This window comes from Neolamprologus brichardi, chromosome 11 (assembly GCF_056152115.1).
Source record: "Neolamprologus brichardi isolate AB-2024 chromosome 11, ASM5615211v1, whole genome shotgun sequence".
Lineage (NCBI taxonomy): Eukaryota > Metazoa > Chordata > Actinopteri > Cichliformes > Cichlidae > Neolamprologus > Neolamprologus brichardi.
Window position 1 is genome coordinate 28,070,723 of NC_142114.1, and position 70,186 is coordinate 28,140,908.

Sequence of the window (70,186 nt, forward strand, 5' to 3'; positions counted from 1 at the left end):
AAAGCCACTTAGTACTGATCATGGAATCATTAGCATAAAAGATGTACCTAAGGCATGAGCCAGTGTTTTAGCTACACATAACAAACAACTTAGTTTGGCGGTGCAACAAGCTGGCAACCTGTCCAGCATGTACCCAACCTGTCGTCCTATGGAAGCCGAGGACATCTGACTTCTTAAATTCAAATGAAGACACCATAAGTATTCATCTTAATGTGGCATGACTGATCAGCAGACAGACGTAAGTTGAATAAATAAAAGTTTGCCTCCAAGTAACTAAAAAAGTGCAAAAAGTGTAAAATCATCCCCAAGTCTATTCCACTTGATGAAATTGGCTCTCATGTAGGTCAAACCAAAAAAAGAAAAACTAGAAATTCCCAGTTACAGAGAAGTTCCGTCTGCTTTACCATCCTCGTCCATTAACAGCGCCTCAGATTAGAGCCCACATCAAAGCCTCCAGAAGTTCAAATAGCAGACACATTTCATCAGCTGTTGGAGGGAGACTGAGTGAATCAGGCCTCGAAGGTGGAGCCAGTACTGAAGGAGACCAGTATGAAGAAGAGAACTGCTTCAGCCTGGAAAAATATGACTTGACAACTGACCAATGTGAATCCAGACTTCAGCCTCATGAGTTTAACTGTGCTATTTTTGGTACCAGGCACATTATCTTTGTAAAATAAAGGAAAAGAGATTGGATTTTCATGTGTGGCCCTCACTGTGAGGCACAGGGGACATTAAGACCACAGTCACGACTTAAATCCAGTTGAGTTAATTTGGGAATAGTTGAAAAGCAGCCAACAAGTTGTGCTCGGCTTATGAGGGAACTTCTACAAGAGTGTTAAGAATGCTGTATACAGAAAGAGTATGTAAAGCTGTTAACAAAGCAAGAGGTGGCAACTTTGAGGAATTTAAAATGCAAAACCTACTTTTGCTTTATTAACACTTACAACTGATTATTTAACAGTAATACTTTATTGTGATGTATTACCATACAACAAAAGCGGAAAGCATAAGCACTCAGAACCTTCTGCAACAACTTAACGCTATTACAAAGAAAACACCTTTATGAGAAAATGTTTGTTTTTTTTACATTAATAAATCACACGCACCACAGAACAGCTCTGTTTAAAAGATTTACTAATGAAAAGTTGAATATTAAAAACAATGGCGCAAGTCATGATTTGTGTAAATATTTTTCTGCGGAAGCAAACAAGTTTGAACATTGAGTCGTAAAGAATCATCCATAAAGGGAAAAGTACAGAAAAATAAAACAAACATACATAAACCCATCCAGAACATTTAGAAATACAGTTTTAAATAGTGCAATATAAAGTAAAGTGAATCTAGCTGCTTGATCTCTACATCTACAGTGTATGAAGCAAAGTGTATGAAGCAAAAGAGTGGGTGACCATGAGCTCTCTCAATCACACCCAAAGGCATATAAAAGCTCACCAGAGGGATGTGGGTTTGGGTGATGTGACAATAATAAAGAAACATTCATCTACCCACTACCACTGATTTTGCTAAACTGCTTATGGTACTGTGCCTTTTCTTTTAAAACTGTATGTCTGGATGTATCACAGCATTGGAGGGAAAGCTGCAAATCAATCATGGCTTGAAGGTTTATAATACAGATTTTCTTTTTTGGGAAAATTTGATGTTTTTTTTTTAACCAAAACTAGACATTATTGTTTATAGTTGCTTTACTCATTTATATTTCCTAATTGAAAATGCATTATTTTATTATGACGGAGGATTTTTATCTGGACCGGTCTGCTGGTTGCATCTTTGGGACAGGATGCAACTCTCAGGGACTGCTGGGTAGGTAGATAACAGCTTCAATGACTTTAAGGTGCAACAGTCTTACTGGGTAAACTCCAGCAAACCTTTGTAATATGAGGGGTGGTCTCACAGCAAAAAAAATATTTACAATATAAATGTAGCCTGAGTTTTGCCTCTTTTAGGCCTGGTTTAGGCTTCTGCGGGGAATCTTTGTAGAGCCCACACGTAACCTGCGTAAGTGGCCGACGTCATTGCCGGCATTTATGCCTTTGCTGGTGCATTATGTGTTAATTACTGTGTGGTCAAGTCCTGATGTTTCATATGGTGCCAGCTGATAGAAAAAAATGTAATTTGGGGACTTTTTCGGTCAGTTTTTTTTTCGCAGGCAGACATATTTGTCCTTCTAGTTTTTCACTTCTTTGGACTCATTCTCTCATGTCCATTCTGACAGTTTCAGCACTCCAGGAGTTTGCTGACATTTGTGAATCCTTACATTGATGCTATGATTATTATTCCTTATACTGAACTGACCACTGTTATTCTTTCACTCGTAACTTTAAAAACTGCTGCGAAAAACTAGCACTCAAAATATACAGGAGGAATCGATGATGCTGAACAAGCCGATCACATTAACTTCGGGTTGCATCCACCCAATGTGTAGTTACATTTGGGAGGTGCATGTCGGGTTAGGTTGCAGGGTTAGCAGGGGTTTGTGGCTACATCGCAGGTTAAGGTGTAGATTTCCCGCTGAAGCATAAATCAGATCTTAGTCTTAAAACCAGCAAGTCTGTTCCCGGAGTGCTGCTCACACTTCTCGCTGCATCTCAATTCAATTCTTCCTCATTTCGGAAACGGCTATTATTTTGCTTTTCCACCAGGCTAGCATAAAGGCCTTTGTTATTCATCAGCTCCTCGTGGTTGCCCTCTTCCTTCACCACCCCTCTATCGATGACAATTATGTGACTGGCCTTCTTAACAACACTCATCTTGTTGGATATCAACAGCACGGAGCAGTCTTTTTCTTGATCCATCAACGCCTGGTGGACCTGTAGAGCACAATCATTATGGTTTTAAGGGAAAAACAGCTTTAAGAAATATGCAAAATCACTAAAGATGAAGAATTTCCTACTTGATATTCGTTCTCTGTGTCCAAATCACTTGTGGCATTGTCCAGAATCAGGACTTTAGGACGTCTGATTAAAGCTCGAGCAATAGCAATACGCTGCTTTTGGCCTCCAGACACCTGGCCACCCTTCTCCCCGGCATCTATGAAACAGAGGGACGTACCAACAAAATTTTGCTTAGGTAGAGCCTTAGAAAATATGAAATGTTGAGGTGCCGTTAAACGCTGAGATTCTGGGTCGAACCTGTGTCATATTTATTCGGCAGTTCCATGATGAATTTGTGGGCGCTGGCCAGATTTGCAGCCGTATACATTTCGTCATCAGAGGCATGCTCGTAGCCATATTTGATGTTCTCTCGAACAGAGCGAGCAAACAGCACACATTCCTGGCTCACCACAGCAATCTATGAGCAAACAGAACGAAGACAGGATATTAGTGACTGTGTAATATTCACAGCAGACTCTAAGCAGGGCCTTCAAAGAAATCAGCTGCAGATTAAAGCTAAGAAAAAGCACAAATAAGTATCCTTATGACAAGATAAGACAGATGACAAAGGAGTGAATTTAAACAGGAATTTGGAGGAAAAACGTTTAGTAAACTGTGAAAATGCTTCCCTGTCATCATTAGCTGAAGCTCAGAGGCTAATTTCATTCCATTTCCATGTTATACAGAATTCACAGGATTTATTTAGCATCTTTAACTTCAGTTTAGCAGTTAAATTTGTGGCATGAAGACTTGATAAACCCCGAGGCGTGAATAGCCACAGAGGTTGATGTTGATGATGTCTTTGTTCCCAGCTGAAGTTTACTGTTAGCTAAAACTAAACTAAAACTAGGTGTAGAAAATACTTAGCTGAAATTAAAAAAATAAATAAAATACACTTATGTAAAGATGAAAGAACTGAAATAAAACAAAAGAACACACTTATGAAAAAAGTAAATAACTGAAATAACATTAGACACTTGAAAAAAAAGGAAAATATACAGGAAATGTATTTTTTTTTAGCCTTTGGTCAAACTTGTCCTAACAGTGAGTCTGATGAGGGTTTGATGCATACAGTTACTGGGACGGTTGGTGTCCCTGTGACTGCGAGTCACTTTCAAAATAACAAAAACCTAAACCTAGCAATGAAACTGGTCAACTTTAATTGTAATTATATTTATATTGTCTGTGAAGGTTCTCAGTCATCCAGGTCATTGTAGTCAAAGGAGCTTGCAAAGAAAAGCATCTGGACTTCTTTCAGACCCAGCAACACGCTCAGACAGAAACGGGTTCACCCGAAAGACAAAACTCCAAAACACAAACTTAACAACGTGGTGTTTGCTGTACAGTGCAGCGAGGAATGCCCAGACCTCTACATTGGAGAGACCAAACAGCCACTTCACAAGCGCATGGCACAACATAGAAGAGCCACCTCCACGGGACAAGACTCAGCAGTTCATCTGCATCTAAAGGTCAAAGGTCACTCTTTTGAGGATGCCAATGTTCACATTTTGGACAGAGAGGACAGATGGTTTGAAAGAAGAAGCCATTTACGTCCACTGTGAGCGACCATCTTTGAACAGAAGCGGTGGTTTACGACACCAACTCTCTGCCATCTATAATCCAGTTTTGAGATCCCTTCCCAGACACCTTAACGCCCACTCACATCCTGGGCCATCTGACCTCAGGAAATCACATGATAAGGTGGGGCCAGGTTTCACAATGAGCTCACCCGAAACTCTGGCTGATTGGGACCCACACCCAGTTTCACACTTTGGGTCAGGCGATTAGAGGATCATCACTCTCCACCATTTGACCTTAGAACTGAAGAAGCTTCTCGGATGAGAGGTGAAACGTCTTCAAGCAACTTAAAGAAGTCCAGACGCTTTTCTTTGCAAGCTCCTTTGACTTATATTTATATTAAAAATCCACTCTGGAAACTAAGGGCCAGATTTACTAAACTGGGCAAAATAGCGTGTGAACGCGGTCCCCAAATAGTAAAACAGTATTTGTAGGAGTAGTTACTTTTTCTGAGCGATGTACAAAAGTTGCGTTGTTTTCTAAATTTGGATGCAGTCAGTTCATTTAAATATCAAGCACAAAAAAAAGATTTTACGTGCTTGATTAAAAATTTCTTCTCCCTATGTTTTGCACCTTCAGTAGGGGACTCCCAGAAAGACGTACAGAACAGCGTCAGTCACAAACATCTCTCAGTTCTTACCTCTTACTTGCAATCGCTTTGTAAATACCAACAGCACTTTATTTTAAACCAATTGGCACAACGTATGAGTAAATCTGTCTTTAAATGAGATTAAACTAAATTGAAAAAATAACATGAAGAAAAATACTAGTTAGAAAATGCAAAACAATAACACCTCTGCATTTATTTCTTCTAAAAAAGATATAGTAAAATTTGATCCCAGTAAAAAACATAAAAAATAATAATATACAGAAAAATATGGCCCTGAAAACTATCCTCAGTGGGTCCCGACAGGCTAAAAGTGTTTACTGTTGTTTTTCCACTGTGATCAGGTCCTTTAAAGCTAAAATACGATGTTATTGACCTTTCATCTTTTTAAAGAAGAAATGTTTAGGCATTCAATCGATCTTCTGAAAATACTGCATGCAGAACTTGCATCACAGCTTAACAGCTTATAATTTAGCTTTATAAGCTGTTTTCCCCCCAGTGGCCAAAAAAAGACCCCACTTAATGCAGCTTTAAAGGTGCACTCTGGAATTTTCTTGTAAACAAACCAAAGAAATGTTTGCGTTGAGTGTTTCCCATGGCACAGTTAAGCACAAAGATTATAAATAAAAACACAAATGGAATTAAATATCTGATATTCACAAACCTTGTCATGTAGGTACTGGTCTTTGTAGCTTTTCAGTGGTTTGCCATCCAGGAGAATCTCCCCTTCTATAGGCTGGTAAAACCTCTCCAGCAGCTTCACGCAGGTGGACTTCCCTGATCTATTAAGACCCACGAGGGCAGTGATTCGGCCTGGCTTTACCTCCAGAGATATATTCTGGTGAAAGAGGTATATTTTAAGAAATGCTTTAACTTGAAGTAAAACATGCACAGGACTAGGGCTGGGCTATATCATATCGTTCACAGTAATACCGGTGTAATTTTGGGCAACGATAGGAAAATGAAATATCGCGATAGAATATGGGTAAAACGCGCATGCGCAGTGCCTATGTTTACATACGCACATGGCGGCGACGCAGAATGAGAAGCGCGAAAGCGGATCGTTAAATGAAACGGATGAACCAGAACTGGTTTGTAAAAATGCTGCAACTTCAGTGGTGGAACTGGTTTAGCTTTCGTCCGTCAGATACACAACAAAGCACTATTTTTGGTAGCGCATGCTAGCGGGCCGTCGTTATTACCGTGTTGTTTGGAAAATACGGCACACTTAAAATCAATCCTTTGATTTTACTGAAAATCGACAGAGCCCCTTATAATCCCGTGTGCCTTATATATGAATTCTGGTTGTGTTTACTGACCTCGAAACGATTTTATGTCATACACGGCGCTCGAAAATCTGTCAAATGTTTTAGTGCGACTTTGCTAAGCTACGAAGCCGCACCGCTTGATGGATTGTCGGAGCATTACGGCTGTCGTAGTTAGGCGCCCCGCGGAGGGATACGTACTGTGCTTCAACATAATATTACCGTTTTTTGTGTGTATAACCTCTTTTTAAGTTTTGTGGATATTATACATGGTTATGCTGAGGATATGTCGGCCAATTTCCACTGGAAATACCTTTTGGTTAAACTGTCAGCAAAGAATTTGCACTGTTACGTTTTTATATAACTTTAATGCACATAAAAAACAGCTGCTTGTTTAAGTGAAAATACATTGATGGGGTTTTTTGCACTAATAAAGTTGTGGAGTTGTAAAGTATTTTGTCTAGTGTCAATTATATCGTTATCGCAAAATTTCAAATGTATATCGTGATAAATATTTTTGGTCATATCGCCCTGCTCTACACAGGACAAATTAGTACATACCTTAAGGACGAGAGTTTCTTCATTTAATTTTCCATTATATGAAAATGTAACGTTTTTGAATTGAATGTGTCCCTGAAGATTTTCAGGGGCCAAAGTACCATCTGGGGGTACTTGAGGTTTTCTATCCAAATATTCAAAGATCTTCTCAGAGGCTCCAATTGCTTTCTTCACTTGTGGGTAATATCGCATGACAGCCTGAAAGAGAAGTAGTCACGAATAAGAGGAAAAAGTGAGCATCCATTTATGCTTCTTCTTGGCCGATGGCTCACCTCAACAGCAGAGGCAAACTGCAGCTCATAAAGGACAAACGACACAAGATCTCCACTGCTGACGGCCCCCCTGGTCACAAGTGTGCCCCCGTAGTACAGAATGCATACCTTCAAAGCTAGAGTAGTCATCTGGAGAAACAAGAACAACAGCTTACAGAGTGATCAACTGTAAAATGAGTTACATTAAGTATTAATGAGTAATTGACCGTGATGAAGTCTACATTTACAGTGTACCACCTCGGTGTAGCCTCTTTTAGATTTATTGAAAATTGCTTTGTGTGACTCAAAGTTAAAACGAGCCCTTTATGCACTTCACTTTGAAACAAGAGAATATAATAAGCACCAAAGATTGCAGCTGGACAAATGTTTGGTATCTGCTACACTCCTTAACTGCTTATTGTGTGATATAATGATGGGTTTGGCCTCTTAATAACAAGGCCTATATATATTCATAGGTGCGAGAAATGCACTGCTTAACATCCTCTGTCAACAAAGACACCACCAGAGGTCTGACCTTAAAGCACAGGAGCAGGAGTAGGCAGGTTAAAGGTCAGATCTGATTGCATTTATGTTTTCGCATGCACCGAAAAGCACAACAGATCCTCTTTGAAATTTATAATCAGATTTCACCTTGTGTATTTATCTCAGTTACAATTTCTAGCTATAAAAACAACAAATAAAAGGTGTTTAAATGTCTCGTTAGCTGCCTTTAGACACTCCCACTGCCACATATTCACACAAGTCAGGCTAAACAAAAACTGCAAATACTCTGTAGCAGAGATCAGTGTTCAACTCACACTGTTAGCCCAGGTAGAAGCCGCATAGGCAGCCGCCTCCTTTTTATTAAGGGCGTAAGTGTCCTCCAGGCGCAGTCTGTACTTCTCTGTCTCACCGTCCTCATTGGCAAAACTCCTCACTGTCTTCATGTTTGAGAAGGTCTCTGTGGCCACCTGGTTCGCCTTTGCCAGTGACTCTTGAACTTGCACAGCAATAGTCTGAAATATAATGAAAAATTAAACTACACAGTTTGATTCAGTAAAACAAGACATATTTGATTGATTCGTCACTAATGTAACTGATCAACAAGTAATTAAAGCTAAATGTTTCACATCACCTGGTGGAAGCGTCCGGTGAGCTTGGGTATGACCCAGATGATGGGCAGCCCCATGCATGTGAGCAGCGTCATTTTCCATGACTGGCTCACCATGTAGAACAAGAGGAAGCCGAAACGAGCCGTGTACCACATCAGAAGACTGAGCTCCTCGCTCAGAGCTTCACTCACGCTGTTGGTATCAGTGGTAATCCGTGACACCAGTTCACCTAACAGTACAGCAGGAGTCTTCTTAAAGGGATCGCATTTTAAGTGTATATATACTTCTTTTTTCTGGATTATTTGTAACAAGTTCACAAAACTTTTTAAGAGGAAACTGAGATTGGCCTTTAGGGTTTTAGTTATTAATTAACGAAACATTAATCTTGTATACGGTTTGTACATAATTTACCTGTTGAAGTGGCATCAAAGAAAGCGATCTCCTGTTTCAGCACGGCCTGGAAGACGACTCCCTGCACCGAGGTGTGTATGCGGCTCATGGTGATATTGTACGTGAGGTCACATATAAACTCGAGCACAGCACTGAGACATAAAGCAGAGGAAGAGTTACACTAAAAGTACATAAAATATTATTACAGCAATATCTTTAAGCTTTTGTTAAGCTTCTGTTGTACACATATCCTCAGAAGTGACTGAAACAACACTGGAGCAGGAGCTCGGGTGTAAAAAGCATCCTAGGTTAACGCTGACCATCCTCACAACACTCTTTCAGTTCATTTCTGAGTATTAAAAAAAATCCCTGAAATTTTTAGCAAACAGATCACGTTTTTTATTTATTCTAATTAAATCATTCTGCGTTAGTAAACGGAGAGAACCTTTAAAAACCAACTTTAATAAGCAAAGAAGACAAAGGTTGTATTACCTGGCAATGGTCATTAGTGTCATGATTGTAATGGCCTCTGTGAAGGCGTCAGGTGCTTCTTCATTCATGATCCAGTCAGCCATGCGTCCAGTGTACTGAGGAATAGCCATCTCACCTGAAAGCAGGTGTTAAAATTATCACCATACTGATCTTTGGCAAAGCCCATCTGCCAGGTTAACTTTTACATTCAGCAGCGTCCGTGGACTGTGATTACATTTCCTTATTTGCCTACAATTACAGTTTACAGATATGCAGCTAGTGCTGCAGAAAACAAGATCTTTCTTCCTATACTTAAATTAACAGCATGAGGACAATGACACGAACACAATGATAACTACAGGATATAATTTCAAAACACTGTAGTGGCAAGAAGGACATGCACGCTTTAATTTAAACGAAAAGGAGCTTAAACTAAAGGAGCTCCACACATGATTCAAAGTTCAAAATAATCCTTATTTATCTTATACTGGGCCTTAATGCAACCCTCTCGGTAATTCACCCCAAAAGGGGTGGGGGAAAAAGTCGATACTGTGTAGTATCGTGATATTTTGTTTGCTAATAATGTATCAATACAGGGACAGCAGAAATCGATATTTTGTTACAAAAAAGGTTTTTGTGCTCTGACTTCAGAGCATGTTGATCCTTTTTCTGAGCAAGAATCCTGACATTCCTTCACTGTCCAAATGTGTTTAACTTTTTTTTATGGCAGCAATAAACATGACAGTTTACTTATTTTAATTTAAGACATGTTTTATTTTAATTAAGTTTAAAACTTTTTTATTTAACGTAAAATTATATTTTGTTTTAATTTACTTTCAAATTCTTCAGTTGCTGAAGGGGCTGCAAAGTTTTCATAAACTGCATAGTTCAGAATAGCTATAATTGTACCAGATGGTTGATTCAGTTAAGTTGGACTAGACTGTAATACAAACCGTTCAGTTTGTCAACAATAAAACTGAAATGAGAGAAAGACTGAGTGTGAGACTTTGATATTAGATAAAATGAATATTGATAAAGTTTACCTTTATGTACAGAATCTGAATATCGCAAAATATTTTAAAAAATTGCAATAATATCGTATCGTGCGTTAAGTATTGTGATAATATCGTATCGTGGGATGTATGGTGATTCCCACCTCTAGTCTGGAACGGGCACATTTATCACCCTTCCCCCTCTCTTTAAAAAACTATCTGAAACCGAGTCTGAAGCATGCCATTCTGCACACAGGGTTTACTTTCAGTATGCTAACCTCATTATTTGCCACTCTGATGATGTTTAATATGAGAATACACAATTGTAATACTATAAATACAATGGAATGAAAGAAAAAGCGCAACAGACCCCACTTCAAAGGTGTTATTTCACATACCATAAGACGAGAGAAAGACAAGTATCAGCACAGCAACAAAGCGCCAGAAAAAGGGCTGCATGTATCCCATCAGTCTCTTCAGAGAGGCCCCGGTCTCCTCTTTTGGCTTCTGAGATGGTGTCCTCTTAATAAAAGATGAAATGTACTGGCCCCAGGAGATCAAAAGAGATGACACATACCGACTCCAGTAGAGCCAGGCCACTAGTGTCACGATATAACCCTGTAACACCTGCAGGACAAAGGATAGGTTTAATATAACCATTGCACGTGTGTTTAGTTAGCTTAGATGAAATAAATTGGTTTTGGTTTCAGATCTTGTTCCAGGCTGAGTATCTTTTATGCATTATTTTTATTTTCTGCTCAAAAAAAGTTCAATTACACTGGAAACTGTTCAATTATCTGAGAGATCTACTACTAGAAATCTAATAAACACATATAGAGCAAAAATTGATTCACTTTTTCATTATATTAATGTGTAAATGTGTGCTTTGTCTGCTGATCAGACTTAAGACATGAAAGCAACAATTTATGTATCCCATCCAGGCTGCCAGCAATCACAAAGTTGTTAAGTGGTTTCTGTCATGAAACAAAAGAAGAAGAACTGAAGACCTCCGGAGTGGCAGTAACACAATTTAAAAAGATTCCAAGTAAAAAAAGCATAAAAAATGTAGATTATAGATACATTAACAAATACTTGTATTCATACTTCTTATTTCAGCTAAATGCTCCGGATATTTTCATTATCTAATATATTTGATTGTTCTTACTGATACTGCAGTTTTAACTGGCACTTTTACAACTTTCTGCTGCAGGAGAAGTTACTGATATAGAACAATAAACTTCAACTCTTATCATAAGATTTGTGTGATGCATTTTACACTTCAAAGTAGCTGGTAAGAATCCTGCAGTTCACAGATAGCTATTGCACGTAAAGAAAAGCACATTTCTTATTGTGATATGTCCCCTCAAAGTGCATTAGGTAATGAATTCATATTTTCCTTCTTGCTGCTCACCAAGGTTGCACATATTGTAGCATGGTAGGCAACAAAACACATACACTCACCCTCTCCCAGGAGTGCCACCCCCACAGTTCCTCCATGGTGGACTGCCCCAGCGCCCAGAGAAGAGTAGCGTACACTGGGAAGTGGAAGCAAAGGACCCCTAAGCTCTGGATCCCCTCGAAGCTTTTAGTCCATGGTAGGCTTCCAGGGTAGGTGAAGGCCAGGAAGGCAAGGAGGGAGGCTCTGGTCAGGGCTCCTACCCACAGGGTGACGAACGGATGAGAGAGTAGGAGAGGCGAGAGTTGGGCCAGGCGGATGGTGTGCACCACACACACATCCAGGCACACGCAAAGCACCGGGAAAAAGTAGCTCATCTTCTGCATTACGCACACACTCTGCAAAAACAAATGACAGAGACAGCTGAGTATTAATATCAGCACAATATGCAAACATGCAAAAACATAAAATAAGGATGATCTATGTGTCACCAGTGGGCAAACTTTTTTAAAGCAACTTATACTCATATATTAACGTTATAACGCACCATGCACTAGTCTTTGTACACTAGAGTATTTCCTTTTCCCCCTGAAAGAGTGACATTACGTCTATAAGTGCTGACTGGATGTGACTGACGGATCAAACATGATCAAACACCAGGCCTACATTTTGAATGCACTTTAAGGACAATGGTCCCTATTTACTTTCACTTTGCTGCCGATTGCATTTACTTTCATTTTCTGCTGCCCTGATGATTTCTTTGAAATGGCTCCGTGAATAAACCAAACATCACACACAAACACAAACAATTATGGCAAATGTTGACACCTACTATCATTTACAGCATTGATAGCGTATACTACATGAGTTTACAGGGGATAGCAACTGTTATAATTACCCTTAAATCCAACCTACTTACTCGGTTTCCTTGACGCGACCTATTTGCTTCGACGAACGTCCCAAACCTTTGAAAAACTCGAATATAACCTCAGACCAAGTAAATAACGTTAATTTAATATCTACAAACCGGCAGCCTGTTCAGTCACGAACCGACAACCACTGACTGGCAAAACTGAAACCGAAACTAACTATTTATAGAGCTTTTGGAATGGAAAGTCCCACATACGTCCTTCTACCGAAGACCAGCGACAAACAAAACTTACCTTTATTTAAACCGTGACGTTTTTATTCCAACATTATTACTCAGAAAACTTGTTTTTGGAGAATAACTTCAGTGTGTGGAGTGCCTGCTGCCACCAACACTGCAAAGTTGATAGGATGTGCCTGATATGAAAACCAGTCCAACAGCGACCCCGTGTGGCGAGGAGGTACAATTGCATTTTTTTTTACTCTAGCGTTTTAAATGAACAACAGCTAGAATCACAGTAATTACATAAATCGCTTGGATATATATTTTTATACTTTCATATATTTCTTCATTCATTCATTCATTCATGCATTCTGGTCCCAGAAGCAACAGTAGACTAAATAGCTATGTATATTGTTTTGTGATGTAGTTTTGATATATATTGTTTAATTATCTTTATTGGTTTACATTGAGTATAAACCCATCCATTAATAGCCACATGAACCTCCTCTGAGGTATTCCTCTTTTCATCCTGCCTCGCGGCTCCATATTTGTTGCCTGATTTGCCTGGCTGACAGTCACATGTTGTCTCTTGCCTGGTCTTGGACACTGAAACCCCCAACAGAATCTTTGAACTCCCTGACAGTTTCCTTCCTTTCCCTTCTTTCCGGTTTGATAGCTGGAAAAAGCAAAGCTAAAAGTGTTCCTACTATTTTAGGAACCTTCTTTGTAAACCCCTGTAAATCACAAAACATGTGTTTGCTTTGCTGTTTATTTTGAAAAAAAAAAAAAAAAGCAATAAAATACATCTTTAGTCAATTTCTTACACTTCAGCACTTAAAAAACAACAGATTTATAGTCCTTTATTGCATTAAAAATGTTTAAAATGTAGAATTTTAAACTAATTCAAACTGGATTCAGCCAATACAATATCCCTTTTTGTGTTTTTACTGTATTCTAGTTTCTATGTTGGGAAATATTTTCGAAATTTCTACTGCAGCAGTACAAAACATACATTTGGGATAATGATTTCTTTAAAATGTATGCAGCATGTTTATACTGTAGTTCACTGAGGTTAACGTTGGAGAAAATTAAGCGTTTTTAGTACCTAGTAATCATAACTGTTAATTAAATCCACAGTAATCTGCTCAAAAGTAGAATGCTTTACTAAATGAAAAAAATCAGGCAAAGTCCATCCATTCATTTTCTTCTCTTTATCCAATTTAGGGTTGTGTACATGCAAAGTCCATGCAGGAAAGCTCCAGCCTTGTGATGGATTTGAACAAAGGGTTTTCTTGCTGTGAGGCAATAAAATAGGCTACTATTGTAAATATTGAACTGAGAGCAGCCATTGAATAATTCTAATTTGAACCCTTATGTTGACCCATTAGCCCTATTATTATGGAGAATGATGCTCTTACACTGTCTTTTTTCATAGCAGTTTTCAGTATATAAAAGCATATTTACATGTTGTTAGATTTCACTCATTTTAAATTCAGTGCACAAACAAATACATTGTGAGCACTGAAAACAGGAACGTTATACATATCTGACAGTGGGTTGATTAAAGAGTTTTAATTTAAAAATCAATACGGGACACCACATTTAAAAATTGAAAAAGTAATAATCATTTAAGTAGTAAGGCACATTGTTGTTATTGTTCTTCTAGTGCAAACTAAAGCAATTCTTCTCTTTGTAACCACAGAATTGAATGATATAAATAATTCTTGCAGTCAGACTTGCATAGATGGCCTGCATCAGAATACTGTCAGAAGACCTTATGGGATTTGCAACAATAATATTCATTTTTGTTTCCCTTTGGCTGAAATTAAGGCGTAACTTTACACATATGTGATTCATACATTTGTGAAACTGAGTTCCCATCTCTGTCACACCAAAGTCACTTGTATATGTACCCTGGAAAGCCTGGGTGCGCATGCTCAGACATGGCAGCTGCCTGTGAGAAGCCCCTCAGAGCATACAGTTATGAACATTTAGCCAAATAAAAGTCGAGTTAACTGATTTGACTGCTGCGGAGTTTCGCTGCCAGAGCCACGATGGAGTAAACAGTTGGCAGCGGGGACATTTGCGAGCTGGTCTGGATGGAAGCGACGGGTTTACGAGACGTTTTCAAATGTATAACGCTGTGTAAGCAAACACGAACGCCAGAAATGTGTCGTTTTAAAGGTTTCAGCCTGCATGAAGGGTTAAGAGCTTAGCCTTAGCCTTACGAACAGCTTCTCGATCTGCAGTTTTTCCGTGACTCTCAGGCCCAGCAACGCCTGCTTCTACGTAAGCTAAAACATCTGGATTTGGCCACATGGGTTTGTTGTGCACAGTAAACAGCTGCACTGACGGGGTTTCAGGCTGCTTTTAGTGATGACTTAAGAGGGGAAAGAAAGATGGCTGGAGAAAATGCGATTTAAAATACAATAATAATTCTTTTCTTTTTCATGTTTTAGCTATTGCAGCAATGGAGGATATTGGTCTTCTTCCCAAACCCACCCCCGAAACCCCAGTCCACAGACCCACAGTCCCTGAGACTTTTGGGCAGCATCACATCCCACCAGGTGGGTATATGAGCTCATGCAATGTTTAATCCCAGGCCACTCTGGTCACTGCTAAAGACTTTAATGATATTACTGGAACGTTTAAAGCAACTTCAAATAAGAAGTATAGTGTTAGTAGTATATTTTTGTTTAGCGAGGATGTTACATTTCAAATGTGAGTGCTGGGAAGTGAAAAGGGTTTGTATGCCAAGTATGCTAAAGCCATACAAAGAGAAGAATTATCTTTAGTACACAGTTTGTGTTACCAACATGATATCAATATTTCATATTCAAATATTCCTGTGGGGCACGAGTGACTATTTACCAGTCACAGTGCACACAAATATACAAGGTAAGGCACAAAAAAAATGTGTTTGCATGTTTTACACTTTTAAATGATTATTTTTATTCATTTAAGGGTCGATGTCAGTGTCTATTTGATTTTTTTTTTAGGGTTATTTCTGTATAGTCTTGTGTTTTTAACCTTTATTGATCCCTCCAGTTACCTGTTCCTTGTCTTTGTAGCCCTTGTATTGACTGTATAGATGTCCTATTTTCTGTAACTTGTCTTGTGGATTCTGGACTGTTTATCACCTGTGTTACGTCTCCTCGAGGGGATAACACAACAACTCCGGAAACTCGGTACAGGTGTTATTAAAAATGTTTAATGGCAGCGCTCTCACAAAATAAATAACCCAAATTCAAACAACAAATGTGGGGGAGAAAGGGACAGTTAGGTTGTGCCAAAAAAAACACCAAAAAGACAAATCCAAAACTTAGCTGAGCTATTATCCTAGAAAAGCAAAAACAAGAGGGAAAAACCCTAAACCTCAACTCAAAACAAGCTCAAAATTACATGGGTGGCACCAACCTACTTACCTAGTGTTTCTAACAAAAAGACTCTACGTGAGTAAGTGTATGGGGTCCCCAAACTTACCTAGTCCACTTTACTCCCACCAAAATTATCAAACAAAAGAAGGACAGCAGAGAAACTTCACACATGTGCCAAACAATTCAAAGGAGGGAAGAGAGCCACACCCAGCCACAGGTGAGTCTCCTTATCAAGGTGTGCACTCCTGGATTGTCCAATCAGGGTCTCCCTCCACTAATTAGTTGGATGGCCCCAGATTGACATCAGCCTGCAGTCTGCGACCTAAGGGAACGGCAAACAAAAGGAGGGGGAAAGAAAACAAGCCTGCAGACACGTAACAACCTGGGAAATCAACATTAAAGCTCATTTTGAGTTCAATTCCTGCCTCCTGAGTTTGAGTCTATAAATGACTTAATAATCCACAGAGCCATTGATACAAGCAAACAGAACAAAACAAAGCTTCATACAAACAGACATATTTACTGAACATGAATGTGGGCTACAACAATGTAAAACAGGCTGTTGATGTGTGCACAATTACATGTGGAGACTATGGGGAGAGTTACTGCTGACAGAATTCTGGACAGTCAACTCATTGCTGCTTGTTACAATGTATGCTTCCCTACACAGACCACCTGCATGTGGGTGATGCAAGCAGGAAATCTGACATGGACAAAGATGGAGTGGGTAAAAAACGGTCCCACTCAATGACAATATCTGAGCAGCAGATGATCTCCCAATTTCCTGTACATCACCAAGCACCTGTGGGTGCTGACACTAGTAAGTACAGATAAGAGCTAATGTACATTCACCTTTACTTGGATGTACAAGTGTGCATGCAAGTATTTGCCTGTGCTGCTGTTTGTGTGTCTACTGGTGCATCTCTAGTTTTAATGATTACCATCCATGTAAATGACATGGATGTTTAGGCTGGTAGTAATAAATAAAAATGTCCTTGTGTGATAGTGATACATGATGCCTGGTATTTGTGAATTGACCTGTAACAAAAAATAAACTAAAATCAAACTTGTGCATCCAGTTCTTGTTTTTTAAAGTCATAAAGATGTATTCAGTATCATCATCTGGAAAAACAACGGTTCAAAGAAATTATTAAACTTTATGGATTAAATAGAAGTATATTATGGATTGGTAATGTATGGTGTATATAAACGGACATAAAAAATAAAAAATAATTTTTGTTACAAATATTTCTGTCACACAAGGGCATCTTTATTTATTAATAAAGTTATTATTTATAAAAAGTTAATTTTGTGAACATTCAATGAATAATTTTATTATTTTTCTTAATTTTCAGTAACACCGGTGCAGCGTAAACAAACAAACAAACAAACAGACACACACAAGAGAAAAAAAAGGCCACATATATGGGAAGAGTTTTCCGGAAAGGAGGGGGGGGGGGGGAATAAAAGAATAGGGTAAATATGGCATATATGAGTATGTCATGGGTCCAAAAAAGACCCAGGTGTACCCCAGATTTAGACAGCTGCACTTGAGTACAGTTTTTCAGCAACGCTGAGCTGCCAGACTCTTCCGAGGATCCTTATTTGCCACTTTACAGGACTAATTATTTATTATAATAATATTTTTATAATTATTCATGTTATTATTATTATTATCCATTTATCAATTATTATTTAATATATATACTTTTACGTATATAGTTAAATTAATTTGGGTCAACAGAAAAGTCAGCTGCTTTTCGGTCCCCCTGAAATCCATGTATCACTCGTACTTCCAGAACCTTACAAAAAGTTGGATCTTATGGGTTTAACATATTCGGTCCATTTTGACCGTTGCTCATAGAACTTGTCACTGTGAATCCTCAAAGTGAATGATATTTTTTCCATAATGTAGATTTCGTTGACTATATTGATGCAGTCCTACTGTGACGGTAGTTCAACCTTTAACCATTTCCTTGTAATGGCTTTTTTGCTAGCAATCAATAGAATTGCCAACAGTCTCATATCAGACTTCTTCCAATTTTGCGTGTTTACATCTCCCAAATATATACACTGAAATAAACAGGGGATTTTAGATCCATAAACATAATTTATATGATTACACATACAAGACCAAAATTACATTACATCCCCAGAAGATATGATGAAGATATAATGATTAGCTCCAGAGGTCCCACAAAGCCTCCAACATGAGTCGCGACCTCCTCGGTGCCTTTTTTGAATTGGTGTAATAAAATATTTCACTAAGTTTCTGCATCCAAACTCTCGCCATGTATTGGAGACTGTTGTGGTCCGCTGCAGTTGACACATTTTTACCCAATTTTCACTAGGGATGAGTACATTGCCCTCCGTCTCCCTCTCTGAATGTATTCAGAATTGGTCTCTTTGCCGTGAACATTCAACTGAAATGCTTGAGTGCTTTCAGAACAATAACAAGACCAATAAATATCCCCAATATTTCTGAGAAAAGATTTTGAGGGTTTAAACTTGAATGATTGTAATTTGGAGATAAGATATTTTATAGATTTATACTGTTACTAAATGTCCTTAAATATGTTCAAGTGCATTTTTGTTATTTTTCTGTAGACATTTTTTAAAAAAGCTGTAAAATGCTGATATTTAAACACTGCTGAAATATTTTTTTTGAAGTCTGAAAAATCCCAGACCTCCAGTGCTAGCAATGAAAAATAACAACAAAAATGTTTTTCTGTTTTTTGATCTGTTTGTACAGCACATCTTAATACGGTTGCCCAAAATGGAAACACCAATTTGGATAAAGCAGGCGCTGTCAGAAAAATAACCAAAGCCAAAGTTGCAGATCCATTAAAGTGGAAGCAAAACAGGCAGAAACAGCTGAGGATGGAGGGAAAATCATATGTAAGCAAACGCAAGAAAGATGGTGAGATTGTAACCAAACACCCGAGAGCCATAGGACCAAGATGCACCTCGGATGCATGCAAAAAAGCGACAAATCGGCTATGTAGTGAAATTACTGAAGAAACAAGGAAGAAGGTGTTCAATGAATTTTGGCAGCACATGAACTGGGCTCAGAGAAAGCTCTATGTAGCAGGACAAGTCGACCGTGACCCTGTGGAAAGATCTCGGGCTGCGGGGTTGCCTTCAAGGAGATCAGTGTCACTTCGTTATCATTTGATGGTGGATGGCAAACGGACACAAGTATGTAAGAACATGTTCCTGTCCACGCTTGGGATTGGAGAGTGGTCTGTGCTCAACTGGGCAACAGAAAAGACTGAATCAAACAAGAGCAAGTCAGACAAAAAGCCAGTTGTGACTGCCCCTCCTGTAGACAGCAACACTGCAGTAGCTACTCAAGGTGAGTGTTTTTTCTTTGACTGTTTATCAGTTACTTTATAAACTCGTAGACCTGATTTACACAAGTTTTGGCAGAAGCAATGAGGTATATCTCAATAATGATACGTGCATGTTAATAAGGTTCCCGTGTTTTTACAGAACACATGAATGCAACTGACAAAGACAAAAACAGGCCACCAGAAAAAGAGGGGGCAATCCGAAAGAAATCCAGAGTTGCAAAACCACTAACATGGAAACAAAATCGTCAGAAGCAACTCAGGATGGAGGGAAAACCGTACACCAGCAAGAGAAAGAAAGATGGCGCCGCTATTACTAAAGCTCAAAGGTCAATGGGGCCAAGATGCACATCCGGTGCCTGCAAAAGGGCATCGAACCGCTTTTGTGCTGACTTTAGTGACGAAACGCGGAGTGGGCTGTTCACTGCTTTCTGGCAGTGTATGAACTGGACTCAGAGGAAGGTCTATGTGGCCGAGCTTGTGGACTGTGATCCGGTAGAAAGAACCCGTGCACCGTGGACTCAGTCTAGAAGATCAGTCTCAATGAGATATCATTTGATAGCAGACGGCGATAAAAAACAAGTTTGCAAAAAAATGTTCCTGTCCACTTTGGGGATTGGAGAGTGGTCAGTGCTTAACTGGGCCCAGAATGGCTCCCAGCTAGACGATTCGGAGGAGAACAGTAAGAAGCGAATGCAGAGGAAATCCCGTAAAGCTTCCGAGCATATAGTCCTGAAGGAGTTTCTAGAGCGTTTACCAAAAGTGTCATCTTCCTGTGGTGGAACGTCCATCTCTAAGCTCTGTCTGGAGCCAGTCTTCTCAAACATGTCCGAGGTCTACAGGTGCTACTACAGCCACTGCGTAGATCAGAAGACGGCGCCGCTTTCACGCCAGGTTTTCTGTGCTGTGTTTAAAAAAATGAATTTAAGATTGTGTGACTCCAAAAAGGACCAGTGTTGTTCTTTTGGTGGAACTGGAAACTTGTTTAATGAACTTTGGGAGGAATACTGCTTGGAAAGAGGAGCTCCAGGGCAACAACTTGAGAGAGTCGGTGACCCGTAGACCAGGGGTGTCCAAACTCCGGCCCGCGGGCCAACTGCGACCCGCGATCCATTTTTAATTGGCCCGCAAGTAATTTTACAAATAGAATCGAATATGGCCCGCACTTCAACTTTTGCTTGAGTGTATTGCACTTCTTAGTTTTAACACCAGGGGGAGCTACTGTCGATCAAGGCAGTTGCTCCACCACAAAGGACAATCACAGAAGAAATTTAGCCCAAGTTACTAAACATGGCAGAACCAAAGAAGCGAAAGGTAGAAAGTGAATGCAGAAAATTTCAGACATGGTGGGAGAGTGAATATTTCTTCAAAGAATTCAAGGGGAAGTGTGTCTGTTTGATCTGCACTGAAATTATGGCAGTTATGAAAGAGTATAATGACCAACGTCATTATGAAACCAAACATCAGGCCTATGCATCCTACACTGGTGCTGAGCGAGAGCAGAAATTAAAGCAAAGGGTAGCTCTCCTGTGGGGTCAGCAACAGTAATTTTTTCGTGCTCAAAAGGTCCAGGAAAAGGCTACAATAGCCAGCTATGAGGTCGCCCAACTCATCGCAAGACATGGCAAGCCTTTTTCAGATGGAGACCTCATAAAACACGGCCTCGTTAAAGTCACCGAAATAATGCGCCCGTCAACAACGTCAGCATGTCCAGAACCCCAACATTGGTCTACGGCGTAGACCAATGTTGGTGTTTGTTGCCATGTTAATACCAACTTTGTATTACACACCGTTTGTTTGAGACTTGATGGTGGATCCTTCTTTTATATTTGCACTTCTTGAAGCAGTGTAGTTGTCTCGATGTAGCTGAAACACTTTAAGCACTACGTTCATTTTGAGGCCACCGAGTGGTTCGTGTTATTTGGAGCATCATTTTGTTAGAGCACAACAAAACTGCTATTCTATCGTTTCGATATGTGTGATGTAAAAGGTCAAAGTCAACTCAAGTGTCAAAGTTGATATTTTCCCTTGTGAATTAAATATTAACAGCTACCAGAAGTATTTACAGAATTCTTTCAAAGGCAGAGCAGTCACAGTCAAGCTGTCAGGACTCCGCAGATGTGTGTATGTGTGAAATCATCAAATTCAAACCAATCCGTCTCGTCACGCCCTGCTGCTTTTTACACAATATGAAGTAACGGCTCTCCCAGCAGCTCCCTGAGTCACAGTAAGAATTACAAACACACGCATACACACAAATACATGCACACATGGTTATCGCCCTTCCTTTTCTTCTCCACACAGTGGCAGGAAGTTGTCCAGATATCCGCAGGGCCCTCTGAAAAAAAGAGCGAGTGAACAAAGTGGGCTGGGTGGTGGAGTTGGAAGGTGTCGGTGGCAGCGGTGATGGGGATTTGGTGACTTCACTCACAGTTAACTATTCATTCTGAGCAGCCGGGCTGCAGCTACGGAAGAGCTACAGCGTCGTTTCAGTACGTGAAATAGAGAGTCTCGTCTGAGCTTTGGCACATCAGAAGCAGTTTGTAGTGGAGTAATACCGCACAGCTGGACTGGAGGACGGCTTTTTGAGAAGAAGGGGCCAGCACCTGGTGACCGGGACGGCCTGAAGATGATAGCTCTGAGGACGTTTGTTCTTCTGGCACTGAGCTTGACATGTCAAGGTGAGTTACCCCCCTTCCCCATTCAAAGAATTCCTTTTTCTTTTGAACCTACATGAAACACCACCTGCTCAGTGAGTGTCCAAACTCAACCCTGTGGCTATATGTCATGATCAGAAAGCTCATTCTGAAAGAAGAGGGGCTTAAAATGCATTCAGTTACAAACATATTTATATTTCTTTCAATGTGTAAAATATTTATAAGTTTAGATGGTTTACAAACACACTTGTGTCAAAATGTAGTTCACAGTTATTTCTTCTGTTTTGTTAAAGACAAAATGAAAAGTTTTATTTTTTTTATGTCAGCAGTATATATACATATTTTTTAATCTTTCCTGGCTCAGTTTTGTAAAATTACTCGTATCCAAAAGACTCCCTTTGCTGGCCGAGTGAACGTGGCTAATTACAGCTCTATTGTCTATCCTTTTTTTTTTTCTACCATGACTTTATGGTCCCGCACACACCTGCCAAACCCATTGTCCAACTCCATCGCATTCTTCATTGCCAGAGTAACAACCTTCGACCTTTATCAAGTTCCCGACCCACTCCATTTCCTGTTTCTATTCGTTTCTCCTGGAAACTTCCTGTTTGTGTCAGGCTCATTTCCTGTTCCCTTTAACAGTACGAATCAGGAGCCACCTTTTATGGCTTGACCTGCATTGTTATGAAAAGCTGCTAATGGGTCTGAAACAATGAGTGGATTGAATTTGTGTCTGGAGATAAAAACAGTTAGAGAAAACTGCTTGTACAGTCGTTTTATTTTCTGCAGCTGCGCATGATGTCTGGTTAGATAAGAAATTTAGGACCTCGGATCTATTTTGCTGTACCAGAAAATAGTAAACTGGAGAGCTGTGGAAGTTTATTTACCTGTGACATATCTCACTGCTGATAAAAGCCGTTTAAAATACCCATGTGTGCTTCATTCGTGGACAAAATATTAATTAAAAAGTAGATCTACAAATACTACATCTGCAAATACTCTTTAATTTAGTGAGGAATACTATATTCACGCTGTGTGGTGTAGTGCAGTTTCTTGTTGTTGTTGTTTGTTTGTTTTTTTTCTAAAGTCTAACATGCATCTGTCTCCACAGCTGCATCTGGTGATCCATGGGGCCACTGCCCAGTGAACCGAAAATGTAAGGAAAAGTTCGCAGATGGGTCGTGTAACAGAGAGTGCACGGACCCCGAGTGTCTTAGAGACGGCTTTGACTGCCTGAAGGACAGGGTTCCCTGCAAGTAAAATACTTTTGTTCTTCTTTTCATTACAGCCCTCTGAATTTACAAATATTTTTTAACTTAGTGATAAATTCAAAACAACTTTGACATATATATAAATATAATTTTTTTCAAAATGTTTGGGTGTAGGAACAGATAGATTAACCATATATCATGAAACAAAAAGGTAATAAGATAGTGACGCACTAAACAGTCATAACAGCTTATTTATGCACTGTATTCTAATGCTTCTTATAAATATTTGATCAACTAAGATGTAGTTTGTGGCTCTGCTTTTTAAACTGAGGTAATATCACCTGTTCTTCTTCATCTTTTCCTCATTTTATTGCGGTAATACATTACCTTTTATTTTTATGTTAAAGAAAACCTTATGGAAAAGAAACTGGGCCAAGAAATACAAACAATCAATGTAATCTAAGAGTAAAACTTGTTGATTATTACTTTTATAATCATTTATGGAAGTTTAGTGTTCAGTCTTTTAAAAAAAATGAAACTATAAAAAACCACTAATACAAACTACAAAACTAAAGAGTGTCTATAAAAGTAGAATAAATGAAAACATTAAGTAACCTTAGTACAAGTAGTCTGTTATCTGTTACTGTTCAGTATGCCTTGAGTTGAGATTATTTCTTAGATCACCTATTCTTTTTTTGTTTTGTTTTTCTCCGCTCTCACCATGACTCTCAGCCCGGGCCACATTCACTACTGCCGTGATCATTTTGCCAACTCCCTCTGTGATCAGGGGTGTGATAGCGCGGCCTGTGGATGGGACAGCAGCGAATGCTTCAAACACCAGAGCCCCCTGTGGGCTAAAGGCACCCTGATCCTACACACTCGAATCCCACATCAACGTGGCAACTCGTTCAACAGCTCTGTGCTCTGGGCACTCAGCGTCCTCCTCCTGTCACCGCTCAAGCTGAGAGACTCTGTGCCCCTCGCCACCACCAGGAATTTGTTCGACTTTAATGCTCAGGAGCTTGCTAACATGCTGGCACAGGCGTCACCAGCAGACTCAGATGGGTGGGTACTGAGACAAATGTTTCTGGCATTGTGATTAGGAGTTTCAAAAACAGTGCATGTTCTTTGTTTAACCTTTAAGTAACAAGAGTACGGAAGAGGATTTGGGACACTGGAAGAAGAAAAAAAGAATTCTGACTTTATTCTCAGAATTCTGACTTTTTTTCTCAGAATTCTGACTTTTTTTCTCAGAATTCTGACTTTTTTTCTCAGAATTCTGACTTTTTTCTCAGAATTCTGACTTTAATCTCAGAATTCTGACTTTTTTCTGTCAGAATTCTTTTTTTTCCCCCAGTGTCCCTAATCCTCTTCCGTACAAGAGGCATTTTGGCCTGGCAACATAAAAAATGTAAGACAAAGCAACACAATAATAACTCTAAAAATATGCAAATCAGCACCACCACAAGGAGTAAGTGTCCCTGTCAAGTCCTGTTCTAATTAAAATGTTGATATTTGGCACCAGAGTATCGATAACTGTATTATAAAAGAAAGCAATATTATATTTTTCTCACTCTTACCTTTGCCATAGATATCACTCTGTTTAAATTTGTCCTGTAGACCAGCCAAGAGCCTGAAGCTGAAGAAATTGAGGCTATTTTTCCTCTTGTGATTTCACATAACCTTATTTGTGTAAAATAAGATTACAAGTACAATTAATTAGGAATATCTGTGTAAAAATACAAAAATATACAAATGAGCTTAGAGTTTAGAGTAGAATTAATGAATTATCCATTTGATTTCAGTTAGAGATTAGGCTATGTGTTAAAGATGTAGAAAAATCTGTAACTTTAAATTTGTTTGCATTCAAAAAATAAAGTGTTAGCTCTTAGCTAAATAGGGCAAAATAGCATATCCCATTCCCCAAATAGCCGTGGTTAGTCTTTTAGGTGATTTACAGTTATACTGTTTTCTAAACACAGGCATGGTCAATTCATTTCAGTATCAAGTGCAAAAAATAAGACATGCTTGTTTTCTGCTTTAAATAATGGAGTAGTTAGTAAATCCGTTCACATGTTTGGTTTAAATATTCTCCTCCCTAAATGTTAACTCCTAAAAATATATATACAACAGAGTAAGTCTGTGTTCCCACTTCTTAGATGCAATCTTGTCACTACACTCTCTTTGTAAATGCCCAGTTTTTGGGGCATAGTGTGTTAGTAAATCTGGCCCTTAATCTGTATAGTTAAGACTTGATATTTTTAAGGCAAATAAAGTAACTGGGAAAGAAGATTCACAGAAATGTGAAATTCCATATTCTCCATAAAAGTTTTGGATCATTGTGCATTAACACAATTAAGACCAAAAAAAAGTGGGCCACACATCAAACCTTGGGGAACTCCATTAATTACAATAAGCCAGTCATAATTAGCTTTGTAGCTTTATTTGTTTTGAAATTATCTTTGTGTTTTGTTTTCTTTCTTTAATTTATTTTATTGAAAGAGTATAGCTTTTTGCAAAGGTAATTTTACCCATGTGAAAATACATATAAAACAATGCTCAAAGATGACATACATGTTTTTTCCAATCATTTCTTACTCTCTTTTTCCTAGCTCCCTCCTTTTCCTCCAAGTGGACAACAGGCCATGCTCCCGTTCACCCTCTACCTGTTTCCCTTATGCAACCGAGGCCGCAAATTTCCTGCGTGCTGTAAAGGAACTAAAACCTACCTCTTTCCCCAACCTCTCAGAGCTGGATGCCGTCATCAGCATTAGAGGTGTCCGAGAGGAAATAGGAAGCAGAGAGGAGGAAAAGGAAGTTGAAGGTAGGCTCACATGTCCTGTCTCCCACACACGCACATTTCCAGCTTTGAATTTCATCCAAACAAAACACTATAAAACACCTTTGTGTTTCCAGTGTGTACATTTTGTGCAGATTTTCAGTTTTGTTGATGTGTTTCATATTTCAGATATAAATAGATACAAGCAAAAAGATAAAAATGAATCTTTTTCAAGTGTTTATTTTTGTCTTTGTGTCTTCTTTTATTGTTTGAATTTTTTCATTTAAAGAGCCGACTCCCGCGTGGCTTTGGGCCGTAGTTGCCATAGCTATTGGGCTTCTGCTGCTGCTGCCTCTCGTGGTAATCCTGGTGGTGAGGAGGGTGAGGCAGCAGCGGGCAAAGAGGAACAGTACTGACAGGGTGCAGCACCGGTCTAAAGTCAGCGACAGTGACAGCAAAGCCAAGGCCTGGATACAGCATGCTACACACCAAGAACAACGGGTCAGAACCAGCAGAGAGAAAGATAAGATCAGCTTGAAGAAAAAGAAAAAGGCCAAGGAAGCAGAAAAAAAGAGAAGGAGGGAACCGCTAGGGGAGGATGCCATGCGAATGCGGTGAGTGGAGCTCATTTGAGAGGATGTTTTGTCTGCCAATCTCCGGAATGATGTCATTGCATTCAGTAACAAGAGAGAGCTCATCCTGTATAATTATTACAAAGGCTGAATGTCACTTCACTTTCATCCTGGTACATTTTCTCATCTAATCCTGCTCTGAAACACAATTCCCAGTTTCTTAAAGGCAGGTAACCAGTGGTTGGTGAAGAGTAAAACTAGACCATGTTGTTCTTACAGGAATTGCTGTAGGATTGCAGCAAGCAGAATTTTTAATAAAAGAGGAGTCAGGAGTTTTGAAAAGAGCTGCCAGTTAAGTTTCGGTAACTGTTTACAAGATTTAATTGAAAAAATTGTCTGTGTGTGTCTGATATGTAAACAACAAGTGTTTAAGATGTTTTTTCTAAATATAGAAAAGAATTCATAGAATCAGACAACTGCTTTTTTAATTTTATTATTTATGATATTTTGATTTTCCCCTTTATGAATTAACAATTTTTTTCCTGTACAACAGATAAAAAGCCGATTTAGATGCTTACTACGTTTTGGTTCAAAATAGCAGGCAAAAAAAGGAAATACTTTGTTAGGTGAGGTACGGAAATATTTGATAAACAGTAAAACATACATAACGTTAAAAAAGGCACACACACACGCAGACACACCAGTTATTTATGCATTTATGCATGCACAAATGACAACGTTTTACAAAGAACTTTGTTCCTTGCAGAAAACAAATTTTGTCCATGACTGCAGTGATTTTACCTTCATTACATAATAGTGGTGAACATCAACGCTTAAATGATTCCCATCTATGACTAATCATAATTCAGCTGTGAACATGTATCATCTGCGTAACAGTGGGCTTTAGATACATATATATATATAAATATTATCATTCTGTATTAGCTAGTTTGAGGATTCTGTTTATTAATCTGAATACCCTGAAATTTTATGATTTAGTTGAATATAAAATGGCACAGATAATGTATAAAGCACAAAATAACTTGCTTTGCCCCAGTACTCAGAAGCTGTTCAAAGTCAGAGAGAGTGAATATGATTTAAGGTGAACAGATTTCTTTAAAAAAAAAACAAGATAAGGACAAATATAAAGCAGAGATGTGTTTCTGTTAGAGGAGTTAACCTGTGGAACAGTTATGACCGTGATTTAAAAAGGTGTAGTTCATTTTCCTTGTTTAAAAACATGTTTAAAAATAGAGTATTAGAAAAATATATGTATCAAGAATGAAAAGAGCAAAAAAAACCAAAAAAACTCTTGATTCTTTTGCTTTGATGTAGTTACTTATCTAAGGTGGAAAGTTTTTTTGTTTGTTTGTTTGTTTTTGCTTTGTTTTATTCTTTGCTTCGAGCCCTGTGTACAGGATCTGCATGCAAAAAGATCTTTTGTTAAAAGGGTTGGCGTAATAAGCAAATGCTTCAGCCAATACCTTTTGATTAGCCTTGTCTCATGCTTTCTTGCATTGTGGTAATCTTTATTCTGTCTTCACTGAGATATTTGAATGCTAATCAATCAAATCAAATCAAATCAAATCAAATCAAATCAAATCAATCAATTTCTGGTTTTTAGTCAAGTTAAACGTTGTATTTGATGTAGAAAATTATAGAGGGCAATTTTAAATATGTTTTAACTTATATATTTTCTACTTAAGTCTTGATTAACCTCAAAATATAATCAAAAGCTTAGGTGAAACAGCATATAATCAATAACTGTACCCATAGTTAAGATATAGTACTGGGCTTATGGTGAAAACTGGAACAGACATCCCAGTGATATCCTCTTCATTTCTGCATGAATACCTTTGTTTCATATCAGCCGATCTTTACATAATATATTATTGTTCTTAACTGTGCTGAAAAATAAGAAAGTAAAGCAAAGGACATGAAAACATAATGTGCCCACATGAAAACCACTGCAGTTTTCAGTGTGCCGTATCAAAACTGTGCTTTGGTTTTCAGGCCTCTTAAGAGGGACCAGGATATAGGAAGTGACACAGACTTTACCCAGAGTTCGATGGAGGACCTCAGTGTGAGATGCTCCAGACGTCAGGACGATGCCTCCATCTGTGACCACAGGACCCAGGAGCAGAAACACTACCGTGCTGGAGCCGCTCAGCCCCGCAGAGCTATACAGTGTAAGGAAACATCAGGATTTGGTCTCAGTTGCTTGACTATCTGGCTTAGTAATCTCTATATACCACAAATTCTATTGCTGTAAAGAATATGGCAGATATTGTAATCAAATCTGTCATTATTCAACTGTAGTCACAAAATGCTGGTTTCTGCTTGACCTCAGCAGCAGAAAAGATCACTGTTATGATTCAAAGAGCAAATCTGTGTTTCCAGTTTCTCCAAAATGTTTTTTGTTTGATATTTTTGCATTTGATTGCTTTGGTAGTTGCTCAAAGTAAAATATTAAAGTAAACTTGGGAGCTTTAAGCTATTTTTATCCAGATGATTATTAAAGATAATAATTTGTTGCACCTATAGGTTGAACATTTCACCGCAGATGTCACACATACAAAGCTGAAATTCAAACTCTATTTAGTATCTTCAGTATCTCACAGCTAAACTCTCAGACTATTGTTGTAAAGTGAATAAAGTGATTAATAAAGTAAAGTAATAAAGTTTATAGTAAAGCAGGATTCATACAAACACACTTTGCAGCACAAAATTGCATTTTGGGACATAAAATGTTCAGCTATACATTTCCTGTTTTTATAATGTCCTTAACCCTGAAATGTTGCTTGCTTTCCCTCAGCTCCACCTAGAGGTTGGGAGAGGAATGCCATGCCTCCTCCTCTGCTCAGTCCTCCTCAGCAGGTCAGTTTCATTATGGCTGTATCCCAATTCAGGGTCTGCAGCCTTAAAGTACTCAAAGACCGCTAAGGCCGGAAGTGCGAGGCTTGTGAAATGGGACGGTCTAGCCTCCGTTGCGCTGCCCAGGTTGCCTAGCAACCATGATACTAACAGCTGGAAACGTTTCATACAGCTTTGTTTGACAGAAATGAAGGAGAAAATCTTTTGTTCATTTATTTGTTTGTTTCTACATGAGCTTTGATCATTCTCTGTAAGATTAAGCTCAGCTATTGAACGGCGTATATTTTAAAGTAAAGGCTTTAAAACCAAGTTAGTACAAACGTCACTAATGTCACATGACTTTGCCGACATGTGGCCAACAGGAATGTTTTAATGTTCTTCATTATTAAACATTTGCACATAAATAAGCGACATAATATTCAGTACTTAAAGTTTACTCTTCGGGCGCCCCTCATCCGCCGTTTTTTTCGGCAAAATTATCCCCACCCACCGCCGCGCTATGCATTCTGGGATATGTTGGGCCACGAAGTCTACACCGCCACGTCCTTAAAATTCAGGGAAATGAAGGACGCATTTGAGGGCCGCATTTCGAGCAGCCTTCGAATTGGGACAGCCTTCGTCGCGTCGCGGTGACGTAATCGGCCTTAAAATGCGGCCTTTAAGGCTGCAGACCCTGAATTGGGATACAGCCACAAGTCAATGTTTTGAGAAGCCATTATATGCCAGGAATTTAAACTGTTTTTGCCCTGTGACTGTAGAGAGATTCTGATGGTGTATTTAGTTTCATGTTTTACTTAAGAAGATTTTTTTATGTTTTGACTTTAGAACAAGATTTTAGAAAAGGAGGTTTAAACTTTTCTTTAAAATAAATTAAAAAAGGGCATTATGACAGAGTTTGTATTGATTATGTGTCTCATCATTGTGGTTTGGTTGTGTTGGCAGTCTGCAGAGTGGTGCGGCCCAGATGGGTCTGTGGTTCTGATCCGAGCAGTGCGTAGTGGGCTGGACAGAGTGGTCTTGGAGCTTCTGCGAGCAGGAGTGCCAGTCAACAATACAGATCATACTGGTAATGCTTCCTGGTCCCAGTTACTATCACGAAAACATGGCTCAACACCAAACCTAATAAACCTAAAATAGAATTTCAATTTCTTTAATCTTTTGGTTTAAGAAAAAGTTGAAACAATGAACAAAATCCAAGCCATTCCAGCACACACAAACAACACGGTCAAAATGACAAATATTAAAGCTAATGAGTCTAAAATTCTTTAACTATATGTTTAGAAACAAAAACGATGGAAAGATTAAAAGGTACCCGGTAGACAACGACGGTTCCTCAAAAGGTCTCTCTTTGAAATTTAATGGCGTCACAGCCGATACCTTTTGTGATGTCTCTCCAAACCAGAACTGTTGACTGTCTGTTGGTTCACGTCATGGGATCACCAACGTTTGTATATTTCAAACAACTCTTCAGAGTTGGACCACCAACTTACATTGTTTAGAGCAGTGCTTCTTAAATTCCTGCCATGCCTTACTTTAGAGGCCAAAGTTCAATCCCCACAACCCATATTGATTTTTACGTAAATAAACGTGCACATCGTCGGCACAGTGGCATCGGCAAACTTTTGTTTGTTCAGTAAACAACACAAACAATTCTTCACATTAGTTTCACTTCACAGTTTTTACCTGGTTGTCTATGCACCCATGCAGTAGAGGTGGGAATCACCATACAACTCACGATACGATATTATCACAATACTTAACGCACGATACGATATTATCACGATACTTAACGCACGATACGATATTATTGCAATTTTTAAAAATATTTTGCGATATTCAGATTCTGTACATAAAGGTAAACTTTATCAATATTCATTTTATCTAATATCAAAGTCTCACACTCAGTCTTTCTCTCATTTCAGTTTTATTGTTGACAAACTGAACGGTTTGTATTACAGTCTAGTCCAACTTAACTGAACGCAACCATCTGGTACAATTATAGCTATTCTGAACTATGCAGTTTATGAAAACTATGCAGCCCCTTCAGCAACTGAAGAATTTGAAAGTAAATTAAAACAAAATATAATTTTACATTAAATAAAAAAGTTTTAAACTTAATTAAAATAAAACATGTCTTAAATTAAAATAAGTAAACTGTCATGTTTATTGCTGCCAAAAGTTAAACACATTTGGACAGTGAAGTAATGTCAGGATTCTTGCTCAGAAAAAGGATCAACATGCTCTGAAGTCAGAGCACAAAAACCTTTTTTGTAACAAAATATCAATTTCTGCTGTCCCTGTATCGATACATTATTAGCAAACAAAATATCACCATACTACACAGTATTGATTTTTCCCCCACCCCTGCCATGCAGTGGCCCCACACCTCACAGTGTGCAGTACAGGGTGATGCCACTAACATTAAACAAAAGAACGCGTCTAAATACAATATCTGTTTAGACGAGAGTGGATTGAAGTTTAAATTTAGTTTATATAGCACCAGTTCAAAACAGAGAGAGACCCTCAATGATCAGACAGTCAGAACTTCTGTTTAACAGGAAGAGACCTCTGGCAGAACCTTCCTCAGAGATATAGTCAAACACATGTTATCTTTAAGCACTTGGCAAAGTAAACGTTCTGATATCTGTTACCTTTTAACAGGATTAAGCCAATGACAGAAGCAGGGCCAATCTCCCCTGACATAGCTGGGGTGCAACAGCACACAAATAACACACAATGCAAATCTTAAACACCTGCCCAGTGGTGCGGCAGCAGTTACAGACCAAAATCTCTGACCCAGAGATAGATGGAAGAAAGGTACAGAGAGATACACAAGACATGCAGTAGTGGTGTATCGATGCACAGTGGCTGAAAGAGAGGAATGTGGAGTATGAGCAGTCTGAGCCTGTAGCAGAATAACTAAGAGAGAGGATGTCTGCCTCCTGAACCCAAACATGTACAGCTCATGAGTAAGTCATTTTTTTCTGACACCTGTACGCAGAGGGGTTGAGTAACTTGTAACTTACCCCATCTCTCTCACGTCCTCTTTTTGTGTCCCTCCTGTCCTGTCCTCTGCTGTCTGTGACCTCCATCACTTCCTATCTCTCCTCCTCCAGCTCCCCTGCTGCCCTCCTCTGACTCAGAACAAAGTTAATGCGCTCTAGTACTTAAACTCAAGTCGATGGAGATATTAGCTTTGGTGTTCATGCTTCCTTTTTTTTACTTTTACCTTCCTTTGTGCCTCTGTGTCTCTATCTATCTCCTTCTGCAGCTCTTATTCTTCCACCTTTATATCCCGTCATCTCTTTTCCAGTTTGGCTGAGGCAGGTCATCCCCTGCCTTCATCCTCCCTCTCCTCATCCTCTGGGCTCGTTGTGTAATAGTTGTTCACTGGCTGACTTACTCCCTCCCTTCTTCCCCTGTCAACCTCCCCCTCCACTCACACTGTCTCTCTCAGGGAGATCAGCCCTGCACTGGGCATGCTCAGTAAACCACCTCTCACTAGCAAGGACCCTCATTCGCTACGGTGCTGCTGTGGACCTACAAGACAATAAGGTAAGCTCTGATGGATTTTCTCTAGTAAGTGAAGACTTTTAATCCTGACATTTATTTTGCATCACTTCTGTTGTTTAGAGTTTTGAATTGCAAACAGAAGTAACATTTATGTTTGAATTTCTGAAGCATTAAGTGTTCGTAAATATAAGTAATGTGTGGTATTCCTGATTATTTCTTTGCTAGGGCGAAACAGCACTCTTCCTCTCTGCCCTCCATGGCTGCTATGACACTGCCAGACTTCTTCTTCTTCATGGTGCCAATCTTGAGCTGCACGACCGGAGGGGACGCCGGCCAATTGACGTGGCCAGAGAGGGAATGCGTCACCAAGTGCTGGAACTCCTGTTGGCTCATGAGATCCAGAGAGGACCCATCCCTGTGGACACGGGAAGCGACATGATGTGGGAGGAGCGCACTCTGATGTACTCACCGTGGGTGGGCTCACAAGGCCTGCCTGGAAGAAGTGCCTCCTTCTCTGGTATCATAGGGCATCGGGATATGACCCCACCAGTACAAAAGTAAGATTTTGGAATTATAGCTAACTCAACAGGTTTAGCTAGATAGATGGATGGATCGATACTCTATAGGCTCTACAGGGGAAATTTTTGTGTTATGGCAACAGGGTAACGTATTCGAGTCAGTTTTATTCATATACACCAAACCATAACAGCAGTCGCCTCAGGGCGCTTTATACTCCAAGGTAGAGATTAGAGATGGCACGATTCCACTCTTTTATGTCCGATACCGATATCATAAATTTGGATATCTGTCGATACCGATATGAATCCGATATAGTGTATTTCTTAATCAATAAAACTTTTTTTTAAATATCTTGCTGCATTTTGTACAAGTTCATACTCAAGTTAAAAAACAAAACAAAACACTAAAGCTATTCTGTTATACCTGTATGGAAAAAATACACTGCCCCCAAGATATTTCATAGTTCAGCAATACTGATCAATCTAATACACTTAAACCTGCACCATCCTCCCTATTCTGGTGTTTTAAAGAGTACTTAGCGGAAATATTAAGCAGCCTAACTAACAGGGTTGTCAACTAACAGCAGAAAAAAATAGGGAACCACCCCCCTCTGCCTCATGATGCTTAATCGACGCAATCAACTTTAATTTAATGCACGTGTAAAGAAAATTCACATTAAATTTTTTATTTTTCCACAATAATTAAATAGATTCAACATCTTTCTTCAAAAGAATTGCAGACTGCACAGATGGTATCTTCCCAAAGGAAAAAGTAGTATAGCTTACTAGGGTATATTAGACTTAACAGTTACTATATACAGTAATGGACTTCTATACATTTTACATCAGATTAAAACTTTGGGTGTAAGATTCAGATAATTATTTATTAAAAGCTAGAGATTTTAAATGAGAATAAGAAAGAAAAGTATTTCTTTGTGCCCCCCTTTTCCCTGTTAATGCCCTATCGGCCCCCCTGCATAATTTTGCTAGATCCGCCCCTGCACAGTTACCAGCCGTCAGCTATGTAGAAAAAGATCCTGGTGTAGAAAGTAATATTAAATAAATTCTAACAACAGCTTATCAAGCTTAATAGTGCTGCTGTTGTTCAGCCGCTGGTTTCCTGTTTCTGGTGCAAAGTGGGCGATAAACTAACAAGAGAGACGGGCTCGCGACAGAAAAGCCGAACAGCTGATCATTGATCAGTTTCACGATTGAAGTAGCAACAGGAGAGGCAGTTGCTCCATATATCGGTTGTTAAGCTTAACGTGGGAATGCTTTACAAACATTCAGAGATGAACTTACACACTTGCTTTACTTCTCTCTGGGATAACTTCCTCGGAGATGAAATGCCGGTTTGGTAGCGAGGCTCCAAATGCTCAACCAGAGTTCACGCCACAGCCGCTCTATCACGTGACCACACTGCTCCGACGTGCTACGGTTATGAGCTGAGTTACGCCGTGTCGCAAGTTTTGTGAGGTGCTTTGCTTTCATGATATTTAATGGATCGGATTACATTTTTTATTTCTCTCCGATATCCGATCCAGTAATTTAGGTCAGTATCGGACCCATACTGATACATAATATCAGATCGGTCCATCTCTAGTAGAGACCCTACAATAATACAAAACACCAACAATCAAACGACCCCATTTGAGCAAGCACTTGACAGCAGTGGGAATAAAACCTTTTAGCAAATATTCGCACATGTGGATAGTAAGGGCCTGGTAATGTGAGATAATATGTCATAAAATAAAATAGATAATGATTTTAACACATAAAAAACAAAAAGAAGAAGAAAGAAAATAAAAACAAATGTGAATATCTCCTATAGTTATAGTTGAACTTCTTTGGGGATTCATTCGATGATACGCTGAAGTCACAAAATTAAAGTTTTTAGCTGATTTTTCATCCAAGATATTGTTAACATAGACTGTACATAAAATATGGCCACTGTGCGTCAGTATGAATGTTGTGGCTGTTGCCATCTTTGTTTTCTTGGGGTAAGAAATGACAACATGGGTGAAATGCTAAGTTATCAGCTAACACCTGCTAGCTTGGTTTAGCCAGGTGCATCCGTGGCTGCATGTGTATGTATAAGTTCTTTGCACCAACAGAGACACCTAGAAATTAGCACTGAGTAAAATAGAGATAATATATTGCTGTTTCAGTCGCCAAAACTGGCACATTAATATTTAAATTAATATTTTATTAATGTAAAAGCTTCAAATTTAATGAGTGGGACTTTATTTTATGTAATTTATGAATTTGCAGGAGAAAAAATGAAGATCTAGACATTCATTTGGACATAAGCTTGTGTTAACCAAGACCTTATTTCAGGCTTTTACACCAAAAACGTGAAGTCTTTGATGTCCATACCCAGAACTGCAAAAATACCAGTTATTTCCAGTTTTAAGGATTCACTCCCAAAGACCTCTTTAGGTTTTTTTGTTTGTTTTTATGCTGTCTAATGTTATGATGACCTTCTTGTCTTGCCAGTGATTGGTCCATGGGCCGAGTGCAGTACCCTCCTCCTCAGAACTGGCGACCCCAGCTCAACCAGTCAGCAACAGCTCTCGTTCCTCCACGGGTCATGGGCCGCTCCCCTCGGCCAATCAGCACCTTACAAGAGGTAACATCAGAAGACGAGGACCGTGACAGGCATCAGGAAGTCCCCAGAGCTGCCACGCCTTACTTCCTGTCCCCCCAGCCTGCCCCTCGGCAGCGTTCCTTTTCCTGCACCCAGCACGCACTGCAGCGCCGCTCTAGCGCCCACCAGCCAGAACCCAATTACCTTATAGTGTCAGACAGAGCACCCAATGAGCCCGTAGAGAGAGTAGTTGTTTCCCCTCCCACCGATGCTGCCACCCCACCAGAACACCAGCCAGCTGCAAATGGAGACAGTGTTATTAGAGTAGAGCAAGCAGCACGGAGTTCAACAAACTCGGAGCAGAAGTCCAGAAGTGAGAGGTTAAACAACATGACTGACTCCACACAAACAGCCCTGTAGGAAAGGAGAGGAAATTCAGCCTCCTTTAGAGACACCCAGTTTTAGTTTGTCATTCGGTGCAAAGCCCTAAGCTGGACTTTAATTGTTTGTATCCAGTGTTTCTTTGCTTCTTAAGTGGATTGGTGTCAGACTAATACACAACAGCATAGAGAGATATTCCTTCCCTTATTACCTCTTTTTTAATTATTTTTTTTAAAATCAGCCTCGTGTAAATAATTGTTTTCTTGTTTTGTTAAGATTGAGGGATACTGTTGTAAATGTTCTCTTATATGGCATGTTCAGATTTTGTAAATAATAAAGTTGAACGTCTAAGATGAATTCTACTCAAACATGCAACAGCTGGTATTCATTGAAGAAATGTTCAAGGAAAAATAAATGAATAACACATGCGTAGCTGCGCAGAGATGTCAGGGATGCATGCAATAAAGTGACTTTTTGTTGACATGTTGTGGATTTTTTCTCGTTAATTTACATCCACAGTCTGCGCATTCTTAAGTTATCATAAGTTCTTTATCTATCATATTTTTTCAACTCACGATCATCAAGAGTTAATGATAAAACCAAAGTCTTTGTAGAAGCAAGTCCTGCAACTGTGCAGCAGCACTCAAACAACTCTTGGTACTTAAAAACTGAAATCTAAAATAACTTTAATTAAATGAAACTGCGTGCATAGAGTCAGCAATAAAATGAGATTAAAACTGCTTAAAATGTTTGCTGACTTTGTTCCAAAATAAGATTTTAAAACCTCCATCGCCACCCCACACACCCCCATCCCGCTCCCAGGATCACTATAATTGTAAAATACCATAAAAACTGAATCGCCTTTGATGACGCACGTTTTTAATAACAGTCAGATTCTGCTTTTGGGACTGCAGAAATGAGTTATGATGAGATGTGCGAGCTTTTCACTTTTGCACTCAGTGCAGTGATGCGTAAAACACTGACCTCTTTCTGGAGACGTCCAAGGCCAGCAGCTACTGCTCCGAGGAAACGTCCTGCAGATATTCTGGTCTCATTATTTTTAAGTTAAATAATTATCAGATGAATGGTTCTCAGCACAGATTTCATTTATTTATTAATTATTGTTGTTATACTCGAAATTCTCCGTTTCCGTTGTCTGGCTACAATTGGAATTGTTTTGATTTCTACTGACAAAAAGAGAAAAATCGTTATTTTCATTCTTGACTTTTTTCTACTATTTGAATTAAATCAGAACAAAAAATATTTTTCTGCTTTGTTTTCCTCTTCTTTCTTTCTTTTTTTAAATAAATGTATTTCTTCAGATAAAGGAGCGTATTTGTGGGAAGACTGAATCAGAGTTGCGCTGACAGCTAAGTGTTAAAATTGATACATCCCGAAAAATAGCACAAGGTGTGCACGTCACTTACACGTCTGCATTTGGGTTCCCAGGCGCATTTGCCAGCTGCAGAGGTGTAAATGACTTGCATGATAAAAGAATCGTGGCGAAGGCAGGTCTGTAAACAGGTGGAATTAAATGTAATCAGTGAGCGTTAAAGCACTTTTACGCACACCACAAAATGTGGTATTATTTCTGCACTAAGTTACATGACAGTCACAACATAAATTTGTATATTTAGTTACATTTATTTAAGTTTATTGTTTTATTGCTGTGAAAGAAAATTATTGGATTTATTTAAATTTCTTTGTGTATTCCTTTGCGTAATCAGAGCTCAGATATATCTGGTCACCCCGAAAAGCTGTCTACCGGAAGCAGGTAGCCCATCTACTACTAGCAAATATACTCATACACCCTATTATTAATGCCAGTGTACATAAAAATATTTTTTACTTTGGATGTATTTAGTACTAATGTGTTTTATTTGCAACTGATTACATATTAATGGTGAGACTTAGAGGTGCGTAAAGCAAGTGTTCCGGTGTTTTCCAAACCATGTGACAAAACATGCTTTTAATTTGGTGGATGCACATTTGTCGTGGCACACATCACTAAGCAGACAAATGTTGGAAAAGTGTGACAGTGGGAAACTGCTTCATGCAGCTCTTTCTGGCCGTGGGAATGTGGAGCAGCAGGCTCAATCTTCACTTTATTACCTGTTAAAACTGATACTTCATTTACAAAGTGTGCTTGGAGGAAAGGTGACTCTTGGATTCCCACGCACAGCACACGTTAGACCTCGTCACAAGATCCTCAAATAGGTTCTCATTTTTGTGATCATTTAACTAAACTTAACCATTTAAAGAGTCCCGCGTAAAAATATGGAATTTAGCGTCACGGTTTCTTTTGAAGATCCCTTTGCAGACCTCTCATAACAATTCAGAAATCCAGACTGAAAAGTTGTATTAACATTAAATCCATTTTAGATTATCTAACAACAGATAAAAGCTGATGTTGATTGAGTTTGGCTGAATATGTAATGGATATTCACACTTTTATCGCCATCGTTTACCGTGGGATACCTCACCAAACTCTCTCTCATGGGAATCCAACTGTAGAATAGTTTCTCACTTTATTACGTGTTAGAAGTGATACATCCTAAAGAAGAGTCTTTGGGAGAGGAGACGGAAAACAAGAAAATTACATATTTACATTAAACACACAAACAGGCTACTGTTACCTTTTGATATCAGTCCCCTTTTTCACACGTTTTCAGGGATGCACCTAAAAAAATTACGCACTCCCTCAAATTCAGAATACACTTTCCTGACTCTTAGTCGGCGAAACATGTTGTGCACATTTGTTGTTATACAGCCATGATTAAAAGACAAATATCTACAGAAATGAATATAGAAAAAATATAGGAACAACATGAGACTTTTTCTTGCTGCAGATTTTTGCTCACTGCTAAAAACCTCGACACTTGAAAGATGCCTCGGCTTTGTCTCCATAACCATTTTACCCCAGAGCCTGTTTTATAAGGACACATCTCATTTCTCTGTACACGATAATGGCCTAAAAGGTCGGAGTGATTTACCTGAGCTTCACGCTGTGTGGGCGGCTCTTTTGTCACATATGCAAGGAAAGTCTCAGAGGGGCTGATAACACATTTCAAAGGCTCGTGCCTCCCCCACTTGTATGGGAGCTGCACGCGCCAGAGGATTAGGGAAAACTCCAAGCTCGACGCGCCATTCAGTCTGCATGCATCTCCAAAATTACTACAAATGTATTAAAAGTAAAACGTTTAAAGGAAATTCGATGCCTTAATAAATAATTAAATATATGCATACATGTTTATATTTGTTACATCTTATATCAGCGACCAGTTGTGGAGGGATGAACTTAAAAGTCACATTTATTGATGTATTCCTACCTGTAGTAGGTTTTAGTGAGCTTCTGAAAAACTTTATCAATTAATTCTAATCACGGCGTATTTGTCATTACTAATAATCTATCTTACTTACGTGAATAATAATAAAGATCTACTGAATAGTCGTTGTATTTTGGCACGTGTCTGTTGCCTCACTCTGAAGGCGAATATCAAAGTCACCCTGAGGTGATTCACAAACCTCACATAACCTTTATCGGTGGTCAGGAATAATTATTTGCATGATACTGTGCGACAAAAGGTCTATTTTCACAGTGACAGTGAGTCGGTGATAAACGGGCTGGCATTTATGTGTTGCTGTTTTAGTGACTAAATGTTTGTATCTGTAGATTTAAGGGAACAGGAATTAAAACTGACAAATCAACTTTGACTACATGAAGACCGTGATGATTTTTGTAGTCGTTCCCTGGCATTTAACTGCATTAATTTAAAGATCGGTTCATATCTTGGAAGAATTATTTCTGTCTGTATCTTATTTGCATGAATGTCGGTGGGAATTCTAAGGAACTTGGAAAGAAAAGCGTCTGGACTGTAAAAAGTGGAAAATACGCGTGCGAACGTGGGAAGTGTCGCCTCTCGTTTTCAGAGTTGTGTCAGTTTTAACAGGTAGCTGTAAATGCAGTGCTAATTCCTCCTTTCCCACGAGAAATATCTCGATCATTTCGATGCTGCTTTCTCTGTACAAATTAAAGAATTTTCTGAATTAAGTATATTGGCTCGCGAAAAATCTGAAAATTTTTCTCCTCCTATAGTGATTGTTTTTTATTCAACTTAAAATAGCTCTGAAATGAAAAGTGGTCATAGGATCACTCCGTCGCTCCTAAAAAGCAAGTTTTTCTTGATTAAGGCGCGTGGCAGCTTTGCATGCGCAAATAACCCCCCCCCCCCCCCCCCCCCCCCCCAAAAGCAAAATGAGTTACCAGCTTTTTCAAATGAAGCACAAGAGCAGGAAAAAACAGAACAGCATCTGGAGTAAAATGATGTTTATTTTAAGTTAAATTTTCAAACGTTTTGACGCAAGACTTTTTTTTAACTTTACGCACGCGGCTGCGCATTCGATTCATTTTCTTGTTTTATACTCTTGACGTCAGATCGAGATTAGACAAGTTCAAAAATAAAAACAAATCTGGGATTTTTTCATTTGCAGTGTTACCAAACGGTGAGACCAATGGACCTGGAGGAGGGGTATGGAAGTAGGAGGAGTCTGAGAGATTTTTACTGTCAGGACCACAGTAAAAATAAGTGGCAGGAAACTAGAGCCTCATTTCCAGATCAGTGACAGACTGCGAAGGAAGCTGTAACCAGTAGACCAGAGCAGAACATGGGACCATCGGTTGGTAGGAAGCTGTTACATGAAGCGGAGGAAGCAACAAATAACAGAAAGGTAAAGGAAGTCCAGATACCTGTCAAGTGACGTGATTTCATTTCATATAGAGATTCTCTGTTATTATCACAACAACAATCAGATTCATTGAGGATTAAAGCATCAGCTTTGTCAAAATTTCAGTAATTTGGAGAAAAAGTTTGTATAATTTAGTGAGCTGAATTCCCTCGAATCATTTAGTCATTTCCATTTGCTCCTTTTTTTTGCTTTTCTTTGGTAGTTTTTCTTTTTACGCGGTATATAATTAAACAAAATCAGGAAACCACTTTTAGACTTTGGTTTTCTTTTTTTGCAATAGCTAATAAAATCTCAGGTGGAGAAACGTCGGAGGGAGAGGATGAACCGCAGTTTGGAGTGTCTGAGGACCATGTTGCTGCAGGAGCCACAAGAAGTAAGAAGTTTTTAATTATCTATGAATTTTATAGAAATAAATCGATGTGGTTCATACTTGTGGTTTTTATTATTATGAAACATGAAGGTTAACTTGCTGCTCTCATGCAGGGGTCCACTCAGCACCGAGTGGAGAAAGCTGAGATACTGGAGCACACAGTCCTCTTCCTCCAGAACACTGCCAAAGGAGACGAGACTACAGGTGGACGTGGGGACCAGAAGCGCTCCTTCCAGGACGGTTTCTCCTCTTGCCTGCAGACAGCTGCGGGGTTTCTGGGCCCCGAGAGGAAAGGGTCGGAGCTCGGATCGGCGCTGGATGCAGCTTTTGCCGCTCGTTTGGCCCGTTCACACTCACAGCCCGAAGGTCTCCAAAGCAGAAACTTTTTGCCGCACGCAAAGTTTATTCTGCGGGTGCTGAGGCAGAAGTCCAAGCTCAGACTCCCGGCACGTGCCTCAGGGGAGAAACGTTTGATCCGACCTTACCCACTCCCACTCCAACAAAGGTTTCCCAGAGTCCCCAAACAGCCTCAGAAACAAAGAGAGTCCGAGATCAGAGCGGAGAGAGGAGCGACCAAACAGAGCTCAGCCCAGAGCGTCCCGTCCAGCCACACTTTGTGGAGACCTTGGCCCTGATCACCAGGCAGTGACTTCCGAGCTATCAATGACTATAAACTATTCAGCAAAAACACACAACTTCTTTTTAAAAACTGTAGTCTTATGAAGACGCATAACTTCAGGTCCTGTAAATATTGTAAATACCCGAGTATGACTTGACCTGTATGTGTAATAGGGTTGATTCACTGTTTTAAATACTTTTCAATGAGCTCAGTCAGCCATGTAAGTGGCTCAGGGGAACGGGGACTCTCTCAGGCTGCGACACAGGTGAGCTGGATCAGCCGAGCGGTCCAGCTGGGATTGCTGCGCTGAAGAGCGAGTGAAGAGGTGAGTTTCACGAAGCCGAGGAGATTTTGTCCTCTTTGATGCACTACTAAAATGTGCCGTCATGATTAAAGAGCATGCTGCGGTAGTGGATAATGACTGAGTGTCCATCCATCACATTTCCAGGTGTGGAAGCTCAGGGTTTTCGAGGCTGGGAGACCCACGCAGACCTTCATAGTCACCTCTCTGCTGGAACGAGCGACATCTGTGTCTCTGTGTACAACATCACATGTATTCAATCTGAAGATATTTCTGGTCGGTTTTTGCACAATAATTTATTCTGGATTTCTCCCTATGGCGAGCTGTACTCTTCAAAGTTAAAACAACCAAATAAATCTTTAAAAACATGTCACATGATTGTCTCAAGATTAAAGGAAACCCGGAGGCCTTTTACTCTTTCAGCTCTTTTTAGTACGAGGCAGAGGTGTGAAGCTCGACCTCCTGCAGAGTTACATCCTCCAGGTGTGAAGTCTGGTCATGAAATGAAAGAGCTCAGCAGCAGCTCTCACTTCAAAGACATCATAGCCATTGTCGCGCTTTATTTACTGGCACTGAAAGACTTTTGGATTAAGATTAGTTAATATAGTTCAGATAATTTAAGACAACTCAATAATAATATGAATAATAATATTAATAACTACATCCATTTTTTTCCGCATCATCCAGTTTCATTTCTCACAGTCGCCTTTAAACATTTAGAATAGCAGGATCCATTAAAGTCAAGATCATTCCACATAATTAACACAGCTCACGTCTGCGTTTGTTTCCTTTGTATTCAGCGTCTATCCTGTCACCAGCATCGCCCCCAGCTGCTCAGAGGTCATTTGTTTTCCACACGTGTGTGGTGTCAGGTCCCAGGGAGCAAAACGTGTCTTAACCCCGTAAGAATCAGTGGCATTTCCCCCCCATCGTCACCGTTAGTTTGAAACTATATTGTAGGCTTTGTGACACCAGCATTGATCAAGTGACACCGTCTCAATGCTGGTTCATCATGTCCTTTTGCTGCTAAAGTATTTATACCTACATTCTATATGCATACTCCATACTTGTACTCAGGTTGGTACTCTATTTATTGTATTATTTTATTACTTGTTTTTCTGTTTTGTAAAAAAACAAAAACAAAAACCCCAAAACTATTTATTTAATACTTTTTAAATTCTGTTTTTTTAAATTCTGTTTCTTTTCGCTCCGGGACTGTATGCACATAATTTCGTTCCATCTCATGTAAACATGTGATGCGAATAACAAGCTCCTTGAATCCTTATAGTTCTCATACACATTTTATATGAAGTGCGATTTATGGACCCTGAATGCGTCATCACTTCCGGCCCTGCAGCTCGTTATCGGCAACTTCCCGACAAAACCTTTTCTCCATTAATTTCATTCTTCTGAAGAAAATAGCTGTAGTAACTTCTTGACAGAGTTTTACTGCTTTATGGCTCAGTCAGCACCATTATACTTGTATATTATATATAATGTACATGTATATATAACACCAACCCATGTGTTATACTGTGGTTCTGTTATTTGACTCATGTGCATCTGATAAGGATTCTTCCTGAATGTCTGTGAAGACATTCCCCCACTACCTGCATCCAAACAAGTGACAATAAATAAATAAAGAATGGATGCATGGACCACATTCTGTGCAATCAAAAGGCAAAACCTTTTATTAGATAAACAGTGAGTTTTTAAAAGAAACTTTGGATCATGATGTCTGATGGCATATATACCAGGTCTTGGTTTTTACATTTCTTGAAAAAAATCTTTGGTCACTTCCACAGACTGCTAAGTGTAAGTCTACGCAAGAGATCGAACAGGCCTGACTGGTCTGTGTTCTCCAGTTTGTCATCTGGGATGCGAGAAAGTTCAGTAACGATGTTTCCTTAAATTCATTGAGCTTCTCCCTCCTAAAGCCTCTCTCCATCTGATGCTGCCGTTGGTCCCTGATGAAGTCAAGTCAAACAAACAAAGGGGTATGACTTGACCATAACTTCACTGGCGGATAACTGATGACAAGCTGCACATCCAGTTCAATCACAAGCTTATTAACACAATTTTAAAACTATAAATCATTCACTTGCATCCTATCAAATTAAGATTTGCAGCATGAAGTCAGAGTAAACTGATGTTACTTACCTTCTGCATCACTGCAGGCAGCTTATTCACAGTGTTTGTCTAGGAGGAAGAAAATAAAAGCATCCTGTAATTTATCATAAGTATTTTATAAATATTTAGAATACAAAAGGATCACATCCGACGTTTCTTTTTTAGATTTGGGAAGGTTTTTCCTAATTCATCTCTATGGGTTTGAAGTTGAGATTTGCCAGGCTGAAACATTTTAAAGGATTGGATTAGAGCAGAACAGTTTCAGATCATTTGACTGCACAGGGCCTGCAACACTGTTTGAATGCAAACAAATGTTTGAGCAGGCTGCTGGGAAGATTCATACTAGTCCCATACTAAAATCACTTTCAAAGTGCCAAGCATTCAGAAAGCTGTTTTTCAAATTAATAATTAAAATAGTAAAAATCACTGCTGCAGGTTGTAATAATGAAACTTGCAGGTTTTCTGTTATTTACAGTCTGTTAAATCATTTATGCATCATAAATTAAGAATAAAACCTAGTGAAGAAATATTTTGATGTGGTTCTGTTGGCTTCATCGGATGATGGCCTCCAGCTTGCACTGGAAAAGGGTGGAGTGCCCACTCTGGGTTGGGGATGAGTTCCTGCCCCAAGTGGAGGAGTTCAAGTATCTCGGGGTCTTGTTCGCAAGTGATGGGACACACAGATTGGTGCTGTGGCTGCTGCACCGGTCCGTCGTGGTGAAGAGGGAGCTGAGCGTAAAAGCAAAGCTCTCAATTTACTGGTCGATCTACATCCCTACCCTCACCTATGGCCACGAGCTGTGGGTAGTGACTGAAAGAACGAGATCGCGGATACAAGCAGCGGAAATGAGCTTCCTCCAAAGGGTGGCTGGCCTCTCCCTTAGAGATAGGGTGAGAAGTTCAGTCATCCGGGAGGGGCTCAGAGTAGAGCCGCTGCTGCTCCACATCGAAATCAGCCAGCTGAGGTGGTTCGGGCATCTGACAAGGATGCCCCCTGGGCGCCTCCTGGGTGAGGTGTTCCGGGCATGTCCCACCGGGAGGAGGCCCCGGGGCAGACCCAGGACACGCTGGAGAGATTATCTCTCTCGGCTGGCCTGGGAACGCCTTGGTGTTCCCCCGGATAAGCTGGAGGAGGTGGCTGGGGAGAGGGAGGTCTGGGCTTCTCTGCTTAGGCTGCTGCCCCCGCGACCCGGCCTCGGATAAAGGGAGGAAGGAAGGGATGGAAATCTTTGTCTCAAGGTTGTCTGCACAAATATTTTTTACAACAAATATTCACATCGCATGCTGATACTACATGTCAATATATGAATCAGACTCTGCATCAACAGATATTCACTATCAAAGGACTCGAATCCAGATTAGAGCCACAAAAACTTTATCCGAATATTTCCTGGCTTTAAGCGTTGTGAAGGTCAACAATTATTGTTTCACCGAGTACGCAGTAAGTGTGGATGAAGCAGAGCGAGTATTACTGGGTATAAAGAGTGAAAAGTTTTGTTTAATTATTACCCTCTGTAGCCTTTGATGCCAACCCCAAACCAGTGGTTTTTTTGGCTCAACTGAGTTCACCTGCCCCCCGTCATGGTTCTTGAATCTGTTCTCCCTCAGTCTCTGTTAAGTCATCATCTCATCTCATTCAAAGTCCTTCACCCTCCCCCTGTTTGTTTTTTTCTTCTAGGATATTGGTATTCGTTTATTTTCCCCGGTTTCCATTCTTGATTAAAAGTTCAGTTAGTTTTAAACTTGTCTTACAGTCTTAGTTGTGTTTGCAGTGAGGTGCTGAGTAATTTTAGTGCAGAAATGTGAAAATCATTTACTGAGAAGAGAGCAGAGTTAATATTTGTGAACTTACCAACAGTAGTGACACCAGTTAGTCCCCTCGAGGATCTTGGACCTGTACAGAAAATATTAAAATTACTTTATACTTGTTATAAGTCACTGGCACTAAATAATCTAACCGTTTTGTCCCCAAAATGTCTGAAATGTAATCTTTTTTCGAATTTGTCCTGAACTTTCTCCACCTTATTCCCTCACAACATTTCTACCTTTGAATCACTGATTGCCTGAAAGTCTACATTTATCACTTCAGATGGGTTTCTAACATGAAGCGTTTATAAGTGAAACTGCACAACATGCATTCTTCTAGATGCAAAAGATTAATAACAAGAACACAACACTGAACACTTTTCTACTTGATAGATCAGCAAAAGCTGTTTGGATCTCACCTTCCCCATAACCAGACTTTGGATGATCGTCTGAAATAAAATACAAAGCAAATAAAACTCTAAACAGTAAATGTTATTTTACAGTCACCATAAAGATTTTTATACAAAAAGCTACGTGCTATCTGAAGTATTATATTTAATAGTTAAATGTGATATATTCCAATGTCTTTGAAATAATAATCGACAAGTGAGCAAAATTTAAATGGCTCCAGCCAAATAAAAAGGACCCTGAAAGCTTTGGTCAGTGGGTTGGGAGATATATATATCTCTATCTCTCTATCTCTAGAGATAGAGAGAGAGAGAGAGAGAGAGAGAGAGAGAGAGAGAGAGAGAGAGAGATAGATAGATATATATATATATAGAGAGAGATAGAGATAGAGAGAGATAGATAGATAGATATATATATAGAGAGAGATAGATATAGAGAGAGAGATAGATAGATATATAGAGAGAGATAGATAGATATAGAGAGAGAGATAGATAGATATAGAGAGAGAGATAGAGATAGAGATAGATAGAGATAGAGATAGCGAGAGATAGAGATAGATAGAGATAGACATAGACAGAGATAGACAGAGATAGACAGACATAGAGATAGATAGACATAGAGATAGATAGACATAGATAGAGATAGAGATAGATAGAGAGATAGAGATAGATAGAGAGATAGAGATAGATAGAGAGATAGAGATAGATAGAGAGATAGAGATAGATAGAGAGATAGAGAGATAGAGAGATAGAGATAGATAGAGATAGAGATAGATAGATATATTTATCTATATATCTATCTCTATATCTATATATCAAAGCTATGATCTCCATCTTTAAGTAAAAATATATTAAAAACATATTCTTTAAGAATATAATGTTTTCTGACAATAGTATATTAAAAATAACAGTATCTAACCCTTTGAGTGTGCATTAGGAAATACAAATTTGATCTGTTTAATTTCAATTACTGACCTTTTTGGAGTTTACAGGTCCAGACAGGTTCATACACCGGTTCATATTTTTTTGACAAAGCATACTGAAGTTTTAGATTGAAGCATCCTTTGGGATTTTCAATGTACACTTCGTAGAAGTTTGGGTCATAGCCATCATATCTGAGGGTTATTTTCTAGTTAAGAATATAACAGAGAAGGGAGAGGAGTTAGTCCAGTTCCATCAGAACCAAAAACAAAAGAAATTTCAGGATTAAAAATAAAAGACTGGAAAGAGTCAACTGAATATGGAAACCTGGAAATCTATCAGCAAGTCTGATGACAAAGCTTCTGGTGAAAGTCACCAATTGTTCAGTGTTTCTGGTCCACACAGTGGATTCTCAGGCCAGTGTTTCAATTATGTCCACACATCTTTTTTGAGGAACAGAGACGTTTAACGAGGTAAATAAAAAGCTAAACCATCTTTGGGTGACAGCCGATGGTTTCCAGATTGCATTCCAGCAAATGCAAAACCTCGTCTAAGTAACCGATTGAAAGAACTATTAGTGGACTACAAATGGAAACCAGAAATCTTCCTGACTCTTGCTCACAGGTCAGCAGTGTTGGGGAGTAACGGAATACATGTACCGCCGTTACGTATTTAAAATACAAAATATGAGTAACTGTATTCCGTTACAGTTACCGTTTAAAAAGGTGGTATTTAGAATACAGTTACTTTGTTGAAATAAATGGATTACGCGGCGGTACTTTCCTGTTTCATATTGTCGCGGGTCAGGCCTGTTTTGGTTTTGTTTGACAGCTACGTTCTGTTGTTCCAGGCGGCAATGTTGCGGTTGCCATGGTTACAGGGTAACGCTCTCTCTCTCTGCGTGTTTCCTGGGTGAGAGAGGCCTTTTTGTTGTTGTTGTTGTGCTAAGCTAACAGGCAGAATGCTACAGGTATAGCTCTAAAGAATGTAGCCTCATGGGCAGTGTAGTCCGTGCTGCAGGGAGAATGGACTGCCATACACGTTATGTGTCTGTGAGCGCGAGGAGGGAGAAAAAGGAAAAGCATCGTCGAGCAAAAACGGAAGCTGGAAGCATGTAAATATAATAATAACCACTGCAGCCAACAAGAGTGCCCGACGAGCCCAGTTGTAAGTAAGCTATTAAAACTCGACTGTGTTTGTGTTTTCCTCTGAAACAATAAGTTCCGTTGGAGCAGCCTTTCAACGTCTCTCGCAAGCAAAGTTGACCCACACAACAAAGTAAAGCTATTTTTCGGCTACCAGCCCCACACGGAACCGACATATTAGCCAGAGGTCATTTACTGTGGTTCGGAGCCGCGGACCTTCAGTAACAGTAATAAATCACAGCAATAGTACATTCATGTAGTTGTAAACAGCATGATAATATATTAAGTAATCCAAAGTATTCAGAATACGTTACTCTCATTGAGTAACGTAACGGAATACGTTACAGAATACATTTTGGGGCATGTATTCTGTAATCTGTAATGGAATACATTTTAAAAGTAACCTTCCCAACACTGCAGGTCAGTGTATTCAAATGCATTTATCTATTCATAGAGTCGTGAAGAAATGTGACAATATCTTACTGCAGATTCCTCTGATTCCCACCCATACTGGTCACACTATTTACAACCCCTCGTAAAAACGCTCTGATCCTAAAGCACCGCAGTTGCTGACAGAGTTTAAAAAGCGTACGTTTGGTTGAATTTCTGCTGAGTCGGTGTCGGCTATGAGGGAGAAACCATGATGCATTTTGAGGTACTCATCTGGGCGTGGCTTGGTAATTTTTTCATATCCATAACACAATTCTTGTTTGTCCACTTTCTGTGAGGAAAAAAGAAAATATTCAACTCAGTATTATCCAATCACAACACCAGGTGCCTCAAGGTGCTTTCTGTTGTGAGGTAAAGACCCTACAAATATACGTCAAGTCCAAAAGTCCTTCAGGATTGCCTCAACATTTCCATCTGGTGTCTTTAAATACAGTTTAAAAACAATGTATTGAGTTTACTCTAAATTAGTGTAAATACATTTGAAGAAAAAGTGCTGTCGCTGAGAATAAAGAATTAAAATAATATTTATAATAGGGATGCAACGATACCAATTTTTTCAAACCGATACGATACCGATACTTGGATCTGAGTACTTGCCGATACAGAGTACAAAAAACGATACTTCTAACACACACACAATTAATTGGAAGACAGGTTTTATTTTATTCCCTGTCGATAAAAAATAAAATCTTAATAAAAATTACCACAAAAAACTTTCAAGTGAAAAATAAGCACTTCTGTTAAATTATTGCAGAGTCTCCACATTGTAATTTTACAAAATATCACTGAACTATTGGCACTGTCTCGAGCTTTCAGAATAATAAATAAACACTTCTGTTTGGAATAAAATAAATACAAATTAGGTTTGCGAATAAAATAAACTTTTAAATTATTGCAGAGTGTCCATATTGTAAACAAACAAACAAAATAATTATTATTAAATAAATAACAAATAAAATAATAATTGGCTCCCTAGTGCCCCTCTAAAAAACTACAACAGAAATGACAAGCCACCCTCTGATTAATGAAATAAGTTGGTATCGGTTCATGGTATCGGTTAACTTTTACGAGTATGAGTACACACACATTTTACAGTATCGGCCCCGATACCCGATACCAGTATCGGTATCGGTGCATCCCTAATTTATAACACTCTACTTTTGTATCCTGTTTCCAGAACTCTAGGATTATATTTCATATATAATTTATATTCATCTTTTCATTAACAATTTTATAATGTTGTTATCTGCTGTGGCTATAAATCAGTGAGATTATATTTTACTTAAGTCTGTATAACGTAACATTATCTGACAGACAGATCTCTTGACTCGTACATGAAGACTAACCGTTTTCTGTTGTCACTGCATCTGCATTCACATACATCATTAATCCACGGGTTACCAAAACAAGTGTTTACAGCCAGCTTATAAAAACAAAACTGAAATATTTTTCACAAATGTATACATTATATCTTAAAGTAAAATGACCTCCTTCCCATAATATTCACTTTTATTCCTTAATTTTTTTTTAAATTATCTTAAAATAACTTTTCTTATGAAATACTATTCTCCAAATTTGAACATCTATCTTCTAATGAAACGGACCATATAAGTAAGATTGCCACCTTTCAAAGTTTGTGAAGTCCCTGAACCACAATCGCAATTTCCCTAGACTAGACCAGAGGAGTCTTCCCTTTCTAGTGATTACAAAGAAAGCATATTCTGCATTGGCTCCTCTTTTCAGCCCTGCAAGTTAAAGCCATCATTCAGCTACAGCATATGTCTAATACTCTATTGGGGTCAGTCTGAGTCTGTGTTATTTTTTCTGTGACAAATACAGATTCAGTTACCTGTTGTAGAGCAGGATCATTTGGAATCACAAAGACGTGGAGTTTGAGAAATGGGGTGTTGGGTTTGTAGTATAGCAACACGTTACAGCTGACTTTAACAGGGGGGCCCATCTTCATCACGACTGCTTTCGGAAAGTAAGTTAACTCGTTTAACTTGACATGTGATGCTGTGACCTCACGCACTTCTTCTACAAAATCTCCGCAGTCATCTAGATGCAGGACTGCAAACTTGTCGGCGATGTCATCTGCACAAAAATACACAGAAAACACAAAGAGAAAGAAGAGAGTTTGGATCAGAAATGCAAAAGGTTTTTAATATATTAGCAAATTCTTCATGTCCTCTTACCTATACAAACCCAGTGTGGCAGGTGCATTTCACTTAACTGCCCAGCAGTGACTGCAACATCAATTACAGGACCTGCAGGCATGTACTGTGTGCTTTCCACTCTCTCCATGTGTCCTCCCCAAGAGCAAAAGTGGTACTGAATGCTGATCTTTTCCTTACAAACCCAGCGCAAGCCAGAGACACTGCATTCAAAGTCTCCCGCTTCAGACTGAAGGCTAAAGTGAAAAAATAAAAAGGAACACATCAGCGTCATTTTTAACACTTCATTTTATGTCAAATGCAGAATTAACATTTTGCAAAACTGGGTCTTCTTCTGGCAAAAAAAATCTGAATCACTGTTGATTTCCTGTAATTCACCTGTAAGTTGGAGCCTTGTCTGCATCTGTCGTGTTCACCTCAGGCTCAAGTTTAGTCCAGTTGCTGGAATGCTCCTGCAGAAAACAATCAATTAAATAAGTGCAGATTTTACATTGTGTAACACCACATATATGAACAAATACATATTTAAAAAAATTAATGAAAGAAACGTGAGTGAATGTATGAAAGTACCGTCATAGTTGCACAACCCTCGATCTCAGCTTCTGGAAGCTTCTTGTCTTGAAACACAGGATTTAAGCGGACAAACTACAAAGTAGTAGTAAATGAAGCTATTTAGGTCAGGATGCTTCGTGAGAGTTAATAAAACACACTCAAACATCAGTCTCTATTTTATTCCTTAGCTGTCCTCTCCTATCAAGTAAGCCAAGTGATAAAACTTAAATCTGACGCTCCTGAAGTGTCATTTCCACACTGAGGAAACCTGTTTGCATCAAAAATTCCATGATTTTTTCACACAGCCTCTCATTTCCCTAATTTGCACCTCATCTTTTGCTATACTGAACAATGTCTCAATTGCTGAAATAGATCTGGAAAAGGGAGGAGCCTTTGACAGAGCACCATAATCACGAATGCAGAGATCTAGCCTGAGTATTTAAAAGAAAAGTATAAAAGGAGAATAGGTGGAATATACAAACCACTGCAGGAGGAAGAATCTACAGACAAAATGTTTGGATTCATACTTTGCTTCAGTTATTTAAGATGTTTAGCTTCATGATCAAACTATGTGTGAGATTAAGGGGGGGAAGGGTAGAGTTTTTCACATGTTGTGAATTTAATTAAAGGTTATTCAAACTATTAAAAAGGCTATGGACGGAGTTACACTGTAATGAAATCACGATAAGCAATCATGAGGCGACAGCAGACACCCTGCATCCCCTACCGAACGATTTTTAAATTGTTTAGATTAATTTCAAACCACCTCATATTTCAGCGGCCTGCTACTAAATAACTTTTAATATTAAAATGTTAAAACGCCTTTAAAATTGTCATTTTTAGAACAAAAACCTGCTACAGAAAGACTGAATGATCGCTCGTATACAGACAAACTATGGCGTTACATTCAGTTGACGCTAAACGCGGAAATAAAGCTCGCTCGCTTTCTCTCGCGTTGTTTTACGACTTACTTATTTAAATTCGAAGCTCTGAAACGGGGAAAAGGTTAGGAAACAGCAGCTGGGCTCGTTCAATAACACGCTCAAACCAGTGAAGTCTAAAAGTTAGTTATTGCCTAGGCTTTAAAATAGCGTCCCCACACGAACCGTTTCTCCAGCCTCTTCACTCCTAACATGAACGCTCACGTCACTGCGCACAGTCACGACGCAGTTTGTGTAACAACGGTGCATTTGTCTTATATGCTAATACTTCAACTTACATGGAAAAAGTTTGTGTTTTTAACATTCACACCAGCTACAAGACAAAAAATACCTTTTCCTGTATCCTACACAAGCCCCGCCTCCTGACCGAGTTTCACCAATAGAATCTGCGGGTTCTTTTATGGGTTTGTGACAAGCTGTAGCAACATCCGGTTGTGAGAAGCGCAATTTCTTGCCATATATCTGTCCAGTGACTATCTTCACAAGAAATTCAATATAGATACGACCCATGCACTTTCTGCAGTACTGATGTTGAAACTACAGAGCATATTTTTTAGTTCCAGATGTTTTTGGGATGATTTTCAGTACTTTAACCTCTAAAATTTTGACTGCCCTTCTCTAACCTTTCAAGTAATTAGATTTGGCCTACAAACAGAAAATAAAAAAAATAGACTTTGGGATTAACAACTTATTTATAGTTGCCAAATTTTTCATTCACAAATGGCTCTTCTTGAAAATTACTCCGTGTTTTGCTGGCTTTAAAAATGAAGTCCTGCTGTGGAAGGCTTGGATAAGTGTAACTTAGCTCACACCTTACTTGAATTTTTGATGCAGCTTTTCAATTGATGTAGTTAGATTGCATGTGCGTACTTTTGTTTTTTGTTTTTACTTTTATATGATAGGTCACCTTACTGTACTTTTATGCAGTGTTGGGGAGTAACGGAATACATGTACCGCCGTTACGTATTTAAAATACAAAATATGAGTAACTGTATTCCGTTACAGTTACCGTTTAAAAAGGTGGTATTTAGAATACAGTTACTTTGTTGAAATAAATGGATTACACGGCGGTACTTCCCTGTTTCATATTGTGGCGGGTCAGGACTGTTTGGGTTTTGTTTGACAGCTACGTTCTGTTGTTCCAGGCGCCAGCGTTATGGTTGCCATGGTTCTCTCTCTGCGTGTTTCCTGGGTGAGAGAGGCCTTTTTGTTGTTGTTGTGCTAAGCTAATAGGCAGAATGCTACAGGTATAGCTCTGAAGAATGTAGCATCATAGGCAGTGTAGTCCGTGCTGCAGGGAGAATGGACTGCCATACCCGTTATGTGTCTGTGAGCGAGGGAGGGAGAAAAAGGAAAAGTACGAGCTGTCATCGAGCAAAAACGGGAGCTGGAAGCATGTAAATATAATAATAACCACTGCAGCCAAGAAGAGTGCCTGACGAGCCCAGTTGTAAGTAAGCTATTAAGACTCGACTGTACACCGTGTTCGTGTTTTCCTCCAAAAACAATAAGTTCCGTTGGAGCAGCCTTTCAACGCCTCTCTCTGTCTCTGCTAGCAAAGTTGACCCAGACAACAAAGTAAAGCTAGTTTTCAGCTACGAGCCGACACAGAACCCACCGTATTAGCCAGAGGTCCCTTTACTACGGTTCGGAGCCGCGGACCTTCAGTAACAGTAATAAATCACAGCAATAGTACATTCATGTAGTTGTAAACAGCATGATAATATATTAAGTAATCCAAAGTATTCAGAATACGTTACTCTCATTGAGTAACGTAACGGAATACGTTACAGAATACATTTTGGGGCATGTATTCTGTAATCTGTAATGGAACACATTTTAAAAGTAACCTTCCCAACACTGCTTGTATGCTGTTTTATGGTATCTCTGACCTATACTGTTCTTTAAATGTTCTTTGTTCGACGACTGCTTTGTTCTTAACTACTTATATCTGTATATAACTTTTTGTTGATATGTAAAATAAGCGCTGTAATTGTTATTTTGTTTGACAAAAAAGTATATAATGGAGGAGACAGCGATTTTGATCAATCCTGCACCACACAAAAAATAATTTAACCCCTGTGATGGCTGCATGCAACCACACAATTGAGATACTTAGGTAATTTTCATTTGGTCTTTTGTCTTATGTTTACGTTATGCTCTAAAGCTTCTGTGATCATAAGTTAACTAATTTGATATTTTGAGTTTACCTGTAATGCATGACAGCACTATAGCTCAAATGGTGGCATAGACTTTGCTTTGCATTGTTTGTTATTTTATATATGTTATATTGATTATATTGCTGCTCTTTCTGAGTTACCTGACCTCCGCTCCAGTCCTTCTTGGTTTGGCTGAAAAAGGAGGCTGAGGGTGGAGCTGGTTTAAATGCAGAAGGCAATAAAGTGGACTGGACCATCTATTGTGATCATGCAGGGGGAATGTTATCTCTTTAGTTTTCACCTTTGGTGTATATAATGGTTTACTCATTTGCTATATAACTGGAGCTGTTTCTCATTTGGGCAGGTCAGTTTGTTGAGTTATGTTTTTGTTAAGTGACTTTTGAGTAGCGTTCTGTTAAGTTAACCTCTTTTATGGGCCCACTTGGTTCTTAAAAACTTTATTTTTGTTATTTTGAATTTTTGTAATCATCTTGTCATTTTTGGGGGTATAATAAAACCCATTTTTTTGAAGATTACATTTGTGCCTGTGTGTTCCTGGCTACTTGGATCATGACAACCCCACAGAAATTAAAGAGTAATACCCGCAGAATCACAAAGTAGAAAAGAATGGGTGCTTTCAGGCTTTTATTCTTAATAGAATCGGAGTTTTGTGTTCCTCACAGAAATAGTCCACTATTTCTCATTTAAAATATATGTTTTCATCAAATTTGGATTTATTTATTTGTATTCATTTATTTAGACTGTATTTATTTATTTGCGACGAATTCTGTGTGAAGAAGCAATGTTTCACGGCGTAGTAAATGTAATTTTAGTCAAATCAGCGTGCTTTTCTCACTGTTGCGGAAGGATCTGCTTATATATCAAAGTTGAGCTTAAAGTCTTTAAAGATTTCGACATTTTTAAAGCAAATGTTACCGCGTTTTCCAAACACCGTCATAATAAATAAACGAAGTCTAGTAGACCTGCGTTTGTCCCTCTAAACACACGGCAGCGTGCAGACAAATGTTGCTTAAGTGGGAGCGTGTGCTTCAGCTTTTCTCTCTGGTCGTGCGGCCGCGGAGCAGCAGGCTCAATCGTCGCTTTATTACTTGTTAAACCTGATACCTCACTTAACAAATGTGCTCAGAGGGGAAGTGACTTTCTGGTTCCCACGCGAAACACACGTGAGAGGTCGTCACACGGGTCCAAAACAAGCTGTTATTTTGTTGTGATCATGTAACCAAACATGGCGATGTGAGGAGTCGCGCGTAAAACCATGGATTTTACGCATATCAAAGTTTCTTTTGAAAATCATTGTCGCATTTTAATAATTCAGACTAAAATGTGAAATAAAATGAAATCCCGTGTAGATTATCTAAAACAGAACAAAAGCTCAAGCTGCTTGTGGCTGGGTGTGGAGCATATGCGCACTTTCATTGCTGATTTAGTGTGGGATCTCCTTACCGAACTCCTTTCCGTCAAAATGGAGCGGTGAAAACGGTATTTAACACTTTATGTTTTTACACACTTTTATTCATTTACACACAAATAAACACAAACGTGTCTATAGACCATGAACTTCTTATGAAAAGTCAACTGTTTATTCTGAGTATGTTTCACAGTAAGAGTAAAGTTTTTGCATATATAGGAAGATCAGCGCAGACTGGCTTTTTTTCCCCCATTAGAGGTTTCTAAAACCTCCGTCAGAGATGGCCATGACGGTTAACTTCTGCGTCAAGCTTTGTGCTCTCGCACATGAAAGGGGGCATTTAATCCGTCATGTGATTCTTTTTCTGCAGAAATAATCCTTATGAATGGCAGCTACAGGCTGCAGAAAATCATAAATTTTGGGATTTACCTCAAAGAACAGTAAAAAATATGTTTTTACACCTTCAATTTATTACTTTATCGCTCATTTTTGTCACAGATCTTTGTCTCTTCGCCTCTCATCTGCACGTGTCTTTCAAACTTGTAACGGGAGCCGCACGCGCCAGAATATTAATAAAGGGTTTAATTAAATAAATCGAATAAAGGGTTACGGTCTCCTTACTTTACAGGGATAAATATGAAAGAATTCAAGCATCAACGCGATAATTGTTTTACGGCTGTTCTAGGGAAGTCACGAGGTAAAAGTTAAGCAGTGGTAACATTCTAGTTACCTTAGCAAAAGCATTTAGTGGTTTGTTTGTGTTTGTTTTTTCAAATTAAAGCTGCTTGGATCTCGGGTACAAAACAGAAATGTGGGTGTTTTGTTAAAATTCCACTGAACATGTGTTGTCATATACTTATATAGCTTACATCAGCACCATGGACAGAGCAACAGAGTTCATCAGGACCTTTGACTGAGAGGTGAGGAAGACCGTGATGTGATCCATGCACACTTCTCACTTTCCAATCTTTCTAAAGCACTCGTACTTCCAAAGGGAATTCCAAATGAAGCCCAACTGTGAGAAGTAAAACATATTTAATGGAAAATATGCATATGCATGTATTCAGCAGTGTGGACAAGATGGGCAGTACTGACACACTTCAGTTTTCGTAATGTTGTTTTTAGCCTTTACAAGTAAATTACTCCTCTGTGGGAATACATTTATCTTTGCATGAAGATCTAAACTGAATGGCAATCTTTCAAATTTCTGTGGACAAATTTTGGCTCAATCTTCTCTGTTGAACTATTTTAAATCAGCAACATTTGAGGGGTTTTTTCTTTTCTTAATAGCACGAATGTTTTAGACAAGTAAACAAATCTCGATGAAACGTTGCATAAACATCACCTGGGGTACCAGGTACCAACATCTGGATTATTAAATTGTAAAGATCCTACAGTTGCACAGAGAAAACCAACTAACTAAATAACTACACATATCAAAATCAGAATACTTTATTAACCCCTAAGGGAATGATGTGGGTTACTGTTGCTCCAAGACAGTAACAGTAACAGACTAAACAATTTCAACAATACAATATGTTACAGATTTGACACATTTAAGAAATAGCACTAATATATACAGCTCACTCAATAATAAATGTCAAGAATTATCAGAGGTGATTAGAAATAAATATCAAGAAACACTGACTTGTTGCGCTGACTTTGACATACATCACTTAAAAGTACACACAAACCATTACTTTTTAAATTTGACATTTTTATTTACAATTAAAGTTTATTTGTAAGGCAATAAATGGTTAAAGAAATGGTAAATGGCCTGTATTTGTATAGCGCATTATTAGTCCCTAAGGACCCCAAAGCGCTTTACACATCCAGTCATCCACCCATAAATCACAACAGTCATCCCAAATCTCTGTGTACTGTAAGGGAAGGACCCTGCAGTATTTGAGAGATAAACCCAAAAAGGGTTTAACAATCCCCTGTGAGCAAGCACTTTGGCGACGGTGGGAAGAAAAAACTCCCTTTTAATAGGAAGAAACCTCCGACAGAACCAGGCTCAGGGAGGGGCAGCCATCTGTCGCGGCTGGTTGGGTTGATGTACGTTTGGAACTGTTGTGTGTATTGCCTGATCAAGATGGTAAGAGTCTAATAAATATTGTTATACTCCAGTCAAGATTTTATAGCTAATTTAAAACAGTTTTAACCAAATCAAGATTCTGTTGTGCCTCTTTAAAGACACGCTCAATACTTTCCTCATCTTGCTATTTTAAGGAATCGGTCTGTCTGACAGATTCCTGTCCTGTCAGTCTCACTGATGCTTTCTTCTCTAAGATGTGACTGAGATTCATGAATTTCAGTCCAAATCAAGAAAAATGTAACCTTGTGAATCAATGTGAAATTGCTCACAGGATTCACCACATGGTTTATCCACATCTGTAGAAGAAGTATTGTTGAGTAAAATATCTCTGCCAATCAAAAACACGAACTCTTCATATGAGTACTGCTGATTTTCACTCAGGCACTCCGAGCCTGTCTTAGTATTAGGTGGACAAGACTCTGCCTGAGGTTGTGCCAGAGCAGATCTCACGAGCTGTCGAACCGTTTTAAAAGCCCAAGGAATCACATGATGAGTCAAAAGCAAGAGAGGCATGCTTGCTATAAAGGTAGTTCAGTGGAGATTACAGAAACTGTCTAGTACGATTCTTCGGTTAGTTTTACAATCCTGCAAAACAGAAGTTTGTCCGACGTATTGTCGAGGTGCTGCGTGTAAGCGGGATAACTTGTATTTAAGGGAAACAGATCAAAGCAACTGACAGATAAAAAAAAAAGATCAAAGCAACAGCCATGACATCAAGGTGATGTCACAGTTGAGTTTTAGCCTCTGTGTTACGGTAACATTCCTGCTACCATGGCAACAGTCTTCAGTTTGTCCACTTTTGCGCCTGTGCTTAGGCTTTTTCATGCAGCAGTTTCTCGAGCAGAGGTGACAGAATTTTTATGGCCCACAGGAATCACGCAAAATCCAAGACATCTGAACTCAAATCTTATTCTAAACCCACGGAGATGAGCCAACATTCATTACTGAATCATTAAATACGTCACATATCAGAATCAGAATACTTTAGTAATCCCTAAGGGAATGATGTGGGCTACTGTTGCTCCAAGACAGTAACAGTAACAGACTAAACAATTTCAACAATACAATATGTTACAGATTTGACACGTTTAAGAAATAACACTAATATATACAGCTCACTCAATAATAAATATCAAGAATTAGCAGAGGTGATTAGAAATAAATATCAAGAAACACTGACTTGTTGCGCTGACTTTGACATACATCACTTAAAAGTACACACAAACCATTACTTTTTAAATTTGACATTTTTATTTACAATTAAAGTTTATTTATAAGGCAATAAATGGTAAAAAATGGTAAATGGCCTGTATTTGTATAGCGCTTTATTAGTCCCTAAGGACCCCAAAGCGCTTTACACATCCAGTCATCCACCCATAAATCACAACAGTCATCCCAAATCTCTGTGTACTGTAAGGGAAGGACCCTGCAGTATTTGAGAGATAAACCCAAAAAGGGTTTAACAATCCCCTGTGAGCAAGCACTTTGGCGACGGTGGGAAGGAAAAACTCCCTTTTAATAGGAAGAAACCTCCGACAGAACCAGGCTCAGGGAGGGGCAGCCATCTGTCGCGGCTGGTTGGGTTGATGTACATTTTGAACTGTTGTGTGTATTGCCTGATCAAGATGGTAAGAGTCTAATGAATATTGTTATACTCCAGTCAAGATTTTATAGCTAATTTAAAACAGTTTTAACCAAATCAAGATTTTGTTGTGCCTCTTTAAAGACACGCTCAATACTTTCCTCATCTTGCTATTTTAAGGAATCAGTCTGTCTGACAGATTCCTGTCCTGTCAGTCTCACTGATGCTTTCTTCTTTAAGATGTGACTGAGATTTATGAATTTCAGTCCAAATCAAGAAAAATGTAACCTTGTGAATCAATGTGAAATTGCTCACAGGATTCACCACATGGTTTATCCACATCTGTAGAAGAAGTATTGTTGAGTAAAATATCTCTGCCAATCAAAAACACGAACTCTTCATATGAGTACTGCTGATTTTCACTCAGGCACTCCAAGCCTGTCTCAGTATTAGGTGGACAAGACTCTGCCTGAGGTTGTGCCAGAGCAGATCTCACGAGCTGTCAAACCGTTTTAAAAGCCCAAGGAATCACATGATGAGTCAAAAGCAAGAGAGGCATGCTTGCTATAAAGGTAGTTCAGTGGAGATTACAGAAACTGTCCAGTACGATCCTTCGTTTAGTTTTACAATCCTGCAAAACAGAAGTTTGTCCGACGTATTGTCGAGGTGCTGCGTGTAAGCGGGATAACTTGTATTTAAGGGAAACAGATCAAAGCAACTGACAGATAAAAAAAAAAAGATCAAAGGAACAGCCATGACGTCAAGGTGATGTCATTGTTTTTAGCTTCTGTGTTACGGTAACATTCCTGCTACCATGGCAACAGTCTTCAGTTTGTCCACTTTTGCGCCTGTGCTTAGGCTTTTTCATGCAGCAGTTTCTCGAGCAGAGGTGACAGAATTTTTATGGCCCACAGGAATCACGCAAAATCCAAGACATCTGAACTCAAATCTTATTCTAAACCCACGGAGATGAGCCAACATTCATTACTGAATCATTAAATACTACACATATCAGAATCAGAATACTTTAGTAATCCCTAAGGGAATGATGTGGGCTACTGTTGCTCCAAGACAGTAACAGTAACAGACTGAACAATTTCAACAATACAATATGTTACAGATTTGACACATTTAAGAAATTGCACTAATATATACAGCTCACTCAATAATAAATATCAAGAATTAGCAGAGGTGATTAGAAATAAATATCAAGAAACACTGCCTTGTTGCGCTGACTTTGACATACATCACTTAAAAGTACACACAAACCATTACTTTTTAAATTTGACATTTTTATTTACAATTAAAGTTTATTTGTAAGGCAATAAATGGTTAAAGAAATGGTAAATGGTCTGTATTTGTATAGCGCTTTATTAGTCCCTAAGGACCCCAAAGCACTTTACACATCCAGTCATCCACCCATAAATCACAACAGTCATCCCAAATCTCTGTGTACTGTAAGGGAAGGACCCTGCAGTATTTGAGAGATAAACCCAAAAAGGGTTTAACAATCCCCTGTGAGCAAGCACTTTGGCGACGGTGGGAAGGAAAAACTCCCTTTTAATAGGAAGAAACCTCCGACAGAACCAGGCTCAGGGAGGGGCAGCCATCTGTCGCGGCTGGTTGGGTTGATGTACGTTTTGAACTGTTGTGTGTATTGCCTGATCAAGATGGTAAGAGTCTAATGAATATTGTGATACTCCAGTCAAGATTTTATAGCTAATTTAAAACAGTTTTAACCAAATCAAGATTTTGTTGTGCCTCTTTAAAGACACGCTCAATACTTTCCTCATCTTGCTATTTTAAGTGTCTGTGAAGGTTCTCAGTCATCCAGGTCATCGTAGTCAAAGGAGTTTGCAAAGAAAAGCGTCTGGGCTTCTTTAAGTTGCTTGAAGACGTTTCACCTCTCATCCGAGAAGCTTCTTCAGTTCTAAGGTCAAATGACGTGTGCAGTCTACGCTGTCTAGACTCTACTGACTCCTTTAAAAAGCAGCTGAAGACATTTTTATACAAACGGGCTTCTGATTAATTTTAACTTGTATGTCTGATCTTACTGTAAAGCGCTTTGTGATTTTTACCTGTGAAATGTGCTATATAAATAAATTTTACTTACTTTTTCCTCATCTTGCTATTTTAAGGAATCAGTCTGTCTGACAGATTCCTGTCCTGTCAGTCTCACTGATGCTTTCTTCTCTAAGATGTGACTGAGATTCATGAATTTCAGTCACATCTCAGAGAAAAATGTAACCTTCTGAATCAATGTAAAATTGCTCACGGGATTCATCCCATGGTTTATCCACATCTGTAGAAGAAGTATTGTTGAGTAAAACATCTCTGCCAATCAAAAACATGAACTCTTCATATGAGTACTGCTGAGTTTCACGCCGGCACTTCGAGCCGAAAGCTTTCTTATGGACCCAGCTCAAAGCTTGTGAAACTTTTTTCTTGAGTCTAAACACACAGTTTCCCAAAAATCTAAAGAAAACGAGACAAATTACAGTGAAGAAACAGGTGATAACTATAAGTGGTCCTCCTATTGGCCCTATCTCAATGGCGACTTTGGTAGAATAATCAAAATCTTCTGCCGTCAAAGGGAATAGAATTCGAAGCATTCGTCTGATTTTCGAAAGGCCATCTACCGTCATGTTAAGAAAAGTTGTCACGGTTGCTTTAGTGAAGTTAATTATGGGCTTTGTGATAAGAACAGCAGCTCTGGGTATGCAAAGAAGAGCTTTTGGAACTATGGATAGACGAGATCCTTCTGAACCTCTGTGAAGTTGCTCACAGGATTCATCACATGGTGTATCCACGTGTGTAGAACAAGTATTGTTGAGTAAATTATCTCTGCTGATGACAGACGTGTGCTGTTCAGCTGTGTTCTGCTGATTTTCACTCAGGCACTCCGAGCCTGTCTCAGTATTAGGTGGACAAGACTCTGCCTGAGGTTGTGCCAGAGCAGATCTCACGAGCTGTCGAGCCGTTTTAAAAGCCCAAGGAATCACATGATGAGTCAAAAGCAAGAGAGGCATGCTTGCTATAAAGGTAGTTCAGTGGAGATTACAGAAACTGTCCAGTACGATCCTTCGTTTAGTTTTACAATCCTGCAAAACAGAAGTTTGTCCGACGTATTGTCGAGGTGCTGCGTGTAAGCGGGATAACTTGTATTTAAGGGAAACAGATCAAAGCAACTGACAGATAAAAAAAAACGATCAAAGGAACAGCCATGACGTCAAGGTGATGTCATTGTTTTTAGCTTCTGTGTTACGGTAACATTCCTGCTACCATGGCAACAGTCTTCAGGGTTTTTTTTGTCTTTACATTGAAGCTGCTTATTTCTCAGTTAGTGCTTCAGTTGATGCACAAAAATATGGGTGTTGTCTTTAAAAATCACTGTATCATATATAGAAAATCACATATATTAATGTACAGATTGTATCATGCGGCGTAGTCATAAAGGATTATCGCATGTTAATATTTCGCTACAGCAATATTATACGCCAAATGTTGAAAGCTTCTATCAGCATCATGGACACATCAGGACTTTTGACTCAGAGTGGACGTTTTGTCACCAAAACTAGAGGAATTTATTATTTGACGAAGTTGGTGTTTTAAATGTCCGAGTCTCGTGCATGAGACGTGCATAAAATATACTTTTTACGCGCAACCTGGCACATTACTGGGATTCCAGGACTCCAGTTTCAGCCACAAATGCATGCAGTCTGTGGGGAAACAAGAGTCACCGCTCTTTTAAGCACATTTTGTAAGTGATGTATTAGCAGATATATTAAAGCGAGGATCGAGAAAAAGCTGAACATTTAGCTGCGTGATGACGATTTCTCCTGCTTTAGATAGACTGGGGTGTTTCTTCAGTATACGCAGCCTGTGGGAGATCAAGTGTGCTTTACACACATAAGGAGTTAAGCATAGGAGTATCTGTAATCGGTTGTTTGTAATATGTATGCCATATGGACACACAGCCAACCTGTGGGAGCCAGAAAACACTGGGTTCATAAAGTCTTATTTCACTTTATAAATAATATTATATATAACTGGATAACAATGATTGAATATTAAAAGGAAATGGCTGAAAATCAGATGAAACACTTTTTAGTGAGTGAATAAAAGTGAAATTTCATAGATGAAATGTAATGTGTATTGTTCAGCTTTTTCAAAATCATCTTTTCTGTTGCAAAGCACTAACACTCATTTGTCTGTTGTCGTTTTTGGCATCAGAATAATAGAAAATATGGGGGAAATTTGATCATTTCAGTGTTTAGTTGCAGGTTTTTAAGGACTTGAACAGAACTGAACTGAACTGGATCACCATTCAATCTAAAACAAACAACTCTAAAATTACACAGCAATGTTTCTCTCTTAAATGTCTCGTGAAAGGATTCTTTTAAATAATTAATTAATTGATTGACAATAAAAAATATAAAAAGAAAGAGGCAGGATTTCTGAGTTTTCATTTGAAGCTCCCAGTATATATGTATATATATATATATATATATATATATATATACATATATATATATATATGTATGTATATATATACAGCTCACTCAATAATAAATATCAAGAATTAGCAGAGGTGATTATAAATAAATATCAAGAAACACTGACTTGTTGCGCTGACTTTGACATACATCACTTAAAAGTACACACAAACCATTACTTTTTAAATTTGACATTTTTATTTACAATTAAAGTTTATTTATAAGGCAATAAATGGTAAAAAATGGTAAATGGCCTGTATTTGTATAGCGCTTTATTAGTCCCTAAGGACCCCAAAGCGCTTTACACATCCAGTCATCCACCCATAAATCACAACAGTCATCCCAAATCTCTGTGTACTGTAAGGGAAGGACCCTGCAGTATTTGAGAGATAAACCCAAAAAGGGTTTAACAATCCCCTGTGAGCAAGCACTTTGGCGACGGTGGGAAGGAAAAACTCCCTTTTAATAGGAAGAAACCTCCGACAGAACCAGGCTCAGGGAGGGGCAGCCATCTGTCGCGGCTGGTTGGGTTGATGTACGTTTTGAACTGTTGTGTGTATTGCCTGATCAAGATGGTAAGAGTCTAATGAATATTGTTATACTCCAGTCAAGATTTTATAGCTAATTTAAAACAGTTTTAACCAAATCAAGATTTTGTTGTGTCTCTTTAAAGATACGCTCAATACTTTCCTCATCTTGCTATTTTAAGTGTCTGTGAAGGTTCTCAGTCATCCAGGTCATCGTAGTCAAAGGAGTTTGCAAAGAAAAGCATCTGGACTTCTTTAAGTTGCTTGAAGACGTTTCACCTCTCATCCGAGAAGCTTCTTCAGTTCTAAGGTCAAATGACGTGTGCAGTCTACGCTGTCTAGACTCTACTGACTCCTTTAAAAAGCAGCTGAAGACATTTTTATACAAACGGGCTTTTGATTAATTTTAACTTGTATGTCTGATCTTACTGTAAAGCGCTTTGTGATTTTTATCTGTGAAATGTGCTATATAAATAAATTTTACTTACTTTTTCCTCATCTTGCTATTTTAAGGAATCAGTCTGTCTGACAGATTCCTGTCCTGTCAGTCTCACTGATGCTTTCTTCTCTAAGATGTGACTGAGATTCATGAATTTCAGTCACATCTCAGAGAAAAATGTAACCTTCTGAATCAATGTAAAATTGCTCACGGGATTCATCCCATGGTTTATCCACATCTGTAGAAGAAGTATTGTTGAGTAAAACATCTCTGCCAATCAAAAACATGAACTCTTCATATGAGTACTGCTGAGTTTCACGCCGGCACTTCGAGCCGAAAGCTTTCTTATGGACCCAGCTCAAAGCTTGTGAAACTTTTTTCTTGAGTCTAAACACACAGTTTCCCAAAAATCTAAAGAAAACGAGACAAATTACAGTGAAGAAACAGGTGATAACTATAAGTGGTCCTCCTATTGGCCCTATCTCAATGGCGACTTTGGTAGAATAATCAAAATCTTCTGCCGTCAAAGGGAATAGAATTCGAAGCATTCGTCTGATTTTCGAAAGGCCATCTACCGTCATGTTAAGAAAAGTTGTCACGGTTGCTTTAGTGAAGTTAATTATGGGCTTTGTGATAAGAACAGCAGCTCTGGGTATGCAAAGAAGAGCTTTTGGAACTATGGATAGACGAGATCCTTCTGAACCTCTGTGAAGTTGCTCACAGGATTCATCACATGGTGTATCCACGTGTGTAGAACAAGTATTGTTGAGTAAATTATCTCTGCTGATGACAGACGTGTGCTGTTCAGCTGTGTTCTGCTGATTTTCACTCAGGCACTCCGAGCCTGTCTCAGTATTAGGTGGACAAGACTCTGCCTGAGGTTGTGCCAGAGCAGATCTCACGAGCTGTCGAGCCGTTTTAAAAGCCCAAGGAATCACATGATGAGTCAAAAGCAAGAGAGGCATGCTTGCTATAAAGGTAGTTCAGTGGAGATTACAGAAACTGTCCAGTACGATCCTTCGTTTAGTTTTACAATCCTGCAAAACAGAAGTTTGTCCGACGTATTGTCGAGGTGCTGCGTGTAAGCGGGATAACTTGTATTTAAGGGAAACAGATCAAAGCAACTGACAGTTAAAAAAAAAAAGATCAAAGGAACAGCCATGACGTCAAGGTGATGTCATAGTTTTTAGCTTCTGTGTTACGGTAACATTCCTGCTACCATGGCAACAGTCTTCAGTTTTTTATTTTCTTTATATTGAAGCTGCTTATTTCTCAGTTAGTGGTTCAGTTGATGCACAAAAATATGGGTGTTGTCTTTAAAAATCACTGTATCATATATAGAAAATCACATATATTAATGTACAGATTGTATCATGCGGCGTAGTCATAAAGGATTATCGCATGTTAATATTTCGCTACAGCCATATTATACGCCAAATGTTGAAAGCTTCTATCATGGACACATCAGGACTTTTGACTCAGAGTGGACGTTTTGTCACCAAAACTAGAGGAATTTATTATTTGACGAAGTTGGTGTTTTAAATGTCCGAGTCTCGTGCATGAGACGTGCATAAAATTAACGTTTTACGCGCAACTTGGCACATTACTGGGATTCCAGGACTCCAGTTTCAGCCACAAATGCATGCAGTCTGTGGGGAAACAAGAGTCACCGCTTTTTTCAGCACATTTTGTAAGTGATGTATTAGCAGATATATTAAAGCGAGGATCGAGAAAAAGCTGAACATTTAGCTGCGTGATGACGATTTCCCCCTGCTTTAGATAGACTGGGGTGTTTCTTCAGTATACGCAGCCTGTGGGAGATCAAGTGTGCTTTACACACATAAGGAGTTAAGCATATGAGTATCTGTAATCGATTGTTTTATGCCATATGGACACACAGCCAACCTGTGGGAGCCAGAAAACACTGGGTTCATAAAGTCTTATTTCACTTTATAAATAATATTATATATAACTGGATAACAATGATTGAATATTAAAAGGAAATGGCTGAAAATGAGATGAAACGCTTTTTAGTGAGTGAATAAAAGTGAAATTTCATAGATGAAATGTAATGTGTATTGTTCAGCTTTTTCAAAATCATCTTTTCTGTTGCAAAGCACTAACACTCATTTGTCTGTTGTCGTTTTTGGCATCAGAATAATAGAAAATATGGGGGAAATTTGATCATTTCAGTGTTTAGTTGCAGGTTTTTAAGGACTTGAACAGAACTGAACTGAACTGGATCACCATTCAATCTAAAACAAACAACTCTAAAATTACACAGCAATGTTTCTCTCTTAAATGTCTCGTGAAAGGATTCTTTTAAATAATTAATTAATTGATTGACAATAAAAAAATATAAAAAGAAAGAGGCAGGATTTCTGAGTTTTCATTTGAAGCTCCCACTATATATATATATATATATATATATATATATATATATATATATATATATATATATATATATATATATATATACAGCTCACTCAATAATAAATATCAAGAATTAGCAGAGGTGATTATAAATAAATATCAAGAAACACTGCCTTGTTGCGCTGACTTTGACATACATCACTTAAAAGTACACACAAACCATTACTTTTTAAATTTGACATTTTTATTTACAATTAAAGTTTATTTATAAGGCAATAAATGGTTAAAGAAATGGTAAATGGCCTGTATTTGTATAGCGCTTTATTAGTCCCTAAGGACCCCAAAGCGCTTAACACATCCAGTCATCCACCCATAAATCACAACAGTCATCCCAAATCTCTGTGTACTGTAAGGGAAGGACCCTGCAGTATTTGAGAGATAAACCCAAAAAGGGTTTAACAATCCCCTGTGAGCAAGCACTTTGACGACGGTGGGAAGGAAAAACTCCCTTTTAATAGGAAGAAACCTCCGACAGAACCAGGCTCAGGGAGGGGCAGCCATCTGTCGCGGCTGGTTGGGTTGATGTACGTTTTGAACTGTTGTGTGTATTGCCTGATCAAGATGGTAAGAGTCTAATGAATATTGTGATACTCCAGTCAAGATTTTATAGCTAATTTAAAACAGTTTTAACCAAATCAAGATTTTGTTGTGCCTCTTTAAAGATACGCTCAATACTTTCCTCATCTTGCTATTTTAAGTGTCTGTGAAGGTTCTCAGTCATCCAGGTCATCGTGGTCAAAGGAGTTTGCAAAGAAAAGCGTCTGGACTTCTTTAAGTTGCTTGAAGACGTTTCACCTCTCATCCGAGAAGCTTCTTCAGTTCTAAGGTCAAATGACGTGTGCAGTCTACGCTGTCTAGACTCTACTGACTCCTTTAAAAAGCAGCTGAAGTCATTTTTATACAAACGGGCTTTTGATTAATTTTAACTTGTATGTCTGATCTTACTGGAAAGCGCTTTGTGATTTTTATCTGTGAAATGTGCTATATAAATAAATTTTACTTACTTTTTCCTCATCTTGCTATTTTAAGGAATCAGTCTGTCTGACAGATTCCTGTCCTGTCAGTCTCACTGATGCTTTCTTCTCTAAGATGTGACTGAGATTCATGAATTTCAGTCACATCTCAGAGAAAAATGTAACCTTCTGAATCAATGTAAAATTGCTCACGGGATTCATCCCATGGATTATCCACATCTGTAGAAGAAGTATTGTTGAGTAAAACATCTCTGCCAATCAAAAACATGAGCTCTTCATATGAGTACTGCTGAGTTTCACTCAGGCACTCTGAGCCGAAAACCTTCTTCTCGACCCAGCTCAAAGCTTGTGAAACTTTTTTCTTGAGTCTAAACACACAGTTTCCCAAAAATCTAAAGAAAACGAGACAAATTACAGTGAAGAAACAGGTGATAACTATAAGTAGTCCTCCTATTGGCCCTATCTCGATGGCGACTTTGGTAGAATAATCAAAATCTTCTGCCGTCAAAGGGAATAGAATTCGAAGCATTCGTCTGATTTTCGAAAGGCCATGTACCGTCATGTTAAGAAAAGTTGTCACGGTTGCTTTAGTGAAGTTAATTATGGGCTTTGTGATACGAACAGCAGCTCTGGGTATGCAAAGAAGAGCTTTTGGAACTATGGATAGACGAGATCCTTCTGAACCTCTGTGAAATTGCTCACAGGATTCATCACATGGTGTATCCACATGTGTAGAACAAGTATTGTTGAGTAAATTATCTCTGCTGATGACAGACGTGTGCTGTTCAGCTGTGTTCTGCTGATTTTCACTCAGGCACTCCGAGCCTGTCTCAGTATTAGGTGGACAAGACTCTGCCTGAGATTGTGCCAGAGCAGATCTCACGAGCTGTCGAGCCGTTTTAAAAGCCCAAGGAATCACATGATGAGTCAAAAGCAAGAGAGGCATGCTTGCTATAAAGGTAGTTCAGTGGAGATTACAGAAACTGTCCAGTACGATCCTTCGTTTAGTTTTATAATCCTGCAAAACAGAAGTTTGTCCGACGTATTGTCGAGGTGCTGCGTGTAAGCGG

At 38.9% G+C, this 70,186-nt stretch overlaps 5 protein-coding genes and 1 long non-coding RNA gene across 9 annotated transcripts in view; 3 read left to right on the forward strand and 3 right to left on the reverse strand.

Moving 5' to 3' along the window:
* Window positions 1-1,016: 1,016 nt before the first annotated feature.
* Window positions 1,017-12,775, reverse strand: tap1 (transporter 1, ATP-binding cassette, sub-family B (MDR/TAP)). The gene is made up of 13 exons (XM_006801788.2): window positions 12,672-12,775; window positions 11,574-11,906; window positions 10,511-10,739; window positions 9,142-9,256; window positions 8,671-8,801; window positions 8,283-8,488; window positions 7,966-8,163; window positions 7,169-7,297; window positions 6,900-7,094; window positions 5,738-5,911; window positions 3,147-3,306; window positions 2,909-3,045; window positions 1,017-2,825 (listed from the first exon to the last, which is right to left on the reverse strand). Exons 2-13 carry the CDS (start codon window positions 11,892-11,894, stop codon window positions 2,604-2,606), a joined length of 2,217 nt encoding a protein of 738 aa, XP_006801851.2. The 5' UTR covers window positions 11,895-11,906; window positions 12,672-12,775; the 3' UTR covers window positions 1,017-2,603.
* A 1,774-nt stretch (window positions 12,776-14,549) lies between these two features.
* LOC102784847 (uncharacterized) lies at window positions 14,550-20,390 on the forward strand. Its single transcript, XM_006801791.3, has 5 exons — window positions 14,550-14,743; window positions 15,058-15,165; window positions 16,646-16,795; window positions 18,728-19,330; window positions 19,468-20,390. The coding sequence occupies exons 1-5, from the start codon at window positions 14,698-14,700 to the stop codon at window positions 20,385-20,387; spliced, it is 1,827 nt and encodes a 608-aa protein (XP_006801854.2). The 5' UTR covers window positions 14,550-14,697; the 3' UTR covers window positions 20,388-20,390.
* Window positions 20,391-21,878: 1,488 nt separating this feature from the next.
* notchl (notch receptor, like) lies at window positions 21,879-36,882 on the forward strand. The gene is made up of 11 exons (XM_006801790.2): window positions 21,879-22,006; window positions 23,094-23,238; window positions 23,926-24,258; window positions 25,806-26,017; window positions 26,262-26,586; window positions 28,558-28,733; window positions 29,360-29,421; window positions 30,361-30,484; window positions 32,876-32,973; window positions 33,157-33,488; window positions 35,946-36,882. The coding sequence occupies exons 1-11, from the start codon at window positions 21,955-21,957 to the stop codon at window positions 36,454-36,456; spliced, it is 2,370 nt and encodes a 789-aa protein (XP_006801853.2). The 5' UTR covers window positions 21,879-21,954; the 3' UTR covers window positions 36,457-36,882.
* Window positions 36,883-41,068: 4,186 nt separating this feature from the next.
* her7 (hairy and enhancer of split related-7) lies at window positions 41,069-42,168 on the forward strand. 2 transcript variants are annotated; one of them, XM_035912528.2, is made up of 4 exons: window positions 41,069-41,145; window positions 41,444-41,536; window positions 41,647-42,001; window positions 42,050-42,168. In XM_035912528.2, the coding sequence occupies exons 1-4, from the start codon at window positions 41,083-41,085 to the stop codon at window positions 42,166-42,168; spliced, it is 630 nt and encodes a 209-aa protein (XP_035768421.2). In that variant the 5' UTR covers window positions 41,069-41,082. The 2 variants fall into 2 exon arrangements, with proteins under 2 accessions (XP_035768421.2, XP_087703966.1); XM_087847840.1 differs by having other exon boundaries at window positions 41,647-42,168.
* Window positions 42,169-44,125: 1,957 nt separating this feature from the next.
* LOC102785146 (NACHT, LRR and PYD domains-containing protein 1 homolog) lies at window positions 44,126-53,337 on the reverse strand. 3 transcript variants are annotated; one of them, XM_087848476.1, is made up of 11 exons: window positions 53,311-53,337; window positions 52,057-52,131; window positions 51,865-51,935; window positions 51,508-51,722; window positions 51,162-51,406; window positions 49,455-49,583; window positions 47,772-47,925; window positions 46,809-46,838; window positions 46,436-46,477; window positions 44,614-44,652; window positions 44,126-44,420 (listed from the first exon to the last, which is right to left on the reverse strand). In XM_087848476.1, the coding sequence occupies exons 2-10, from the start codon at window positions 52,060-52,062 to the stop codon at window positions 44,636-44,638; spliced, it is 909 nt and encodes a 302-aa protein (XP_087704602.1). In that variant the 5' UTR covers window positions 52,063-52,131; window positions 53,311-53,337; the 3' UTR covers window positions 44,126-44,420; window positions 44,614-44,635. The 3 variants fall into 3 exon arrangements, with proteins under 3 accessions (XP_087704602.1, XP_087704601.1, XP_087704603.1); XM_087848475.1 differs by having other exon boundaries at window positions 44,614-45,827; XM_087848477.1 differs by lacking the exon at window positions 53,311-53,337 and adding an exon at window positions 53,258-53,304 and having other exon boundaries at window positions 44,614-45,827.
* A 14,971-nt stretch (window positions 53,338-68,308) lies between these two features.
* LOC148100696 (uncharacterized) overlaps window positions 68,309-70,186 on the reverse strand; it is a 1,996-nt gene continuing 118 nt past the window's right edge. The window contains exons 1-2 of the long non-coding RNA XR_015719748.1: window positions 69,147-70,186; window positions 68,309-69,026 (exon numbers count right to left, since the gene is read on the reverse strand). The exon at window positions 69,147-70,186 is cut by the window's right edge and continues 118 nt beyond it. This is a non-coding gene — a long non-coding RNA (uncharacterized LOC148100696). The remainder of the gene's footprint in view (window positions 69,027-69,146) is intronic.

What these genes read in the sequence shown, in the direction of transcription:
- tap1 (XM_006801788.2), bottom strand. Translation starts at nt 11,894, where the DNA reads ATGCAGAAGATGAGCTACTTTTTCCCGGTGCTTTGCGTGTGCCTGGAT. An exon ending in GGTGGCACTCCTGGGAGAGG is followed by an intron (nt 10,740 to 11,573) that starts GTGAGTGTATGT and finishes TTTGTCCTGCAG; the next exon opens with GTGTTACAGGGTTATATCGT. An exon ending in AAGAAACTCTCGTCCTTAAG is followed by an intron (nt 5,912 to 6,899) that starts GTATGTACTAAT and finishes CTCTTTCACCAG; the next exon opens with AATATATCTCTGGAGGTAAA.
- LOC102784847 (XM_006801791.3), top strand. Translation starts at nt 14,698, where the DNA reads ATGGAAGCGACGGGTTTACGAGACGTTTTCAAATGTATAACGCTGT. An exon ending in ACCTGTGGGTGCTGACACTA is followed by an intron (nt 16,796 to 18,727) that starts GTAAGTACAGAT and finishes CTGTTTGTACAG; the next exon opens with CACATCTTAATACGGTTGCC. An exon ending in CACTGCAGTAGCTACTCAAG is followed by an intron (nt 19,331 to 19,467) that starts GTGAGTGTTTTT and finishes GTGTTTTTACAG; the next exon opens with AACACATGAATGCAACTGAC.
- notchl (XM_006801790.2), top strand. Translation starts at nt 21,955, where the DNA reads ATGATAGCTCTGAGGACGTTTGTTCTTCTGGCACTGAGCTTGACATGT. An exon ending in GAGGATGCCATGCGAATGCG is followed by an intron (nt 26,587 to 28,557) that starts GTGAGTGGAGCT and finishes TTTGGTTTTCAG; the next exon opens with GCCTCTTAAGAGGGACCAGG. An exon ending in GCCCCGCAGAGCTATACAGT is followed by an intron (nt 28,734 to 29,359) that starts GTAAGGAAACAT and finishes GCTTTCCCTCAG; the next exon opens with CTCCACCTAGAGGTTGGGAG.
- her7 (XM_087847840.1), top strand. Translation starts at nt 41,083, where the DNA reads ATGGGACCATCGGTTGGTAGGAAGCTGTTACATGAAGCGGAGGAAGCA. An exon ending in AAGCAACAAATAACAGAAAG is followed by an intron (nt 41,146 to 41,443) that starts GTAAAGGAAGTC and finishes TTTTTGCAATAG; the next exon opens with CTAATAAAATCTCAGGTGGA. An exon ending in TGCTGCAGGAGCCACAAGAA is followed by an intron (nt 41,537 to 41,646) that starts GTAAGAAGTTTT and finishes GCTCTCATGCAG; the next exon opens with GGGTCCACTCAGCACCGAGT.
- LOC102785146 (XM_087848475.1), bottom strand. An exon ending in GACAAGGCTCCAACTTACAG is followed by an intron (nt 51,723 to 51,864) that starts GTGAATTACAGG and finishes TTTTCACTTTAG; the next exon opens with CCTTCAGTCTGAAGCGGGAG. An exon ending in CAGCAGAAATTCAACCAAAC is followed by an intron (nt 47,926 to 49,454) that starts GTACGCTTTTTA and finishes ATTCTTAACTAG; the next exon opens with AAAATAACCCTCAGATATGA.